This window comes from Psilocybe cubensis, mitochondrion (assembly GCF_017499595.1).
Source record: "Psilocybe cubensis strain MGC-MH-2018 mitochondrion, complete sequence, whole genome shotgun sequence".
NCBI lineage: Eukaryota > Fungi > Basidiomycota > Agaricomycetes > Agaricales > Agrocybaceae > Psilocybe > Psilocybe cubensis.
In genome coordinates, this window is record NW_025952838.1 from 52,538 (window position 1) to 124,626 (window position 72,089).

Genomic DNA, 72,089 nt, shown 5'->3' on the forward strand with positions numbered 1-72,089 from the left:
AAGATTGATAACTAACCATTCCAATTGTTGGTAATACTTCCTTTTTACCTTCGCAACTTTTGCTCGCAGCTTTATGTAATTTTTTTTTAGTTAAAAAAAAATAACTAAAGCTAGAGAAGCAAAGGGTGGATGAAATAACTTTTTTCACCTCTTTGTTACCTTTTATCAGCAAAGGTGTAACATTAGCGAGGGAGGAATGTATTAAACAACTATATAAATTTGTTGAATTGTTTGACTCAACGATATCTTGACCAAAAACTGGAATAGCTGATAGTAAATTAGTAATAACGGTAGCCAAGTTTTAAATATAGGTAATGTAGTTATCATAACTAAGAATAATAATACTTCTTTGTTTTCAATACCTATACCACGTATTTTACTTATAAAATTTATTTTTATTCTCCCATCTTTTCGCCGATAGGCGAAGCCCTAGCCCTTTTTTATCCTACCTTAGCCTCCTTCTATTAATTTTTATTATAATTTATTACGCCAGGGTGCCAGGAGCCCCCTGCTTAGGGCAAAGGATGATTTTTATTTATATTATCACTTTGCCTTAATTTAAAAAAAAAAAGGGGAAAAATAATAGAGCCCGATCTATTATTTTTAAAGTTAAAAAAAATAGAAAAAAGTATCTTTTTTTTTTTTTAAAAATTGCTAATAATAAAGAAAGGCCAAATTAGAGATGTGGGGGTTAGGGTGTAACCTTTATAAACATTTCTGTAAAACCATATGGCATATAATAATATGCTAAAACTCCGACTGTACATTAAGCATTAATAGTACAAACACTATTAATACCCACCGGTGTACCAGTCTGTAGCGACACCTTTGTCTATATTTAATTAAATTAATTTTCCAGTTTTATTCTTATGTACCCTAGAGTTCTTATTTTTTCCTTATACCGCGTTTATTCTTTTTTTTTTATCTCTGCGCTAGCGACTATAATTTTTTTTTTCCGTCTCTTTTGTTTTTAATATTATTACTTATTTTTGTTCCCTTGCTTTCTTATTTTTTTTAAAACTAAAAAAAAATTAGCTGTAATTTTTAAAAAAAAAATAAGAAAAGTAATAAAAAAAATTTAGTTATTTTTTTTTTCTCGCTTTGGATCTTATTTTTTTTTTTATATTCCCTTGCTTTGGCTTAGCAGCCTAAGCTGTAATTTTTTTTTTAAAAAAATAACAAAAGTAAAAAAAAAATAAGAACCGGTAGCCGCGTACGCGATCGCTAGCGAGAAAAAAAAAAGAGAAAAAAATTCAGTCGCTAGCGACCGCGTACGCGACAGAAAAAAATTATTAAAAATAAAAGTACTTTTTTAGGCACTTTTATTTTTTTGTAAAGTTTGTTTGCATTGAAAAGCTATAAAATTAAGAATAAAAAGTCGAGAGTAAAAATCATAATCCTTTTACAAATATTTAAAAATTAAACGCTCTAGAACAAAGATACCGACGGTCTAGATATAAAACAAAATATTTTTGACCTGTTTTCACCAGTATTGCCTATTTAACAAATATTTTTTTAAGTATTATAGGGGAAAGTTGCCCTTTGCTTAATTTTGTTAAATGACTATGTTTATTATTTTTTTAGTTTATATTTCATTGAAGAATGTACGTAATGTTCAACTATTTCACAAAGTAAGGGCATAGATTCTTTCCATATATAAATATGATACTGGGGCATAATTTCACCGGCTCCGGCTGATTGTATGGTAGCCTTTAGATTAAAATTATCATGAAGTACTTTTACTAGTAATAAACAATCAGAATAATTAAAGGAATTGGTAGAAAGTTTCAATCCATTTCCAACTTTAGAACCATCATCCATAATCCAAATAGCTAAAGCTAAAGGATCTAGGAATTCACCAACATTTTTTGGTAGTACTTTAACACCGTGGACATACCATAATTCTTGGATCCAATTAAAACTAGAATAAGTCCATGTATTAAATCTTATAATTTTTCTAACTACACCTTTTTTTCCTAACCGTGTCTCTAGTTTAGGTATTGTTGGGTTACAGTACCCTAACTCAGCTAACTTTTTATGTAAATAAAGTAAATAGGACAAGTGACTCCCTTCTTGGTAAAATCTTATTCTCGTACCATTTCCCTTACTTCTATATTCAGCAAACCCATCTCCTAATAAGCTACCAAAAATTATAGATAGTATAATTTTATTATGTGGTCCTATTCTGGATTCAGCTCTAACTCTTTTTAAGTTATGGCTTCCCATAAAATTATTAGTATTAGCAAACACATTAGATTTTTCTGGGATAAGCAAAACCTTTGAATGGTTTAAAGTGGAGTAGCTTCGCAAATTAATGCTGCCCTTTGCTTGAATCTCACCCCAATTTTTTTTTTGAGTAGGGTAGGTAGACTTAGTAAAGTTTAATTTTCTATCCTTTTTTTTTACAACTCCCAAGGAGATAGTATTAAATCTCTGCGAAGCCCTTTGCTTTTTCTCCTTATTTTTGTTCCCTTGCTTTCGTAATTTTTTTTTCTTTTGTTATTTTTTTAAAAAAAAAATTACAGCTTAGGCTGCTAAGCCAAAGCAAGGGAACTAAAAAAAAAATTACAGCTATCGCGTACGCGGCTGTAATTTTTTTAAAAAAAAATAACAAAAGTAATAAAAAAAATAGGCGTCTAATTTTTTTAACAAAAAAATAAGGGCTTCGCAGAGAGTTAAAAATTTTTTTAAGTATTTTTATTAATAAAAGAATAGCCGCGTACGCGACTAATAAGAAAAAAAAAGCAAAAGGGGCAAAGGATAAATCCAAATATTAGAAAAAGAATAGCCAGTTAATATACTTAATGTCAGACTCGCATATAAATCGTGATAAGTTGAATATAGGCATTCAAAAAAATTAAATTGAAATATATTGTAAAAATAAAAATAAACATTTGGGGCTATTATTAGGCTACCCCATAAAGACATTTGACCATAAGGTAAAACATACAAATATACTTAATATAATTTAAAAGGCAATTAATTTAAGCTAGAATAACTTTGAATTAGTATATTCTATTAGTTAGACTTTCAAAAAAAAAAGATATAACTAAATATTCCGACTGTGCATTAAGCATCATTTCAGACACCCATTAGTGACCCAGTCTGTCGCGATCTTATAAATAACCGACGATCTCTGATTTTTTTTTTTGGCTTTCGTCTATATATATAGACGATATGTAGCTTAGCCTTTAACTAAAATTAAAAAATAAAATCCTTTGATCGTTTTCACTAACATTGCCAACTTAATACATACGCCTATCACCGAAGGTGGCTGATCGAAAGATCAAATGCAGTTATTAAGTCAATATCCCTGTCGGGTTATTCTACTTTACTTTTTATTTTTCTTTATAGATTGCATAAAAAATTTTACTCGTAGGACTATAAATTAAATTAAATTTTATAACAGTTACCTCTTGTTTTTTTACCAATATATCCTACGCCTATCACCGAAGGTGGCTGATCGAAAGATCAAAGGCGACTACCTCCCCCCCCCCCCCCTGGTTTAGCCTTCGGCTTTAGGGCCTGGTTAAGTAGTTAATACCAGGTTTTTATAATAAGAAGTTGAAAAATTTTACAATATCCCCTGCTCGTAGCCTCGCACCCTTGCTTATTTTTGTTCCTCTAATTTTTTAATTTAAAAAAATTAGCCGCGTACGCGATAAAATTTTTTTAATATTATTACTCGCTAGCGCTCGCGTTTATTTTTTTTTTCTCGCTTTGGGTCTAATTTTTTTTTATTCCCTTGCTTTTCTTATTTTTTTTTAACTTCCCTTGCTTTGGCTTAGCAGCCTAAGCTGTAATTTTTTTTTTAAAAAAATAACAAAAGAAAAAAAAATTACTGCCGCGTACGCGATAGCTGTAATTTTTTTAAAAAAAAAATTACAACCGGTAGCCGCTACCGAGAAAAATTTTTTTTTACAGAAAAAAAAAGAGAAAAAAAAAAATTAGTACGCGAGGAACACAAAAATAAGCGATTGCAAAAGCAAGAGCAGAAGGGGCAAGAGTGATGTTATTATTTATATTAGTAACTTTATTGTTGTTATAGTTTAATTTAATTCATTTTGGGCTAATTACATACCCAGGAATGCTATCTAGTTCTAATTTATTAATAAAAAAGTATACCTTTATTAATAACCTTGTACTCTATCTATTTATTAATCCCCAAGTGATTTCCTAACACTCTTTCTAATAAATTTCATTTAGAGCCTTGAGTAGCTATAAATCTTTGTGGTCTGACGTTTATCGCGAATACGATAATCAGCAGAATACCCAAGTAATCGCTTAGAGCATATACTAAGTATACTTAAATTTTATACTTAGTGAAAATTTATAACTAAGAACCTCGACTGAACATTAAGCAGCATTGCAGCCACCCATTAGTGACCCAGTCAGTAGCGATTGTGTTCTCAACCGACGGTCTGAAAATAGGTAGTATTTCTTTAACCGTTTTCACTAATATAGCCAGTTTTGTTTTACTTTTGTTATTTTTTTTTAATTACAGCCGCTAGCGATCGTTATTTTGTTTTCTTTTGTTATTTTTTTAAAAAAAAAATTACAGCTTAGGCTGCTAAGCCAAAGCAAGGGAACTAAAAAAAAATTACGATTGTAATTTTTTTAACTAAAAAAAAAAATAACCAAAGCAAGGGAACAAAAACCAACACCTCTGTCAAGGTGTTTCGACATATCTATACCAAACTAACCAGATACAAGTTTATGTTTTGCCCTAATGTCGAGACTTTGAAAATACCTAATTAAATACCTAATTTATACTTCATTTCTTCTATGAAATAAGGTTCTAGAATTTCACGTAAAATCGGCATAGATTCTTTTCAAATAGAGATTCTCCATTGATTAGTATGACCTGATTTTATAACTGAAGTTTTAAATTTATATTTTTTTATTTAATATACTAGCTAAAAAAAGACACTCATCATAAGTAAAACTATTAGTAGCTATGAAGACACCTTGACCTTTCTGATAAGATCCATCTTGCATGATCCAATTAGCTAAGCCGATAGGTGTTAAATAATCACTAATAAAAACAGGTACTGTTTTTATGGTTTTACCGTGGTTTTACCGTTTACATTTTTATAAAAAGAGTCATATATCCAAGTTAAACTTGAAAATGTAAATAAACTTAATTTATAATTATAACGTTTTTCAATTTCTATCCCGCTTATTTGGACGATTCCTTTTATATTTTGGAGTCTCCTCCGATTAATACCTTTGGTAAAGCAAAGCCATTAGCTTTGATAGGACTTTTACAATTAAAGTAGGTACAGGTCTAGAACAATAGCCTAATTTATAAAAAAGTAAATTTAAATAATGAATATAGGCCTATTACTTATACTTTGCTCTAAATTAAACCTTACACTATGTTAATTTTTTCCCTGTATTTATCTGCCCAGAAATCCCCTAACATACCCGATATAATTATATTTAATATTTATTTATTGTGTTCACCTATTCTATATATTGCTTTAGTTCTAGTTTTATTAAAAGGTAAATACCACTACTGATTCCCCCCCCCCCCCCCCTTTGGCCTGCAGCCCCCCCCCCCCCCCTCGGCATAGGCAGCCATTTTTTAAATTTATAAAAATAATATTATTTTTTTATTCATAATTAGAATTAGAATTAGAATTAGAATTAGAATTAGAATTATAATTAGAAATAGAAATAGAAACATGAGTGTGATTTTGCTGCCACGCGATAGTATAAAAATCAGAATATTTCCAATTTGGCCATAACATAGCCATCATTAAAACTAAGATAATAACTCCAATTGACCATAGTAATACTCTAGGTGATTTATATGAACTATAATATAGTCCTCTTCCAATGTGCATATATACAAATATAAAAAAGAAAGATGCTACATTTGCATGTGTATATCTTATTAACCAACCATTATTTACATCTCTCATTATATGTTCTACACTATTAAAAGCTAAATCTACATTAGGTGTATAATGCATAGCTAAAAAAGCTCCAGTTAATATTTGTATAATTAAACAAGTACCTAATAATGAACCAAAATTCCATAAATAAGTAAGATTAGCTGGTTGAGGAGAATCTACAACATATGAATTTAAAAGTCTTAATAAGACATGTGTTTTTAATATTCTCATTTTTAAGAAATTATTTATACCCAATTAATATTGCTCTTTATCTTTCCCCCCTCTTATCCTTTAATTATAAAATACTTCTACTCTTTTATTTTCTTTTTCCTTACCTTTGTACTTTTTTTAACATATAAAAAAAAATAAGTCGGTAGCGGAAGAAAACACCATACAAAAAAAAACGCGGCTTACTTTTTTTAAATATTTTTTTTTTGTTAAAAAAAATAAAAAAAAAAAAAGCGGCCGCTAGTGATCGCTATAAATAAGGTAGGAGGCGGGTTAACCTTAACTTAAAAATATAGACTATATAGTCTATATGAATATATAGGAATAACTTGCCTCCATTATTAAATACCTAGAATATTTTGCCATTTGATAAACCTTTTTTTAACCGCGATAAAATTATAAGTTATATTTAAATTTAAAAAAAAAAAAGACTTGCATCTCAGCTGTCAACAAACCTAATAATTTAATAAGTTTTATTACTTAATACCTATAATTTCCTTATATAGTAAAGTTAGAACTAGGACTAGTTATTGAATTAAATAATTAGCTAAGGACCTTTCTTCTATTTATGTAGATAGATAAATTAACTAAAATCGGGGGGGGGGGTGGTGGGCTATAAAATATAGATTAAAACTTTATAAGTTTAATTATAAAAGTCAATAAAATATTTAATTATTCTTAATAATTGTTTAACCAAAAGATAAAATAAGAAATATAAAATACAATAATATTAAAAGTTGATATTGTTATTCTATATTCTTATATTAAAAATTTAATTTAATATTAAGGCTTAATCTCCCCTCCTTAGGATTTAACTATACTAGGCTAGGGGGGATATTTACTCTTTACTTAGTACCTAAGTATTTTTTTATCTATTATTTTTTTAATTTAAATTAAAAAAAAATAGCAATTAAAAAAAAAAGATACTTTTTTTTTTACCGCTAATTTTTTTTTTTACAAAAAAAAAATAAGCGATAACTAATTTTTAATTTTTCTCTCTTATTTTTTTTTTTCTTTCTTCCGCTAGCGACCGCTAGCGACCGCTAAATTTTTTTATATACCGCTATTTTTTTTTTTTCTAATTTTTTTTTAATAAAAAAATGCCGGTAGCCGATTTGGACCGCCTACGTAATAATTTTTTTTTATTAATTTTTTTTAATTATAGAGTAAATAAGCCTAATTTTTTTTTTATTAAAAAAAAATTCCGGTAGCCGCTTTGGAGATAAAAAAATAGGAAAAAGAGCTAAAGGGAAAAGTAGAAAGGATGGTGCGCTGATAAGCAGATAAATAAAATTTTAATTATCTTTAATTAAATAAATAGAAATAAACTATATTAAGATCTGTTAAGGGACTTAAAGAATATTATATTAGAGCTCTATTTTACGCTTTAGCGAGGCAACTATCTGTTTTTTTAAAATAACCTTTTCCTATTTTAATTTTTTTATAAAAAGTTAGGAGAAGGAAAACCATAATAATTTGGCTTTATTTTAAAAAGATAAAGACCTAGAAAATATTGAATCTTTATTTTTTAAAGTCTATTATATAGTGCCGCGTTGCTTTTTTAATATTACCAAGTTTTATTTGTTTCCTTTTTGTCAAAGCGGGTTTCTTCCGCGTACGCGATCGTAATTTTTTTAACTAAAAAAAATTACGATCGCTACCGACTATTTCTTTTTTTAATTTTTGTTAAAAAAGATAGGCCGCTTTGGTAATTTTTTCTCGCTAGCGATCGCGTACGCGGCTACCGGTTGTTATTTTTTTTTAATAATTACAGCCGCTAGCGATCGTTATTTTTTTTAACTAAAAAAATTTACGATTGTAATTTTTTTTAGTAAAAAAAAAATTTACGATAGCAAGGGAATAAAACAAAAATTAAGAGGAAAAATGCCGCGTTTATTTTTTTTTTTAATTTTCCTTAATTTTTTTTTTAAATGCCTCTCTAAAGCGGCTACCGGCTGATTTTTTTTTTAAATAATATTCCCTTGCTTTGGCTTAGCAGCCTAAGCTGTAATTTTTTTTTTAAAAAAATAACAAAAGAAAAAAAAATTAGTACTAATACCGGCAATTTTTTTTTAATTCAGCCGCGTACGCGATCGTTATTTTTTTTTTTACTAAAAAAATTACGATCGCTAGCGGGGAAAAGTAAAGAGAAAAAAAAAAAAGAGAAAAAAAGCGCTAATATTTTATTTAAATTTAAATATTAATTAAAATAAATTTAGTAAAAAAAAGTATCTTTTTTTTTAATTGCTATCGATTTTTTCTTTTTAAATCGCCCTCAGCTACCTTCCTAGCTTATTTAATAAAAAATAAGGAACACGCTTTCCACTTTTTTTTTTTCCTCCCCTTCATATCAATTTTCCTGAAACCTTTGATCCTTAAATCCTTTATCCTTTTTATATAATAAGCTTTGCAGGTAAAGGTAGTTACGGAAAGTTTATCTCTCCACGTGGCGGCTTAGACCTGCGCTACTTTCCTCGGCTAGGCATGGCTTAGTTTTCTTACGCTATTATTTCGCTTACTTTGCTAGCGAAAATAGCGAAAATTAAACTTTTTATTTTTTCCTGCGCGTAGCGGTATATACTAATTTTTGTTTTAATATTCCCTTGCTATCGTAATTTTTTTTTTAAACTTCCCTTGCTTTGGCTTAGCAGCCTAAGCTGTAATTTTTTTTTTAAAAAAATAACAAAAGAAAAAAAAATTACGGCCGCTAGCGACTAATTTTTTTAACTAAAAAAATTTACGATCGTAATTTTTGTTTAGTTCCCTTGCTTTGGCTTAGCAGCCTAAGCTGTAATTTTTTTTTTAAAAAAATAACAAAAGAAAAAAAAATAACGATCGCGTACGCGGCTGTAATTATTAAAAAAAAAATAACAACCGGTAGCCGCTAGCGATCGCTAGCGAGAAAAACAAAAATAAGCGAAAGCGCGAAGTAAGAATATAGAAGCGTGAAGGCGAAGGGAGAAAGGCGAAGGAGAAGGATGTAGGGGAAGCGTGTAGGGAGAAGGGAGAAGGGCTATTTTCTGATACTTTTTTTTAATCCTTTGAGGACAGCCTCCTTAAAGGAGGTAAGGGTGATGAGAGGATAAACCTTTTTCTCTAGCTTCTTGCCATTCTAGTTATGGAGGTATGCCAGCTCCTTATTTATTTATTATGACCTATTTATCTTATCCGCTTTCCCTTATCCCACTTACCAAATTAAAAAAGGGGGGGGGGGGGGACTATAAGCAATAAACTTTGTATTTAGGTATAGAGAGTCCCAGCTTTATACCCTATAAATATATTTTTAATTTTATACTAGAGAATTAGGGAAGCTTGCTATACTTTTAGCTAATGCTTCTTATTTTTATATTTATTATAGATAACATAAAGAAGAAGCGCAGGCAAAGCTGATAGTTAGTAGATTTTTTAATTTTTGTTTATATTAAATATAAGCCCTAGAAGAATTGAACTCCTACAGGTTCCTTATCAAGAAACCATTCTAACCATTAAATTAAAGGCTCTTGGTTACAACAATAGCTCTCGCAAACGAATTCTTAAGCAAGGCTGATATATTTAAATATATCAGCTTATCTCTACCTCTCCAATTGGAGGCTTAAAAACGCTAATTTTCGCAACGCGGCTAATTTCTCGCTACCGATCGCTAATTTTTTTTAATATTAAAAAAAAAAAAGTCTATAAATTTTTTTAAAAAAAAATTATAGCGATCGCGTTTTATTTTTTTTTCTTTTCCTTAATTCTTTTTTATTAAAAAAGAATTTAGTACTAATATCGGCTAATTTATTTATTTTTATTAATAAATTTTTCCGCATTATTTTTTTTCTTTTATCGCTACCGGTCGCTAGCCTAATTTTATTTAATACTATTAAATAAAATCAGCCGCGTAGGCGATCGCTTTGGTAATTTTTGTTTTTCTCGCTAGCGATCGCTAGCGGCTACCGGTTGTTATTTTTTTTTTTAATAATTACAGCCGCGTACGCGATCGTTATTTTTTTTTACTTAAAAAAAAATTACGATCGTAATTTTTTTTAGTTAAAAAAATTAGTCGCTAGCGGCCGTAATTTTTTTTTTTTTCTTTTGTTATTTTTTTAAAAAAAAAATTACAGCTTAGGCTGCTAAGCCAAAGCAAGGGAAGTAAAAAAAAAAATTTACGATAGCAAGGGAATAAAAATTTTAAGAGAAAAAAAAAAGAGAGAAAAAAAAGGGAAGAAAAAAACGCGGCTATTTTAATGAAAAAAAAAATTAGCTACTTAATATAAATTTAACCGCTATAAATTAAAATTTTATATATTTAGTTAATGTTAATTTAAATTAATAGCGCTGCTTATTATTTTTAAGCCTCTAGCCTACTTTTCATATCGCTAACGTTCCCACCTTAACTTTTTTAACAAAATTTATATTAAGTAATAAGTGTTAAATTTTTCGCGAAATTTTTAACTTTAAGCATAAAGCAGAAAGCAAGGAAGGAGGCACCATTACAAATTTATTAAAATAAATTTTGTAATAAGTAGTTCTCTTCCGGATTCGAACCAGAATAAACACTTTAGAAGAATGTGATTCTACCATTGAATTAAGAGAACTATATAAAAGGATTAAGAATTAATACGATACTTCTTTTAAAAAAAACCAAGCCCTAATAAAAGTAAATTAGAGCTAAATAAGGGTTTAATTATATTATTTATTAGTCCGCCACTCCTCCTTTATTAGCGGCGTAGCGAGACTACCCCTCCCTAAATAAGCTAGTGCTAAGGTTAGCGAAAAAAATAAAATAAAAAGAATAACCTTTTCCGCCAGTTAATCTTTTTTTTTTTTCCGCTCTCGCGTATTTTTTTTTTCAATATTACCGCTAGCAGTCGCTAGCGGTAAAAAAATTTTTAATCACTAATTTTTTTCGGTAGCTAATTTTATTTTTTCGCGTTGCTAATTTTTTTATTAATAATATTTTTTTTATTAAATTAATAATTAGCCTCTGCTATAGCTTAATTTTTTTTTAATAATAAATTTTATATTAAAAATATATAAAAAAAAAAAGGGGGGGGGGGGGGGGGGAAGGTAGCGAGAAAATAGAAAACAAAACAACAAATTAGCGTGGAAAGGAAGGTTATACGGATGGAGATTTTTATTAATTAAAAAAAAAGGTTAAAACGAAACATTAAGACTAGTACATAAATAAAGTATGTTGAGGTTTTGGAGTAGTATTATATAAATTAATCATATGATATGAATTATTATTGTCAGGATGCAGGGGGGGTTACTTATAAACAATATTTCTTGTTTAAGTAAAGTTATGCTTGCTATATAAATAAATTTATTAAATTGCTGCATAATTTAGCTTAAGCAGTAATGCTAATTAAAGTAGGGCTCCTACCTTGCTTATTAAATTTTCTTCCGCTAGCGATCGCTAGTGATCCCTATTGTTTAAAAAAAAAAAAAGCTACCGACAATTTTTTTAATTTAGCCCTTTTTTTTACCACTAATTTTTTTTTTTTACAAAAAAAAATTTTTTTTACCGCGTACTAATTTTTGTTTTTCTGCGCGTAGCGGTATATACTAATTTTTTTAAATATTAAAAAAAAAATAAGAACCAAAGCGAGAAAAAAAATAACTTAAAATTTTTTATTACTTTTGTTATTTTTTTTTTAAAAAAATAACAAAAGAAAAAAAAAATTAAAGAGAAAAACAAAAATAGGAGCGCTAAGTTTTAGCGGTAGCTAATTTTTTATTATTTTAAAATAATAAAAAATAACTGCTTAAGCAGAGAGCAAAGGAGGATAGTATATCGGATTATTAAGATTTAGATGTACTATTAATGTTAGTTAAAGCTATAGCTCCAGAACCTATTTCTAGTACAAAACCGATTGTTAAAATTATAAAGAATATAATACCAATAGTAAACCCAAAAATAGAAACTTGATATAAAGAAACAGCTAAAGGGAATAATAATAATATTTCTAGATCAAATATTAAAAATAATAAAGCTACTATCATAAAATGGATTTGGAAAGTTGATCTTGTTTGTCCGAAAATCGGTGTGAATCCACATTCATATGCTGATACTTTAGCTTCATCCGGTCTATGAATAGCTAATAAAACATTTAAACCTAGTAATATAAAAGCTAATAAAGGAACAAAAATAAATATAAAAATTAAATTATTCATTAAGTATAAAATATAGATAAAGCTAGTAACTGTGTACTATTTAATATTATTGAGGGTTTTATAAAGAATAATAGGATAAATAAAGTTAAAGTAGAAATAATAAAACTATGGTAATTACTTAATTTAATCTCTGCGAAGCCCTTGCCATCAGAACTGTCCTTGCCCAGGCCATTATCATTGGCCAGGTTGAAGCCTTCACCAATATTCATATTTAATTGGTTACCGCGTACGCGATTGCTACTTTCTAAAAAAGTACTTTTAGTGTTAGTAAATAATAATTTAATAATTTTTAAATAATATGAAGCACTTATAACACTTACTAATATAGCAATTATTGATATAAAATAATAACCATTTTCTAAAGATGAATATAAAACAAATTGTTTACTAAAAAATCCTATTAATGGAGGTATACCAGCCATAGAGAATAGGCTTATTGCTAAGCTTAAACTTAATAATTTATTTTTAAAGAATAAACCTTTAAATTCTAATATATAGTTTAAATCTATTATATCTCTCTCCTTAAGCAGATTAGAGAAATTATTTTTTTCGCGTTGCGCGCGTTGCGGTAAATCATTATTAAAATTTAAATAAGATAAGGCTAATAATATAAGAAAAATATTTAAATTAGTTATAGTATATTGTATAATATAAAATATAAAAGAGTCTATAGATTGTTCACTATTTATAGCTAAAGCTAATAATAAGAATCCTATATGACTTATTGTACTATAAGCTAATAATCTTTTTACTTTTGTTTGAGCTAAACCTAGTATACTTCCTATTATTAAAGATAATAAACTACTTATTAATAATAAATTTTTTATTACGGGTAATGCACTAACCTGCGCTGAAAGGGATAACGTATTAGTTAAATTTATATAACTAAAAATTGAAGAGATATTTAGAGTATTTAGAGTATTTAGATAACCAGCTGGACTGATTATTGTACTTTCTAATAGACTTCCTCCTATTATTCCTATATTATTTTGTATCTCTAATAATAATATTAGTATCGCTATTTTAGGTATTATTGTTAACCAAGTTGTAACTATTGTTGGAGTACCATCATAAACATCTGGAGACCAATTATGTAAGGGAGCTGCAGCTATTTTAAATAAAAAACCTACAAAAATTAAAATGAATCCTAAACTTAAACCTTCTGTTATGTATGATTGATTTATATCAGAAATACTATTTATTATGTATAAAGATTCTAAATTAGTTATACCACTATAGGAATAGATTATACCACAACCTAATAAGATTATACAAGAAGATAAACCACCTAATAAAAAATATTTTAAACCTGCGGCTGTAGAACTTTCAGAATCTCTATATAATGTCGATAATATATATAAACTAAAAGATTGTAATTCTATACTTAAATAAATTGAAATTAAATCATAACTAGTGATTAATAATGAAGATCCTAATAAACAAAATAAGGCGATTAAAGAATAATCTGTCCCATATTCAGGGATGCTGTTTTTTTCACTTATTAAAGGAACATCTCCAGTATCTTTGGAATCTTCTTTTAATGAGGATGTTAGAGGTAAGTGGATTTGTAGTAGAGTATTCCCTGTTAAATATCTAGGGCTTATATCTACTACACCTTTATTTTCTTTTATTTGACTTAAAATTATTGTTTTTCTTGATATCTGAGGCCAAGCTATTAATATTAAACCTCCTATTATAAATATAAAAGATTCTAAAATTTGACTAGTTAAAGTAATATGGAATAAACCACCATATAAACTTAAACCTGAGCCTATGGCTTCTATATTTATACTATTTAAAACTAATATACTACTATAAAAAAATACGATAGAAGTTATTCTTGTAAAATGTACACTTGGAATATTTGAGCTTAAAACAGGTAGCGCCTTAGCAACTATTAATGTTAATATTGAAATTAAAATCATCATCTTATTTGGCTTACTAATTTGTAATTAACCAGTACTATTAGCCTTTACCCTGAATTTATTCAGCCGCTAGCGATCGCTTATTTTTTTTTATATTCCCTTGCTTTGGCTTAGCAGCCTAAGCTGTAATTTTTTTTTTAAAAAAATAACAAAAGAAAAAAAATTAGCGGTCGCCAAATTTTGTTTTGTTCCCTTGCTTTCTTATTTTTTTTTAACTAAAAAAAAATAACAACCGCTAGCCGCTAGCGAGTAAAACAAAAATAGGCGGAAGAAACTAGCTCCTTAATTTTTTTAAAAAAAATGCCTCTCCAAAGCGATCGCGTACGCGGCTGATTTTTATTTAATAATATTCCCTTGCTTTGGCTTAGCAGCCTAAGCTGTAATTTTTTTTTTAAAAAAATAACAAAAGAAAAAAAATTAGTACTAATACCGGCAATTTTTTTTAATAAAAAAAAATTACCAAAGCGGAATTTGTCTCTCTTTTTTTTTCTCTCTCCAGCGGCTAGCGGCTGGAGAGAGAGAAAAGTGGGAGGAGTCTAATTTGTTAGAGCACTTATAGTTAAATTATTTATGTAGTTTGCCTTCTCACCTAATTTTATATAAATAAAATAAGTATGTGACTCTCCTGGCGCTAAAGCTAAAGTATTAGACTCCTAAAGGAGACTAAAGACTTTAGAGTCCTAAAGGAGACTTTAGAGTCCTAAAGGAGACTAAAGACTAAAGACTAAAGACTAAAGAGAACTGGGCTTAGCATTTCCTGCTACCTTATTTTTTGTTCCCTTGCTATCGTTATTTTTTTTAAAAAAATTACAATCGTAAATTTTTTTTAGTTCCCTTGCTTTGGCTTAGCAGCCTAAGCTGTAATTTTTTTTTTAAAAAAATAACAAAAGAAAACAAAATAACGATCGCGTACGCGGCTGTAATTTTTTTTAACTAAAAATAACAACCGCTAGCCGCTAGCGAGTAAAACAAAAATAGCAATCGCGTACTAAATTTTTTTTCTTTTTTTTTTTCTCGCTAGCGGTTGTAATTTTTTTTTACTTTTGCCCGCAGCTTAGGCTGCTAAGCCAAAGCAAGGGAATATAAAAAAAAAAATAAGATCCAAAGCGAGAAAAAAAAAATAAACGCGCCGGTAGCGAGTATATTATTAAAAAAAATTAAGTAAAAAAAATTGGCGATAAATTTCCAGTCTTCCTAGACTTAGTCCCACCTTATAGACTAGGCGGGCCGAGTCCCGACTCTAACCTCCTTTCTATTTTTTTAGCTAAAGCTAAAGGTAAAGCATTATAGAGATTAGCCCTAATCTAAAAGATAATGGGAAGTAGCGTGAGGGGAGTAAGTATTTAATAATAAATAATATTAGAATTATAAAATATTATACCTTGATCCTTATCAGAATTGAACTGATATTTATTCCTTGAAGGGGAATTGTACTAACCTTTATACGAAAAGACCGCTATTTTTTTTTTAATTCTTAGAAAGCGCTTCTACTCCCTTATTTTTTTCCGCTTTAAAAAAAAAAGTATCTTTTTTTCTCGCTAGCGGCTAGCGATCGCGTACTTAATTTTTTTTAATAAAAAATGCCGGTATTAGAACGTAATTTTTTTTTATTACTTTTGTTATTTTTTTTTTAAAAAAATTACAGCCGCGTACGCGATCGTTATTTTTTTTAACTAAAAAAAATTTACGATCGTAAATTTGTTTAGTTCCCTTGCTTAGGCTGCTAAGCCAAAGCAAGGGAAGTAAAAAAAAAAATTACGATAGCAAGGGAACAAAAATTAATAAAAGAAAAAAAATTAGTACTAATAGCGGCTAGCGTAACAAAAAAAAAATAAGGTAAAAATTTAAAATTAAGTGTTATTAGAGGTAGCAGGAAGCACTAAGCAGAAAGCAAGGAGAGAAAGGAGTCCTGCTTAGTGCAGGAGTATAAGATAACTTAAAATAACTTAGCGAAATAAGAACTCGAATCTTAAATGACAGCTCATGAGGCTGTAGTGTTACCAATTACACTATCTCGCTTTTTTTAATTTTTTTTTTAATTTACTTAACTATCTCTGCGAAGCTGCGAAGCTGCGAAGCTGCGAAGCCCTTATTTAGGAAGGACTCCTTTATTTAGGAGGAGGACTCCACTCTATCTCTAATATTAAAATTACAATTTCTCTGCGCGTACGCGGTATATACTCATTTTTTTTTTTAAAAAAAAAATTACCGGTATTAGTACTAAATTTTTTGTCTCTTTTTTTCTCGCGTACTAAAAATTTTTTAATTAAAAAAATTCTGTCGCTAGCGACCGCGTACGCGACAGAAAAAATAGACAAAAGATACTTTTTTTTCATTTGCCCGCAGCTTTCGCGTACGCGAGTGCTAAGCAAAAGCAAGGGAATAATTTTTTTATTAATTTTTGTTTGCTATTTTTTTTTAAAAAAAAATTGAATAATAGCGCCTCTAAAATTTAGATAAAAAAAGATAAAATAAGTTTATTTAATTAGCAGAGTTAAGTAGGAATTGAACCTAAACAATAGACTTTGCAGGTCTACAACAGAACCACCTGTAAACTTAACCCTTTATATACAGTAATCTGCTTGCTTTCCAAAGCGCTAATTGGAGAGATAAAGTTTACCTAGTACTTTATATTTAACAAGAATTAAATTTTTATTTTAACAAGAATGAGGATGACGCAGCTAGAATATTTAGCAGTTAATGATAGAGTAACTATTTCTTATTTAATAAATCTCTTAAAAATAAGAGGCTAAGCTAAGGTTCTTAAATTAGCTAAGTTTGAAAACTTTTCAAGTAATGATTAATAAGGTATTACTTATATTATTTTTATATGAAAAACTAAAGAGTCCTGCTTAATGCAGGAGAGAAATTATATTAATTAGATCTAGATTTAATTTAGAATTTATAGCCCAATTTTTTTTTTTAAATTAGCCGCATTTATTTTTTTTTTTTCTAATTTTTTCTCTCGCTAGCGAGAGAAAGAAAAAAAATTAGAAAAAAAAGAGAAAAACAAAATTAGTCGTCTAATTTTTGTTTTACTCGTTAGCGGCTAGCGTAACAAAAAAAAAAGAATAAGGTAGCAACTACCTAATAAGTTATTAGTTATTACTATAATTTTTTTGCGAAAGCCCACCTCTGCTAGAGGCGAAGCGCGAAGGGTGAAGTCTTTTAGTAGTATATAGCTTGGGTAATTTATTATAATCTGGCATGTATACCTACCCCGTAGATTGGATTTATGGTAGTTATCTTTGGGATAGGGCCCATGCTCTATCTGCGAAGCGCTTCGCCTCTCTCTACCCCTCCTTTATAAAAATTTAAAAAAAAAATTTTTTTTTAATACAGAGAGGAGCCGGTATTAGTACTAATTTTTTTTCTTTTGTTATTTTTTTAAAAAAAAAATTACAGCTTAGGCTGCTAAGCCAAAGCAAGGGAATATTATTAAAAAAAAATAAGAGATTAATTTTTTTTTTTTTTTTTTTTTTTTTTTAGGCGCGCTAACTTTTTTTTTTAAAAAAAAAAGTTATAAAGGCGCAAGGCCTCTAGGGGAGCAAGCTATAATAAGGTCAAGTAAGCTATTTTAGGGGAAGGGGATACTGGTAACCAGGTAACAGAGCCTATGTCTACTATTATTATTTTTATTAAAAAAATAAATTAGCCTCTTTTAAGGAGTGCGCAACCTTAAACAATCATAAGAAATACTAGTATATTGTAAATTTTTTGGAGAAAGATAGATTCGAACTATCATAATTATATTGCAAATATAACCGATTAACCATTATCAGATTTCCCCTTATATTTATATAATTTTATCTATACAGTAACAATCCTAGCTACTGAGTTATATTCGCTTTAATAAAGAAACTCTTCTCTTTATTTATAGTAATTATGTTCCTAATTATTGCTGCTTCTGCCTTCCCTCAAAGCCTAAAAATATATGCAAGGGAGATATAGTAGCTTATTAAGGTGCTAGATACTTGAAATACAATATAATTAAATTTAAGTAGTATTACTTATACAATACCTCTTTTAATTTATTTATCTCTGCTATCGCTAATCTTTTTTTTTCTCTTTTTTTTTTCTCTCCAAAGCGATCGCGTACGCGGTAATTTTGTTTTAATAAAAAAAATTAGTCGCTAGCGGCCGTAATTTTTTTTCTTTTGTTATTTTTTTAAAAAAAAAATTACAGCTTAGGCTGCTAAGCCAAAGCAAGGGAAGTAAAAAAAAAAATTTACGATAGCAAGGGAACAAAAAAATTACGATAAAAGAAAAAAAAAAATAAACGCAGCATTACTATTTTTATAATAAAGCGATATCAAAAAAAAAGAGAAAAAAAAATAGTATTATTTTGAAAAGTATTCCTGCGCACCTATAAGCGCATCCCAGCAAAGCAGCGCAGGAAAGTGCAGTAGAGCTAGGCCTCTAAATATTTGCGGTCTCCTTTAATTTTATATTTATTTATATCGCTTATTTTTTTAATTAATAAAAAAATAAGCTTTGCGTATTACAAAAATTAAAAAAAAAAATAAGCACTTCGCGCTTCGCGCTTTTCGCTTCGCAAGAACCGCTTCGCGTTTTTCGCTTCGCAAGAACCGCTTCGCGCTTCGCGGTTCGCGGTTCGGATAGAGTAGCCACGCCTTAATTTATATTTAATTAAATATTACTCCTATCTAAAGTCTATTATTCTTTAGGAGAGAGGGGAGCTGAAGCTAATATAAAGTATAACACCACGCGACGCCTAATTAAAAAAAAAAATAAGTGATAGAACTTTCCCGCCTTATTTTTAAGACAATATTTAGAGATAGGAGTTTGCCGCCATTCCTATCTCTCGCAACGCGAATCCTGAGGATAAGTTCCTCGCCATTGCCTTAATCACCCCCCCCCCCCCCCACCCCTCTGCAAAGCGCGAAGCCTTTAAGGGTACCCTACCATCAACCTACTTTAGGAAGCGCTTCGCGCTTCGCGCTTCGCGCTTCGCGCTTCGCAGAGGAGGATATTGCCACTCCTCCTTTCTTTCGTTAGCGCTTAGGGGGGGGGGGGGGGGGGCTAATATAAATTAAATATGTTTATTATTTTTAGATAATACAATAGTTGCGAACATAGCTAATAATAATATAATACTTAATATTATTAATAAAATAGCACCATAAGTATATAAATTTTGTCCTAAAACTTCAATTTCTGAGAAAAAGGTTAAATTTAAATCAGAATAATTAAGATTATACTTATTCAAATATTTAAAGGCATTAATAAATTCAAACTCTCCCTCTATTGGATATGAAAACAAGCTACTTGGGCTTGATTGATTAATAGTATTATCCTTTAAATTAATAATATTATTAAAATTTGGAAGAATAGAGACTCCTATCACATTGGCGGGAGAAATAGATTTTAAAGATAAAGGTAATAATGTAAATAAAATAAAAATAAAGAAAATAATAATATTAATTGCTAAAGGTAAATTTTTAGTATAATTATTACCAGTTTCTAAAACATCTGTTAATTTTATATTTATCATCATTATTACAAATAAAAATAATACTGCTATAGCTCCAACGTATATTACGATGTAAGAAATAGCTATAAAATTTATTCCTAATAGTATTAGATATAATGCTACTTGTACAAAAGTACTGATTAAAAATATAACTGAAATAACTGAATTTGTAGCTGTAATTGATAAAACACTAGTTAAAGCAAAACCAACTATAAGTAAATTTAATATTGTAGAGATTGTCATGATAAATTTTCTACTTTTCGCCTATAGCTATCTTCCCTTCTATTATATATTAGTTATTCATAATTATTCTCTCCTGGCTTCGCAGGTACCTTTCTATCTTCCTCCCCACTAAAATAGCGAGACTTTATTTATTTCGCAATAACGAGACTTTATTTATCGCCCCGCGGTTCCTCATCACCCTCTAGGCCTACTGCGAATTGCGAAGCCTACTCTCCTTTAAGGAGTAAGCATTTTCTTATTAAGAAAATTAGCCCTTAAAAAAATAAGGCGAAGCGCGAAGCCTCCTCTCCTTTAAGGAGTAAGCATTTTTCTTATTAAGAAAATTAGCCCGATTTTTTATTGTTACGCAAGCCGCTAGCGAGAAAAAAAAAAATAAGGCGATAGCAGAGCAACGCGGTAATAAAAAAAAAATGCCGCGTTTTATTTTTTAAAAAATAGAGTCGCGTTGCGGAAAAATATTAGCTACCGACAAAATAGCCTCCTTTCTTTAGGTAGCTAGCGTAAGGAGGGAGCAAACTTAAAAAAAAATTTTTTAGCTAGTCCTGCGAAGCGCGAAGCGCGAAGCGCGAAGCGCGAAGCCAGGAGAGGCTTCGCAGGGAATGAGAGAGCTTGGCTGAAGAGGCGCTTGCGATAAGATAAAATATCTTTTACTTAAGCAGCTAACTATCTATCTTATCATATTTTATCCTTACTTTCAATTTAATGAATAGATATGGAGATATGCTAATATAGATAAGGACTAGCATAAGGTGTTTATTTTTTTATATAGTTAGGTAACTAGGTTATTTTAAAGCAAAGAAAAATTATAATACTATTTAATAAAGATAAGGATTGCAAAGCTAATTCATCTAATTATGTTTCTTAACAAAACCTTCTCCCTAATCTACCCCCCCCCCCCCCCTTCTAGCCTGCTAAGCACAAGGGCAAGAAATAGACAGAATCACCTCTCCAAAGAAAGCATGATCTCTCCTCTAATTATTTGCCCTCTTAATACCTTATAGTTAGAGGTTTGATATAGTAGAGGAGAGGTTATACCTTACCTTAAACAGCGCTGCTCTTATTATTTTAATTTCTAATATAAGAATGTATTATAATAGAAATTTGTACAGGTGCGTGCGCACTGTTATGCTAGAACTATGCAGTAGACCTATGTTAAGGTCTACTTTGCTTACCCCCTGCCGCCATAGACAGGCCTTGCAGAGGAATTAAAAACAGAATAGAGGCATTGCTACCTCCGCAAGTAAATAATTAGCATTGACATCAAGTTTGAGGATGAGCCTGATAATACATCTCACCCCTCAAGGGAGGAGCATTCTTATTTTTTTTTAATACCTATAACAAAAAGTTGGGAGAATGTTAGTTACCTTATCTAATAACTTGTATAATTATTTGGGAGAAGGAAAATTAGAATTTGGCTTTTGCCTTGATTTATAACTCTCTATATTTATTCCACTAGCTCCACTCCTAATAGGCTTCGCGCTTCGCCCTTTGCGCTTCGGGTTTATCGCTTCACTGTTAGCGCTTCGCGCTTCGCTTATTTTTTTTAAATATTCCCTTGCTTTGGTTTAGCAGCCTAAGCTGTAATTTTTTTTTTAAAAAAATAACAAAAGAAAAAAAAAAATTAGAGAGGTAGAGTCCTTTACCTATTTTCTAGTTAAAGTGGCAAGAAATCTCCCTTTCGCTCGCAAGAAAAGCAAGAAAAGTAAAGAGGTTAGAGAGCGTGGCGCGCCACGCGGGAGATTAGAGTCCTTACTCTCTCCTGGCTTCGCGCTTCGCGCTTCGCGCTTCGCAGGACTAGCGATTTTTTTAATCAGTGCTAGTAAATTCTACTATCCCCCCCCCCCCTCCCTGCGAAGCCTCTATCTTTAAAAGCGAGATAGTTCTCGTTAGGAGGGGAGTTTTCCGCCATTGCCTCACCACGCTCTCTCTGCGAAGCCTCCCTTATTTCTAAATTTTTGTTACGCTAGCGACTATTTTTCTTTAATTTTTTAAATTTTAGCTACAGATTAAAAAAATAGAATAGAGGAGGCTTCGCATGGAGGGAGATTATATTCTTATAATTATATAAAATTTATTAGCTTATCTTTAATTTTTATTATGCTAATTTCGCTTAGCAAATATCCTGATACATTTAATTAAATTGAAAGATATAAAAAATTAGATATAATTAATCTATAAAAAAAGTATAAAATACAGGCTTATAACAAACACTTAACTTTTTAAAGTAAAGTTTTGTAGTGTTTAACATAGAAATTGTGACCTTATTTAAACCTTTAATTATTATAGTAATTAAAGTTATAAAATACCCCCGATTTTTTGTTTTTACCGTTATTTTTTTTTTATACTAAAAAAAAAATTACGATTGCTATTTTTTTTTACAAAAAAAATTTTTACCGCGTACTAATTTTTTAATAATAATATTCCCTTGCTTTTGCTTAGCTGCCTAAGCTGTAATTTTTTTTTTAAAAAAATAACAAAAGTAAAAACAAAATTACCGCGTACGCGATCGCTACCGAGAAAAACAAAAAAAAAAATAGAAAAAAGATACTTTTTTTTTTTTAATATTTTTTTTAATTAAAAAAATTAGCTACCGACTCCTTTCTAATCTATTTTTTTTTAATAGAAAGGAGGATTGCAGCAATCTAATTATATTATAATTAAGAGAATTATTATTAGAGACCTATAATAATATAAGTAATAATTCGCCCTACCTTCTGCGCTAGCGGCTACTAATTTTTACTTTCCTTCCCCGCATTTAGACGCAGGGCAGGCCTGCCCAATTATTCCATTATATAAAGGAGTACCTTCGCGATAATTTTTTTTTCTAATTTTTTTTTAAAAAAAATAGCCGCTTTGGAGAGTTAAAAAAAAGAGAGACAAAAAAAAATTAATTTAATTTAATAAAAGATTAATCTTTTATTAAATTAAATTAAATTAAGTAAGGTGGCCCTCCTTTTTAATTAGACCTAAATAAATATTTATTAAATTAATATAATTAATATATCCCATATTTAGTATATGACTTGCTCTAGCTTTAACTCCCTCTCTCACTATCTCTGCCTAAGCATTTTCTTATTAAGAAAATTAGCCCTTAAAAAAATAAGGCGAAGCGCGAAGCGCGAAACGCGAAATACCGAACCTCCTAAGGAGCGAACAAGCGAACCACCTTACCCTACTCTCTCCCAACGCTTTTCTTATTACTTATTTTTTTTTTAGCCCGCTAGCGATCGCGTACTAATTTTTTTTTTTATTTAAAAAAAATAGTAGAAAAAAAAAAATAAGCGATCGCCTACGCGGCTATTTTTTTTTTAATTAAAAAAAAAATTAATTAAATAAAAAAAAAATATTAAAAAAAAAAATAAGCAACGCTTGCTACTCGGCACGCGGAGGGGGGGGGGGGGGGTTAAGTCAGAGCGTGGGGTACTTAGGAAGGTAATTATTTAGTTTATATAGATTAAATAAACTAAATAGAAAATATAGCAAAGCTCACCTTTTTATATTTTATAAATTTCCGCTTTAGCTTAACTTATTTGAGGTATTATTGTATTTTGTCTACTGCGTATAAAGTCAGCTGGGGGGGAGTAAAAATTAATTGTCTAGAATAAGAATATTTATGATAGGAAATAGTGGGTGGAATAAGTAGACATTTTAATAAATAATTAACTATAAAAAAAAAAGAAATAGAAAAATATTGAGTTTCGCTAGCCGCCTATCTATTAACTTTAAGTTAAAATAAAATTTTAAAAATATCTAATTAAATTTAATAATATTAAGTTAGACCTATTCTATTTCTCCTTAAGGAGAGCTAAGCTGCTGGAGGGTGTTTAATAACTTGACTAATATAATTGCTTAAGCAATCTAGTATATTTAAGCTATAATTTTTTTTATAATATTAAAAAAAAAAGTTATTAAAAAAAAAAAGATTAAAAAAAAAGTAAACTGTAAACTACTTTTTTTTCTACTTTTTTTTATAGCCAATTTTTTTTGTTCCTCGCTAGCGGCAATTTTTTATAATCATATACCGCGTTTATTTTTTTTTTCTCGCTTTTTCTCGCTTTGGATCTTATTTTTTTTTTATATTTCCTTGCTTTTCTTATTTTTTTTTTAAAAAAATAACTGCCGCTACGCGATAGCTGTAAAAAATTAAAAAAAAAAAGAACCGCTAGCCGCTACCGAGAAAAAAATTACAGAAAACAAAAAAAAGAGAAAAACAAAAATTATCGCGTACGCGGCTAAATTTTTTTTTAATAAAAAAAAAAGATTCAGCCGCTTTGGTAATTTTTTTTTATAAAAAAAAATTAAGACAAAAACAAAAAAAAATTGGCGAGAGATTCTAAATTTATTTAATTAAACTTATACTTATTTTAATATAAATTAAAAAGGCAGGATGATTAACATGCTTTTATTTTAAAAAGGATATGGGAGAGACGGAATTATTATTTGCTTTTATATCAAGCTAAACTATATACTTTTATATTTTTTAAAGCCTTGTGCTGTACAGCATTCCTCCTCTCTCCGAACCGCGAAGCGAGAAACGCGAAAGCGCGAAACGCGAAGCGTGTATTGCTTATTTTTTTTTAATGCCCAATTTTGTTTTTCTATTTTTTTTTACAAAAAAAAAAAAATAAGCGCTATTAGTACTAATTTTTTATTAATAATATTCCCTTGCTTTTGCTTAGCTGCCTAAGCTGTAATTTTTTTTTTAAAAAAATAACAAAAGAAAAAAAAAAATTAAAGAGAAAAACAAAATAGGCGCTAGCCACAACGCGATCCCTAAAATAATAAGGGTAACAAGATTAGTCGCGTTGCGCGCGTTGCGCGCGTTGCGCGCGTTGCGCGCGTTGCGCGCGTTGCGCGCGTTGCGCGCGTTGCGCGCGTTGCGCGCGTTGCGCGCGTTGCGCGCGTTGCGCGCGTTGCGCGCGTTGCGCGCGTTGCGCGCGTTGCGGTAGCGAGGAAAAATAACTGCTTAATCAGGTAGGTAGGAGGCGGGAGTGTTAAATTAATAAAATTTATTAAAATTTAAAAGATAAAATATATTATGTAGGGTGTCCTCCCTCCCGCGTAAGCGTAAGAGGGAGGAGAAATATTTCGCTACTTAATTTATTATAAGGGCTTAAAATTTAAAACAATAGTGTAGTTACACTAGCATGTAAAGAATCTAGTATTATATTAGGGAAAATACCAAAAAGAAGAGTAGGTATTAATAAACTTATTAATAAAAAGTATTCTCTTCTATTAATATCTTTTAAAGGAGGTAAGTATGGTGATAAGTTACCATAAGAGATTCTATTGTATAAAAATATAGAATAGCAAGCAGAAAGAAGAATACTACTTGCACCTAGAATGGCTATAATTGGATTTTGTTGCCATATCCCAATCAAAGATAGTTGTTCTCCTAAAAAATTTATAGTTAAAGGTATACCAGTATTAGCTAAAGTAAAAATAAAGAATAAAATAGTAAATACAGGCATATAAGTAACTAGTCCTCTAATATAATTAATAATTCTAGTACCTGTTCTATCATAAATTATACCTCCTACACAAATAAATAAAGCTGGACTAACAAAACCATGTCCAATAGATAACAATAAAGCACCTTCTATTCCAATTAAACTATTAGAAAATAAACCTAAAACAACAATACTCATATGAGCAACACTACTATAAGCTATTAATCTTTTAGTATCTTGTTGAATAATAGTAGAGAAACTAGCATATATTAAAGAAATAATAGCAATAGTTTGAACTAAAGGACTAAAGAAATTTGTAGCATCTGGTAATATATTTATTAAAACTCTTAAATACCCATATGTAGCCAGTTTTAATATTGTGGCTGCTAGTAAGATTGAACCAGCTAAAGGAGAATCACTATGAGCTTTAGGTAACCAAATTATAAAAGGATATAAAGGTGTTTTTACTGCAAAAGCTATAAAAAAACCTAACCATAATAATTTTTGACTTTCTAGGCTTATGTCAAATAAAGATATAAATTGAAAATCTGTAGAACCAATATAACTATATATATATAATATACTCAATAACATAGGTAAACTACCTGCTAAGGTATATAAAAAAAATAAGAATGCTGATCTAAATCTATCTTTACCATGCCCAAAAACCACGATTACTATAAATAATATAGGTAAAACCATTTTCATCAGCTTTATCATACAAATATTACACTTTTTTTTTCATTTGCCCGCAGCTTTCTGCTTAGCAAAAGCAAGGGAACTAATTTTTTTTTAAAAAAAAAAAAATTCATTCCTTCTTTAATTTTTCGGATTTCATTTAATCCGGATGTAGTTAAATGGGCTTTTTTTTTCATTAATATTGCAATTTTACAAAAGTCTTGAAAATCCAATAATTTTTTTCCTATAATAGGAAATTCTTGAAAAAAAGGTATTATTTTTGTTTCAATGTCTGAAAATTTAGATACTCTGAATTCAAAATAAAATTTATCAAATCTCTTAGCATATTTTTTATGAAGCTTACCACAGTTTAAATAAGGTATAAAACTTAGAAGTAATTCTTCGTCTCTAGCTCCTTGACCTACGCTAAATGTTAAAACTACTTGATATTTCAGAGAGGAGTTTAGTTTTCTAATACTTATTTGAAAACTACCTTCTCCTGAAGAAAATCCAGATAACCAATAAGGATCTAGCTTTTTATTTTGTTTATCAAGTATTGTTGTTTCTTGACTTGTTTCTTGCAATAAAGTACTTCGCTTTAAACACTCTCCTATAGACCTATTTTTATTAGACTCCCTCAATGCCTTAGGAGGGATTTCTAAGGAGAGCTGCTTATTAATTTGAGTAGAGCCAAAAGCATTAACAAGCTCTCTTGAAAGGCCTTTATTCATCAAATCTTTAATTAGAATTAATTTATCTAGCCCCTAAAAAAAAAATAATTATATTTTTTTTTCTTTTGTTATTTTTTTAAAAAAAAAATTACAGCTTAGGCTGCTAAGCCAAAGCAAGGGAACTACTTAAATGTTCTTTATTAGAAATAATTTTAAATGCTTCTTTGAATAAAATATAGTCATTTACTTTTTTAGTTTGCAATGTATACTGATCAAAATGATTAATAATAATTTGCAAACCTTTGATTGACCTAATACCATATTGTTTAGTATTTTCTCCATGATTAAACACACTAAAAAAAAATATAATTATTTTTTTTCTTTTGTTATTTTTTTAAAAAAAAAATTACAGCTTAGGCTGCTAAGCCAAAGCAAGGGAACTACTTTAAAATAGTTTTGAATTTCATCTAAGATAATTTTATCTTTAGAAGCTAAAGTGATTTTAAAATCTAGAAAAACATACCAACCCATTTTAGATTTTGGATTTTTATATATATATAATCCAAAACATCCTTCTCCATCTATAAACCCTGTAACTGTTCAAGGATTTAATTTATTAGTACTATCTAATAAACTTTCTCCGATACTTGACATTTTTCTAATAGATGGTTTATGAAGATAAGTTAAAAATCTTTTTTTAGTTGTAATTAATTGTTTAGAAGGGATACTGATTTGATAACGACTTTCGCCGCCCATTAGAGTACACCTTAATTTAGATCCTAGATTAGAACCTAAATAACTACCGTCTACTCGTTGCTCTTTTACACCTTGTTTATCTGAATAAGATAAACAAGATGATTTAGATCCGCGATAACCCATTTCAGTTTCCTTCATCTTTTGACTTATTACCATACATGAGTGATTAATTCATCCACTTATACCTTTTCGAATATAGTTTGGTATCATAAGCTTTAGGGCGTCCCCGGAGTTTGGCAGTTTGAAGCATAACATAAGTGATATCCCACACCACTTAACACTTTCAAAAAATATATAAAATAATAATAGATCTAAAGAAACAAAAGCACATATCTGTAAAGTTTCTAATACTAAAAAAGATATTAAAAAGAATTTTAAATTTTTTGTTATATTTGTATAGTTAGATAATAAGGCTATAGGTGTAACAAAAGTAGTTAGTAATACAAAATATAAAGATATACCATCTATTCCAAAATGTAAATGACAGAAACTTAAGTTATTGAACTCACTAAGAAATTGAAATTGACTTATACTATTATCAAATTCATACCATATAAATAAAGAGATATAAAAATTAATTAAAGAAGTAGTTATAGCTATTTTCTTCATTTTTTCTTTATTTTCTATAGTATTAGACATAGGTAATATTATTAAAGAACCAATTAAAGGTATTAAAAGTAATAAACTTATCATATTTTAGATTTATTATTTCTATTTTTTCTTGTGCTTATCTAATTTTTTTTTAATTGTTATTTTATACCTCTTATCCCTTATATCATTATAATTCTATATTAAAAAAAATTATTAAAATAAAAAATTATTCCCTTGCTTTTGCTTAGCACTCGCGTACGCGAAAGCTGCGGGCAAAAGTAAAAAAAAAAGTATCTTTTTTTACCGCTAATTTTAATTTTTATCTTAATTTAATTTCTTTATTTAATTGCTTTACTTCGGATATTATAATCAAATAAAGGAGGGTAAGCTGAAAACTTTAATAGACAATTTATTTAAATTAATAATAATGTTAAACAAGTATTAAATATTACTTACTTTAACTGCAACACCTAATCTCCTTTATTTTGCTTAGCGCGTTTATTTCTTTATCTTAAAAATATAGAGTGGCAGGAGGACAAGCTCCTCCTCTTTAGGTGTACCGCGAAGCCTACTCTCCTTTAAGGAGTAAGCATTTTCTTAATAAGAAAATTAGCCCTTAAAAAATAAGGCGAAGCGCGAATCCTCCTATCATCCTCAAAGGAATCTGTCCTCAAAGGCTTAGCGCTTCGCACCTTAGCATCTTCGCAGAGGCTTCGCAGGGAGGGAGAGGAGATTAGCTAATGAATTACTTTATTAAATTAATTTATAAATTTTTAAAATTTACTTATTTTATAGTTGCTTTCTCTCCTGGCTTCGCAGGACTCCCTATTTTTCTTTTGTTATTTTTTTTTTTAAAAAAATAAGAAAGCAAGGGAACTAAAAAAGAATAGCCTCCTTTCTTTAGGTAGCTAGCGTAAGGAGGGAGCAAACTTAAAAAAAATGATTAGCAAGTCCTGCGAAGCGCGAAGCGCGAAGCGCGAAGCGCGAAGCCAGGAGAGGGAAAGATAGAGACTCTCGCATTCTAAAGAGAGTCACTACTAACGCGAACGTTGCTATTCGCAACTAGCAATGGGAGAGAGGTAATATAGATAAACAAAAGTTAAGCAAGGCTTAGTATACAAGGCTGCATTGACAATGCAGTGCATTGAATATAGCTAGACCTATCCTTTCCTAGTAGGCTTGTTTAATTAGAGGTAGTAGCTAGGCAATAAAGTTAAAGTAAATTATTAAATTATGCTGGTTTAACAAAAAAGAAGAAAGAAAAATTTAATTAATATATTAAAAATTAAAAATATTTTTATCCTTTAGGTTTATTTTTTTTTTATAACTAATTTTTTTTTTAAATAATTTTTTTCCTCCCTTTTTCTTTACCAAAAAAAATAAACGCGACTCATTTTTATTTATTAAAAAAAAATATTAAAAAAAAAATTATTTATTTAAAATTAGTCGCCAATTTTTTTTTACCGCTAAATTTTTTTTTTTACAAAAAAAAAATAAGAAAGCAAGGGAACAAAAATAAGTAATAATATTCCCTTGCTTTTGCTTAGCAGCCTAAGCTGTAATTTTTTTTTTAAAAAAATAACAAAAGAAAAAAAATTAAAGAGAAAAACAAAAATAGGCCTCTAATTTTTTTTTCCTCTTCCGCTAGCGATCGCGTACGCGACTGATTTTTTTTTTAATAAATTTAAAAAAATTAGTACTAATAGAGGCTAGCGTAACAAAAAAAAAAATAAGGTAGCGGGAAAAAATTAGAGAAGGTAAATAATAAAGGAGACAGGGTTCAGTTCACCTCATACACATCCTTCGCAAAGTCATTAGCAGATAGTCTAATCTATCCTACTCCCCCCCCCTTAAATGTAACTAGAGTAAGGCTTAATTTCACCTAATTAGGATTACGAAAGGCGGAGGTGAAGTTTAATTTAGCCCACCTTGCTTCCCTTAATATAGAGGGAAAGCAAGGTGGAGATTACTAGGCTACTTATTAAATACTAGAGAGGATTCATTTTTTTATTATATTTATAAGGTTAGGGTCACATAAGAGAATTGAACTCTTTTCTCAGCATCCACAAAGCTATATTCTACCATTTAAACTAATGTGACCTAAATAATATATAATTTAATTATAAATATTGTCTTCTGCTTTACTGGACCGCGACTAATTTTAAATAATTTTAGGAGCGGTGCGTCGCGGCTAAAGCAGAAATAAGGTAATAATAAAGGACAAATAAATATATTTAAAAAAATCGGAATAAAAGCGAGTCGAACGCTTAAGGGTGCTATCCCAGACGATTAGCAATCGTGTTATCTTACCAATGACGATTATTCCTTATTGTTATTAATACTTTCTACTTTTATTTCTGCTTTTAAATTAGCACTTTCACTTTTATGTTTAGATAATTGAGAATTGCCACTCTCTCTAATGCTTTAAAATTTTTCTCGCTAGCGACCGCTCTTTAATTTTTTTTATTAATTTAAAAAAGTTGAATCTCTATTTTTTTTTTTTAATATTATTAAAAAAAATTAGTACGCGGCTAGTGGTAATATTAAAAAAAAAAATAGTCGCCAATTTTGTTTTGTTCCCTTGCTTTCTTATTTTTTTTACTTTTGTTATTTTTTTAAAAAAAAAATTACAGCTTAGGCTGCTAAGCAAAAGCAAGGGAACTAAAAAAAAATAACAACCGGTAGCCGCGTACGCGATCGCTAGCGAGAAAAACAAAAATAGGCCTCTAATTTTCTCGCTAGCGGCTAGCGTAACAAAAAAAAATAAGGTAGCAATTAAAAAAAAAGATACTTTTTTTTACCGCTAATTTTTAAAAATTTAGCTTTAGCATTAATATAAAGAAAGTAATAAGTGCTTACCATATTACTAAGCTCCAACTAAGTTTGCTCTTCTTTCTTTATTTTTTTTAAATTTGTTAAGTTTTGCTTAATTTTATTTGTCTCTGCGAAGCTTCGAAGCCTCTGCCTAACCGCGAAGCGCGAAGCGCGAAACGCGAAGCGCGAAACGCGAAGCGCGAAACGCGAAGCGCTATTGCTATTTTTTTTTTATTTAGCAACGGTAGAAAGCTCCTTATCTAGCGCTATCTATTTTATAAAGGAGGAGCGCTAACTCTTTCCTCCCGCGTGCCGCGTTGGAGCGACAGGCTACCCTCCTATGCGAAGCGCGAAGCCTTTGAGGAGGAGAGGAGGAGGAGTCTCCTTTGAAGGTGTCGCGTGTAATTTTTTTTGTTCCCTTGCTATCGTAATTTTTTTAAAAAAAAAAATAACAAAAGTAAAAAAAAAAATAAGGGAGGAGAACTACTTTTCTCTTTTTATTTAAACAAAAAAAAATTAGCGTTAATATATTGCGAGCAATGGCAGGAATATTTTCTTAAGTTTTTAACTATTTAAAGAATTAAAACAAGGGACTTAGCTAAAGCAAGGAAGGAAAGAAAGGAAATTTCAAAGAGGTGATGATATATTAGATAGGCACACTACTCCTCTACTAAGCCTCTCCCTAAGGGAGAGGCTTCTCCTTCGCCCTTAGCCCTTCGCCCTTCGCGCTTCGCCTTATTTTTTTTAAAGGGCTAATTTTCTTAATAAGAAAATGCTTAGGCAGAGGAGGGAATAAGGAATAGATGCTCTAAATTAACAGGGGGGGTAATTATTATAATAATATATAATTTTATTATTAAACTAAAGTTTAGATAAATTAAATTTTATATGCCGTAACCTTACACTAACCACGTTCTCTACCTTTACTACCGTATTTCTTAGTCCTCCTTTAATTAAAAAAGCGGGAGAGTTTTACCTCTAAATAGCCTAATTTCTCCAGCTAGCGAAGGCTAGCGCTCTATCGATTAGAGCGCTAGCGATAGGAGGGTAAGGGAGCCATTTGCTATCACAATCTAAATTTTAAGTTTAAATTTAAAATTAAATTTAATAAAATTGTCCCGCATGCCTCTATCTTCCTTTCTTTCTTTCGCCAATTTTTGTTTTTCTCTCGCTAGCGATCGCGTACGCGGTAATTTTTTTCTTTTGTTATTTTTTTAAAAAAAAAATTACAGCTTAGGCAGCTAAGCAAAAGCAAGGGAATATTATTAAAAAAACAAATTAGTACGCGCTTATTTTTTTTTTTGTAAAAAAAAAAATAGCAATCGCGTACGCGGTTAAAAAAAAAATTTGGCGCGCTAATTTTTTAAGTTTAAAAAATTAAGGCTGGGCAAAAAAAATTTTTTAAGGGAGAAGATTAATTTCGCAATGGGGAGTCTCCTATCGCAATTTGGCGGAAAATTTGATTCCTCACCCCTAATAAGCAAGATGATAATCTTTTAGGCGCGCGTTTGTGCGCGGGAAAGGAGAAAGATAAAGGTATTCTCCCTCCTCTTTAGCCTAGCGAAAGGCTTCGCCTAAGGCAGGGGAGGGACCAATGGCATAGTAGTAAAGAAGGTAATTTCAATTTAATTACTTAATTTAGTAATATATGATCTAATAACTTGTGTTAATAATAAACCAGGTAAAATATATTTAGAAAAAATATATATTACACTAAATAAAACAACAAAAGAGAATAATATTTGATTAAAAAAGTAAAATGGAATTAATTGTGGCATATTTTATTTTTAATGTAAATCTTTTCTTGAGATTAATACTTAAATATAATATTCCTACCTTAATCAGGCTCTGCGAAGCGCGAAGCGCGAAGCGCGAAGCGCGAAGCGCGAAGCGCGAAGCGCGAAGCGCGAAGCGCGAAGCGCGAAGCGCGAAGCGCGAAGCGCGAAGCGCGAAGCGCGAAGCGCGAAGCGCGAAGCGCGAAGCGCGAAGCGCGAAGCGCGAAGCGCGAAGCCAATTATACTTCTCCCTGCGCAAACAGGCATTCCTCACGTGGCTGGAGATAGATCCCGCTATAGCAGGCCGGCTATATTTAATATAGCACTCGTCTAGGCCGCCACTACACACTTTGCACTAGTTAAGCCTATAAAGAAAAGGAAATTTTCTTGTAAGTGTATACACCAAATCTCCTTCTTTCGCTTAGTGCGCTAAACTTTTTTTAGGTCTTAAAAAAAAGAGTGGCGGGAGTAGAGGCTCTATCTGCTAAGCGCGATCTCTCCTCCCTTAGCTAGAGGAGAGGACAGACTACTCTCTGCGAACCGCTAATTTTTTTTTCGCATTACTAATTTTTACTCGTGTTGATAATTTTTTTTTATTATTAATAAAAAATAAGCGTTTATTTTTTTTTAAAAAAATTAAAAAAAAAGATAGCCTCATCAAAGGAGGTATCCTCCTTTGATGAGGCTCCAGCAAATTTTCATATGTTTTAGCTTTTGCGGAAGAAAGATAGAGATGTATTATTTGCCACGGGCAATTAAAGAGGGCGAAGTTAGGGGGATATAAACTCCCTATTCTTCGCTAGTCAAGGAGCTTTAGTTAATTCGCTATCTTAAATTAGTCGCTAGCGCAGAGAAATTGCGAGACTGCATAAATAAGTCATGAATTTGAAATATAGTTTAATTTTTAATCTATTTAAGAAAAATCTCTGCTTTACCTTCAATACCTAATTATAATTTAAATTTACCTTAAATTAGACTTGGTTTACTGACCTTAATCCGAATCAGGCTCCATATATTATAATTATCCTTTCTCTCATCACCCTATCCCTATCCTCGCTAGGCAAGGAGCTTTATTTATTTCCTCTCCATTTAGGCAAGGACATTTAGCTCTCCCTCCCTCCTCTCCTTAAAGGAGAAGCCTACTCCCTAAGCGGGAGGAGGCTTCGCAGAGGCTTCTCCTTTAAGGAGAGGAGGCTTCGCGCTTCGCGCTTCGCCTTATTTTTTTAAGGGCTAATTTTCTTAATAAGAAAAATGCTTACTCCTTAAAGGAGAGGAGGCTTCGCCTAAGGCAGAGGAAATTAGTAGGAGAGGAGGCTTCGCGCTTCGCGCTTCGCGCTTCGCGCTTCGCGCTTCGCAGAGAGGGAGTCCAAAAGGAGAGATAGGCAAGCTAATTTTGTAATATTAATGAGATTATTTTAGCTAATAAATACTATTCTTTTAAATTTATATAAAAATCTGATATAAAAAAATTACCTCTCTATTAACTTTGACTTATTAGGACTACTTTAAGGGAAAAAAGTAGTAAGGTATTTTAATATAGTTGTACTATTTAATTACTTAATTATTTTATAGCTGCGCTTCTATTTTATTTATTTTAATTTTAATCTTTGCTTTATTATTTATTTATTTGAGATATTCCATCGGCCCGCGGCTATAAAAGGTGCTTCCGCCACGCGAGCCCTAAAAAATAGTCCTCTCCTAAAGACTAAAGACTCCTAAAGGAGACTAAAGTATTAGACTCCTAAAGGAGACTAAAGAAAGGAGGCTAATTCTTTTTTTTTTATGACTAAAAAAAAAAGAATTAACACTCCCTCTCCAATTGGAGGCACGCGAGTGGCGGGAGATAGATAGCAAAGGTGTATATGCATAGAGTGGGGGGGGGTAATTAAATTTTTAAATATTTGCCGGGACTTTTATAAAAAAAATGTTATTATTTTTTATTCTCCCTTTTTTTTTTCTCTTTTTTTTTTCCTCTCTTTTTTTTTTTTCTTTTTTTGTTTGTTTTCTGCGCGTAGCGGTATATACTAATTTTTGTTCTTTTCTTATTTTTTTTTTTTAAAAACTTACAGCTATCGCGAAGCGGCAGTTATTTTTTTTTTTCTTTTGTTATTTTTTTAAAAAAAAAATTACAGCTTAGGCTGCTAAGCCAAAGCAAGGGAACTTTAAAAAAAAAATAAGAAAAGCAAGGGAATATAAAAAAAAAATAAGATCCAAAGCGAGAAAAAGCGAGAAAAAAAAATAAACGCGCCGGTAGCGAGTATATTATTATAAAAAATTCAGCCGCGTACGCGATCGTAATTTTTATAACTAAAAAATTTTACGATCGCTAGCGAGAAAAAAGGTTTAGGGGCAATTATAAAAAATTTTGAGCTGATTTAACTTTAATAGTATAAGCCCCTTTTCTATTTTTTTTAGTAATATAACTTGTATCAATATAATTAACTTTACCTCTAGCACTAGCTCCTTTTTCAAATTTTTTAGTTGAAATTCTAGGAATAATAGGTTCTCTCATTAATCTACCATTAATATAAATATTAAGTCCAGATAAGAAAGTTATAACTTTATTTCTCGCGTAGCGCGCGTCGGAAGATGCAAGGTTAGGATCATTAAGTAGTTTAATATTTTTTTTACGATAGATTTTATTTATAGCTATTCTAGGTTTTTTTCTTTTATTTTTAACAACAAATTGAATTAGATTAGCTAAAATATTACTATCATATTTAAAGTTATGAATTCTAGTAATTTCTAAAACTACAGGTTTTTTAAATAAAGTACTTAAAATTTTAGTTAATAATAAAAATTTATTATGGAAAACTTTAACAATATTAAATTCTCTTAAATTGATATAAAGATCTCTAATTATTGGAGATTTACTTTTTAATCTAGAGATAACTTTTTTTACTTTATATTTCATAAAAGGCAATCTTATTTTTTTAATATTATAATTATTTCGCTTGTTATAAAAAATATAATTCGCTGATGATTTATCGAGTGATAAGGACTTATTTTCAGTGCTAATAGGTCTTAATGCTGAGTTATTAGAATCCGCAGTACTGATTCCATTCGGTAATTCGAGTCCTCTCTCTCCGGAACTTAAGCCTTTTCTTAGTTCTAGTAAAGGAGTACCTAAAGATAGCCCTTCTTTTTTATCTAAAGGAGGTAAAGAAGTTAGTAAAGGAGGTAAAGCTCCACCTTTACTTGGAGAGGCCTGCGCTACCCTAGAGTAACTAGGGCTGGTTACGCTAGCATCTTTTATCATGGATTTACCCGGATTTAGCAGGGGACTTAATAAACTTAAACTCGAATTCCAATTTTTTTTTAAATTATCGTTCGTCTCTCTCTCCGAAGCCTTTAAGGACACACTCCCATAGGATTCTGAAAGATACTTCGAACCCGTACCTTTCTTAAGTCTGGTGTCGGGAGATAGTAAGGCTTTCTGCTTTATTTTTCTAATTATATTATAATTAAGTTTCTTTTGCATCCATTCCTCTCTTTTTTCTTTAAAATTATAAATAGTAAATAATTTTAATACTTTTTTTTTAGGTATAACTAAATAATAAAATAATCTAATAGTTATTTTATCTGGTGAAAAAAGAATAGTTGGTTTACTAATAATACAATAAATACTTTTAAAGAAATAGTATAATAATTTATAAATATCTTCCAATGAAATATATTCTGATATAGCTCTCCCCTCAAAGGGAGCCTGTCGCCACTCCTTTCTATAGAGTGGGGAAGTAGAAGGAGAAAGCTTATCTTGGTTTAGGTTAAGGTTTACTTTAGAGTCCTTGCTTAAGCAATAAATTTTATTTAAAAAAGTATAACCTAAACTTCTATTATAATTAAATAAGATACCAAATTTTTTAGATAAATTAGGATTAATATTAATATGACTATTTGATTTAGTTATATTACTTAAATATTTATGGATAATAGTTTTCTTTAGTTTTTCTGCGCTAGCCTCTAATTTTTTTTTCTTATTTTTTTTCTCTTCCGCTTTGGGAATAGAAAAAAAATTAGGTAAAAAAAATAAGCGATAGTAGGGCAACGCCGAACCTAGTTTAGCACCTATACCAAATCCCAAGCTATTGTTTATCACCTTACCATTTATGGAGGCAGAGCCGGTAGAGACCTGATTTATATTACTAGATCTAGACAAGTCCTTGTTATCTGAGATATAATCATAAACTTTTTGTGTTATAGTACTACTACTTTTGATTTTATTTAATGAAGCGGGATCTACTTTAGCCACGCGCGCCAAGCTCTCTCCTTTATTTTCTTTAGTTGCGGGACTATGTTGATTTAGCAAGGTAAGATCTAAGTTACCTTTCGACTTAACTAAGGGAACCTTTTTATTTATTTTTAATATGGTATCCTTAGTTTTATTATCAGCTGCGCACGCGACATCTATTACTTGTGTCCCATCTACGCTACCTTCCATTTCCATTTTTATAGCGGCTCTAGCTGCTTGGGCTTTTGCCATAGTAATAGCTACAGATTTACCTTCTGGTCTAGATAAGTAAGAAGAAATGAAGTCAAAAATATTTAAATTATTTCCACTTTGTCCTTTTAAGACACTTTTACCTTTAATTTGGTTTTCCTTTTCAGTTGCTAAGTCCCTGCTTTCGCTGGGTACCGCGCCTGCTGTTTTATTTTCAATTGAAATATCTAGTCCTCTCTCCTTAAGGAACTTTAGTTGGGGGAAAGGAGATCTCGACACTTCCCCATTACTTAGGCTAGATTTATTAGATAAATTAATTTGGTTGCTAGTATAGCCTTGATTTAAGTTAGAAATACTTTTATTAGGTTTTATTATTTCAGATATCGTACCTATTCCTTTACTTAAATAAGTCATTAGGGATAAGCTGGTATCTTTTAAAGAAATAATGCTTTGCTGCGCTGGTGCAGGTGCGCACGTAGGTGCAGAGTTTTTATTATTTTTAATTTTTTCGTGTTTCTTTAAAAATTTACTATTCTCTATAATTAATTTATTGCTATCATAGTGTACAGAGTCCATCTTAGCATTAAAGCTATTATCTGATAGTAAGATATTGTTGATTTTATTTATTTTTATTAAGTTAGCTCTATGTAAAGCACCAGGTTCTCGCGTAGTGAGAGAATTTGCTTTAAGGCTTTCTACGTTTAAGGGTTTATTAAGGGCTAAGCCTTGGTCCTTAAGCAGCTGAGAACTAAGCCCCCTGCTTAAGCACCAGGCACTACTACTATTAAAGGTAGAGTTTTTAGTTTTATTTACTTTTTTCATATTTTGTAATTTGACCTTTAATATTTTATGAGTGCTAAGTTTAAACGCGAGTCCAATTACCTATTTTTTTTTAAATTAGTATAGTTTACCACCCCCCCCCCCCCCCCCTATCCCTACCTCTCTAATTTTTTTTCTTTTGTTATTTTTTTAAAAAAAAAATTACAGCTTAGGCTGCTAAACCAAAGCAAGGGAATATTAAAAAAAAATTAGCGAAAGCGCGAAGTAAGAAGAGAGAAGCGTAAAGGCGAAGGGAGAAGGGTGTAGGGAGAAGAGAGAAGCGAGTAGCGTGTAGGGAGAAGGGAGAAGGGCTATTTTTTGGGGTCTCTAATTTTTATTTTCCGCGTTTATTTTTTTTCTTTATGCGATAGGAGAGCTAGCGATCGCTTATTTTTTTAAATATTAAAAAAAAAATAAGGGGAAGAAAAAAAAAGAATAAGGGGGAAAAAAAAGTAACCCATAGCAGAAAAAAGTTAGTGGCGTAAAAGTCTCTAACTTAACTTGCTATAACTTAAACTAAACTACCCGGTACTGCTAACACCTTTCGGCTAGTGGTGCACGTGACTAGTATCACGCAAAGTAAGGTATAGGTAAATAGGGAGATAGAACTTAGCACTTAAATAGTTATTTAAAGGAAAATTTTTAATAAGGTTACTTTAATTTATTTTTTTAATTATATGTAAAGGCTGCGCTACTCACACCACACTATCTCAAAAACATATCTCCCCCCCCCCCCCCCCTATAGTCTAAGGCGTAGTGCTTTCTCCAAAGCGGCTTTACTTTTTTTATAGCGCTAGCTTTCTATTTTTTTTATTCTGTACTATTTTTTTTTAACAAAAAAAAAAAATTGGCCGCTTTGGAGAGACTAATTTTTTTTTATTAAGCGCTACGAAAAATTAGGAGAATACCCGCTTTGGTAATTTTTTTTCTCGCTAGCGATCGCGTACGCGGTTGTAATTTTTTTTTTAGTTCCCTTGCTTTGGCTTAGCAGCCTAAGCTGTAATTTTTTTTTTAAAAAAATAACAAAAGAAAAAAAAATAAGAAAGCAAGGGAATAAAAAAATTTAAGTCGGTAGCGATCGTAATTTTTTTTAGTTCCCTTGCTTTGGCTTAGCAGCCTAAGCTGTAATTTTTTTTTTAAAAAAATAACAAAAGAAAACAAAATAACGATCGCGTACGCGGTTAAAAAAAAAAAGAAAATCGCGGCTATCTTCCGCTAGCGACTAATCTTTTTTTTATAAAGCTACCTTCTTTATGGTTAAGGCTTAGCCTTAGGCTAAGGGAGCTTTGGAAGAGAGGGAGAAATTGTGGATTGCTTTATATAATCTTTATAATAAATTAATTTTATTAAAAATAATTAAATAAATATATTTTTTATCCCGCAACGCGCGCAACGCGACTAATCTTTTTTTTAAATAAAAAATAAACAAGTAGGCCTAATTTTTTTTTTCTTTTGTTATTTTTTTAAAAAAAAAATTACAGCTTAGGCAGCTAAGCAAAAGCAAGGGAATATTATTAAAAAAAATTTAGTACTAATAGCGGCAATTTTTGTTTTCTTTTGTTATTTTTTTAAAAAAAAAATTACAGCTTAGGCAGCTAAGCAAAAGCAAGGGAATAATATTAAAAACAAAAATTAGTACGCGGTAATTTTTTTCGCTAGCGTAACAAAAAAAAAATAAGGTAGCTACAGTCTACAGTCTACAGGCTACAGGCTACAGTATATAGGGAGCTAGCGATCGGTAGCGGCTATATTTTTATATTAATAAAAATAGGTATAACGCTACCGAAAAAAAAAATAGCTACCGCGCTAATGCTTTCGGCAATATAATATATTTAATATTTGATTTAAAATTTAAATATTTAAGAAATATCTAAAAAAACTATTATTTAATAGGAATACCCTAGACTCCGCTAATATAATAAAAAAAATTAAGACTCTTAAAAAATTTTATTAATAAAAAAATTAGCGACCCTAGCATTAATTAATTTTTTTTTAATAGCTACCGCTACGCGATAAAAATTTTTATAATATAAGCGCTACCGATCTTATTTTTTTAATTTAAAAACAAAAATAGTATATACCGCTACGCGCAGGAATAAATTAGATAAAAATAGTATTAATAAAAAAATTAGTATCTACAGCCGCTAGCCGCTATTAGGCCTATTTTGTTTAAAATATACCGCTACCGATAAAATAAAAATTAGCGCTCGTAATTTTTTTAGTTCCCTTGCTTTGGCTTAGCAGCCTAAGCTGTAATTTTTTTTTTAAAAAAATAACAAAAGAAAAAAAAATAACGGTAGAAGGGAGGCTCTGCTAAGGGCGAAGGTCGAATCCCTTCCCTCGCTCTCTCTACTTCGACCTTCGCTAATTTATAGAGTAAAGCAGCGCAATAAATAAAGCCTTGCGATGCTCTGTTATAAAGCTAGGGGGGGGGGGGAATAAGATATACTTTGTTTATCTTGTTTATTAGATTAGACAAAATTTTTTTAAATATTTAATTTTAGTATAGCTAAATAATGAAAAATTCATATCCTGCTTATGCTAGTGCAGTCCTGCTAAACTAGCCTTGCTCTCTTTAGTTTTTAAGGTATAGTCCTCCTTTCTCCCTCTATCCTTAGTAAAGCAACTCGCACCACGCGAGGTCTATTTTATTTTTAAAGACAGATAAATAATCCTCTCCTAAAGAAAGGAGGCTTAATTTTGCTTACAAAAAAAATAAAATAAGCGCTTCGCGCTTAGCCTTAGGCAGAGGAGGAGGACTATTTCTTAAAATAAAGCGCTTTCCTCTCCTCCTTTCCTTCCTTATTAATTTTGTTTGTCTATTTTTATTTTTTGTTCTAAACAAAATAGGCCTTAATTTTGTTTTCTTTTGTTATTTTTTTAAAAAAAAAATTACAGCTTAGGCAGCTAAGCAAAAGCAAGGGAATAATATTAAAAACAAATTAGTACTAATAGCGGTATATTATTAAAAAAATTTATTGAGAGACTAATTTTTTTTTCTCGCTAGCGGTTCTTTTTTTTTTTTAATAAAAAAATGCCCGCTAGCGATAGCTATTTTTTTAAGGGTAAAAAAAAAAATAGACCGAAACTAAATTAAATTAGGGAGCTAGCGCTTAAGGGGGGGGGGGGACTTAGCATAGATGAGGTGATGGAGCATTATGGGGAGGTATAGGCTCTTTAGCTTTCTATTAAATTGCGGGAGGCTTCGCGGTTCGCATATAGGAACGACCGATAATTATAAATTTTATTATAAATAAAAGAGCTAGCGATATAAAGAAACAGCAAAGCACCTTTTAAATTTTTAAATAAATGAAGCGTCTTTGCTTAAGCAATAAAATAGAAAATAGAGTGAGGATAGAGTTAAAGTGAATAGCTACTACCTTTTATTTATATCTTAAAACTAGCGCTAGCACTCCTTTCTCTCTGTAGCTTTAGGAGCTACCGCTTTGCGTAGCTTGTCCTCAAAGGCTTCGCACTATACCCTTCCCCCCCCCCCCCCACCCCTATTTATCTCTAATTTTCCTTTATGTATCTACAGCCGCTAGCCGCTATTAGTACTAATTTGTTTTTAATAATATTCCCTTGCTTTTGCTTAGCTGCCTAAGCTGTAATTTTTTTTTTAAAAAAATAACAAAAGAAAACAAAATTAAGGCCTAACTAGTCCTAAATATCCCTAACCAAAACTCAATTAGAGGTTTAGAATTAGCTACGCTTATTTTTTTTTTATATTCCCTTGCTTTTCTGATTTTTTTTTTAAACTAAAAAAAAATTACAACCGCTAGCGGCTAGCGAGAAAAAAAAAATTTAGCGACCCAAAAATTAACTTAATTAGAGAGTGCTATTATTTAATTAATAAATAAAATAAGCACTGCGCACTCCTTTAAGGAGTGCGAACCTGTGTTCAGTGCTGTCGCTAGCCTTGATTAAAATAATTCACCTATTCTACTTAATTTATACTTATTAAAAGTAGCCTATTATAAAAATATATATTATTATTATCAAGGCTACCGACTAATTTTTTTGTCTCTGCGAAGCGCGAAGCGCCATTGCTAATTCTTTTTCAATTTTTTTTTTAAATAAATAGCAAAAATCAAAAATTACCCGCTTTGGATCGCTAGAGAGAAAAAATAAATGCGGAATTTTTTTTATTAAAAAAAATTTTAGCATTTATTTTTTCTTTTTTTTGTTTTCTGTAAAAATTTTTTGTTTTTCTCGCTAGCGGCTAGCGGTTGTAATTTTTTTAAGTTAAAAAAAATTAAGCGAAAGCAAGGGAATATAAAAAAAATAAGATCCAAAAGCGAGAAAAAGCGAGAAATAAACGCGCCGGTAGCGAGTATATTATTAAAAAAAAAAATTCAAAAAAAAATTGCCGTTATTAGTACTAATTTTTTTTAAATAATATTAAAAACAAAAATTAAGGCCTATATTTTTAACAAAAAAAAAAAATTGGGCAGACAAAAATTATCGGTAGCTAAAAAAAAAATAAGCGCTTACTTAAAAAATAAGCGCTTCGCGAAAAATTAGCGGTATTAAGTTATGCCTTTGCTGCTTAGCAGCAAATATCAAAATAAATATTGCAAAGGATATTAAAAGTTAAATTATAAAAAAGCGAGTATAGTTAAATGGTATAACCTCTACCTTCCAAGTAGATATTATCAGTTCGATCCTGATTACTCGTAATTAACCTAAGTGAAAAAGACTTTAGCATAATGGTTAATGCAGTTCGCTCATAATGGATATTATAAGGGTTCAACTCCCTTAGGTCTTAGATTGCTAGGGAATGGTGCGTTGTTAAGCATAACATTACTTAATAAGTCCATATTTAATAAGACTGCTAATCACTAGACACTTGTGCGCAGCCTTCCTAAAATATTAAAAAAAAAATAAAGAGCTTATTTTTTAATTAATTTAAAAAATAACTAAAAAATTTTTTTTTAAATCTAATCTTTGTCTTCGCAAGCATAGACAAGGATCTTCTGCTCCCTTCCTTATTTAGCTTAACTATAGCTAGGGAGCTACGCTACTTCTTTATTTTAAGCTTTGCTTAATATCTATAAATAATAGCATCTTAGCTACCCTGCCAGTAATCTGCGGAAGCAAGGCTCTATATCTTTACTCTTTGCCATTTCTTGCGACGTTAGTGACCCCCTCTAACTTGGGCTAGCGCTTTATCGCTAATTTTTTTTTTTAAAAATTAAAAAAATTAGCCGCGTACGCGAGAGGTTAATAAACACCACGCTCTCTCCTTTAATATTCTCCTTTACTTTATCTTTCTTCTTTTTAGATTTAGGCGCAAGAAAACCTAAAGAGGGTAAGGAGCTAAAGGTAAATATATATTGTCTTTATTTACCTTCTGCGCTAGCGACTAATTTTTTTTTTTACTTTTGTTATTTTTTTTTTTAGTTCCCTTGCTTTGGCTTAGCAGCCTAAGCTGTAATTTTTTTTTTAAAAAAATAACAAAAGTAAAAAAAAATAAGAAAGCAAGGGAATATTAAAAAAAAAATAAGCGAAGCGCGAAGCGCGAAGCGCGAAGCGCGAAACGCGAAGCGCGAAACGCGAAGCCTCTCCTTAACTTCTCTTAGTAAAAGTAAAAAAAGGTGGGGGGGGGGGGGGGGGGTAGTCTTATTAATAAATTAAGGTTTGCTTAATAAAAGTTTTTAAACAAGCCTAATTTAAAAATAAGTCTTTAAAAATCAATGATAAATGGATAGATCTACTTTCATTTACGGTTATAAACTCTGATTTATAAGGATAAGGAAAATCTGTCTATTAATCAAAATTAAAAAAGGGTATCCTTATAAGTGCTTTAGTTTTCAACAAATACCTTTTAAACCAAGTGAATAAAAAAATAAATGTTGAATTAAAGCCTGAATAGTTTAATAGGTAAAACGGCTTACTTGTAATAAGTAAATAGCGGTTCAATTCCGTTTTTAGGCAAATAACTTATAAAGATCTCCTCTCGCGTTCTAATACCGGCAATTTTTACTTTTGTTATTTTTTTTTTTAGTTCCCTTGCTTTGGCTTAGCAGCCTAAGCTGTAATTTTTTTTTTAAAAAAATAACAAAAGAAAAAAAAAAATAAGAAAGCAAGGGAATATTAAAAAAAAAATTAGTTATTTTTTAATTAATTAAAAAATAAGCGACGGGCGTAACGCGGTAGCGTGATAGTCCTTGCTTTGCTAGGATATTCTCTAAAGGATAGCTAGTCCTGCGAAGCGCGAAGCCAGGATAGATGATTATTATAAGGCAAATAAAAGGTACTAGCCTTGCTAGGTAAGGAGAATAAAAATAGAAAGAGGGGTAGAGATAAGTCAAGGGAAAGGAGATAAATAATAGGCTCCTTATTATATTATTAAGTTTTTGCTTAATATCTATCAATAATAGCACTAAGCAAAGGCGCTCCTCATTTATTTAGCATTAAATTAATAATTAAATAATTTATAAAATTTAATTAAAATTAAATATGAAGCGCCTTAGTTAGTAGCTCTAGCAACGCTAGGAACTCGAGTAGCTAGCAAAGGTTAAAGGAGAGGAGCAAAGGGTGCAGTGCCTTGTAACCAGCAAAAGGGCAGAAAGGTCTAAGTCTAGGTGGGGGGGGGGGGGGGGGGAAAGAGTATAGGTAAATGAGTTGTAGTTTAATTAGGAAAAACACCATTTTTTGGAAGTGGGTTATATCAGTTCGATTCTGGTCAACTCAGTAATTAATTAATAATTTGTATTCACTACCTCCTTTACTGCTCTCCTTTAAGGAGAACCCTATTTTATTTTTTCTAAAAAATGCTAAAGCGCTAAAGCAGTGTAGTACTTTCTTAAAAATAAATAAAGCAAGCGTTAGCGATAAAGTAAGGTGGCAAAGTAAGTAGATTAAGTTTATCTTCTAAGGCTCTTTATTTCCAGCCTATATTAACTCTAGTAAAGTAGAGAAGGAAGGGTCACTTTAAATATTAAAGGTTAATCAAGGTTGTTTTCTCGCAAGGCGGCTATCGCCTTGCTTAATCTTTTTGAGCTACCTAATATGCGCTGGTAAGCTGCACTGCTTCTTTTTAATTTTTATTAGAAAGAAGAGAGGCATATAATAAGTTATCAAGTAGAAGCTTTATCTTAGTAGAGGGATTAGGAATAGATATAGTCTTCCCTTTTTTTTTTCTGCGCGTACGCGGTATATACTACTTATTTTTTTTTTCTTTTGTTATTTTTTTAAAAAAAAAATTACAGCTTAGGCTGCTAAGCCAAAGCAAGGGAATATTATTAAAAAAAATAAGCCGCAAGCGATAAAAGGAAAAAAAAAAATAAACGCGACTAATTTTTTTTTAATCGCTATTTTTTTTTATTTCTTTTGCCCGCAGCTTTCGCGTACGCGAGTGCTAAGCAAAAGCAAGGGAAATAAAAAATAGACTAATTTTATATGTTAAAATTTTAGCGGCATTCTTTTTAAAAATAAAAAAGGGACAAAAAAAAAATAACTTAAAATTTTTAATAGAATTTGCTTAATTAGTATCATCTATGACTATAGCTAGCCTTGTCTACCTAGTATAAGCTTGTCTACCCTTTTAAGTCTTGTATAAACACAAGTTTAACAAATTATTTTAAACAACTATTAATAGAAACAAAAATGAAAAAAAGAAATAATGAACATAGCCATACTATTATTCTTAGTAGGGATATTAGGTTTTATATTAAACAGAAAAAATATAATATTAATGATAATAGCGATAGAAATAATGTTATTATCAGTAACTTTATTAGTTTTAATAATGTCTTATAATTTTGATGATAATATAGGTCAAGTATTTAGTATTTATATAATATCTATAGCTGGAGCTGAATCTGTAATAGGATTAAGTATTTTAGTAGCATATTATAGATTTAACACTTCTAATCTCATACTGTATTAATAATGAAAAACCTTTATAAAAATATCTGCTTTGCTTTAGCGCAAGCAGTGTAATCATAATTCTTATTCTCAAATACCTAGAAAATTTTCTACTACCTCTAAAAAAATAGCTCCTTATTTTATAACTGGCCTGTACGACGCTCCTTTGCTTTTGACTATTGTCCCCTTATTTTTAAAAAAAATAAGGAGTCCTTAAATTTTTTTACCTAGTACAAAAAAAGGGCTGCAAACAAAGGCAAAGGAGGGTTCCTTTGAAAAGACAACTTTAAAGACCCCAAAATAAAAAAAGGATGAAGAATACAGGCTAGAATTCAAATAAAAATGCATGAAAGAGATAGTAAAAAAAAAAATCTATATATTTTTTTTTTTAATTTATTAATTCAATACAAGAATTTTTCGGTGGTATAGGTTATGTATCTAAGCCTAATGCTACTTCAATCGTCGAATTTAGAGTTAGCACTATAAAAGAAATAGTTCAAATTATAATTCCTCATTTTTATAACTATCCTTTAATAAGCCAAAAGTATTCAGACTATATATTGTTTACTTTTGCCCGCAGTAATTTTTTTTTCTTTTGCCCGTAGCTTAAGTACTAAGCAAAAGCAAGGGTAGTAAAAAAAAATAAGTAATTTTTTTTAGTTAAAAAAATAACCAAAGCAAGGGAACAAATTGTTTTAAAAATTAAACATAAAGAACATAATACTTATGAAGGTTTACAAGAAATTGTAAATATTAGAGCATCTCTTAATTCAGGTTTATCCAAGGAATTAAAATTAGCTTTCCCAAATACTGTCCCTGTAATAAGACCTTTCTTTATTTAAAGGTATAGCTGAGCCTTCATGGCTAGCAGGGTTTGCTACCGCATACGCGGGAGTAAAAAAAAAAGTACTTTTTTTTCTCTCTCTAAAGCGGTAATTTTTTTTAACTAAAAAAAATAACGATCGCGTACGCGGGATTTTTTTTTAATAATATTAAAAAAATTAGTACTAATAGCGCTTATTTTTTTTTTTTTTCTTTTGCCCGCAGCTTATGCTAAACAAAAGCAAGGGAATAGAAAAAAATTTAGTACTAATAATTTTTATATTGCAGTTCAAAAATCTAAAACTAAGAGTGGATTAACTATCTCCCTACGGTTTTCAATAAGTCAACATTCAAGAGATCTCTTACTATTGGAGAGTCTTATCAATTTTTTTTAATTGCGGTTATGTTAATAAATATGAAAAACGTTCAGCAGCCTTTCGGCAGTTGAATTTACTGTAACAAAATTAGGGGATATAATTGAACATATAATTCCTTTTTTAGAAAAACATCCTGTTGTATGATCAAAACATTTGGACTACTTAATTTTTAAAAATGCAGCTTATATTCTTAAAAATAAAGAACATTTAAATACAAATAGTCCTAACCGAGAATTAGAAAAACTATTAGAATTAAAGAGAGCTATTAGTAAACACAGTAATGAGACAGGCGAGAAGTAGAATAGATCGCAAAAGGACGGAGTGAACCTCCTCCTAGTTTTATATTAATTATATTTATTAAGATAATTCACCTACCCATTTGGAAAGTATATTATCGTCTAGGTGGATTATTAAACTACTAGGTTTACTTCTTTTTAGAGCTACTAAATATTTTTATATAAGGCAAAACCTTCAAATTGCGGGAAGTTCTTAAAGACAAATCTACCAAATTAATACAGTAATGTAATTAATGGAACAGGTAATGACTCGTTGTATGGTAAAAACGATTTGTATGAAGAAATGAAATAGATAATCCGCAGCCAAGCACCTTACCGCCTAGCCGTTAGGCTAGGCGATAAGGTGTGCTGTTCATCGACTAAATGTGGGTTGGTAAAATAATAAGCTTTTTCTTAAAAAACTAACCTTAAATATTTTTTTTTTTCCTTTTAGCTTTAAATAAAATCTTTTTTTTATTAAATCGCCCCGTCTCCCGCCTTACGGCGATTCGATGAGACGACCCTAAGGAGACAGAAGTTTTAAGTCACATAAGTTTATTATTCTTGCTTAAGATATAGTCAGGCATAGCCGAGAGGTTATGGGTATACCCAGCCTTCCTAAGGTTAAATTTTTAACTATGGAAAAGGGGAAACACGAAGAGGAACAATATCTTTACAAAATTAATGTATTTATCAATTATTATTATACCTTTATTAGGTTCTATAGTAAGTGGTCTATTAGGAAGAAAAGTAGGTGTAACAGGTTCTCAATTTATAACTTGTACATCTTTAATAGTTTCCTCAATTTTAATCACAATTGCTTTTTATGAAGTAGGTATTAGTGGATCTCCTGTAAGTATAAATATTTTAAGTTGGTTAGATATCGAGTTATTAAATATATCTTGGTACTTATATTTTGATCAATTGACCGTTAGTTTAGGGTTAGCTGTTTTATACTGTTCAACTTTAATTCATATCTATAGTGTAGATTATTTATCTACAGATCCTGCTTAGCATACTAGGAACATGCTATATAGGGGGGATCTAAACTGCCAAATTCCGGGTACGCCCTAAAGCTTATGATACCAAACTATAGTCGAAAGGTTATAAGTGGCCAGAATAATTACCTGGGTATGGTAACAAGTCATAAGATGAGTGAAAACGAAATGGGCAATCGCGGATCTAAGTCATCTTGCTTTCCCTATTTTTTTTTTTCTCGCTAGCGGCTAGCGGTTGTTATTTTTTTTTTTAGTTCCCTTGCTTTTGCTTAGCAGCCTAAGCTGTAATTTTTTTTTTAAAAAAATAACAAAAGTAAAAAAAATAAGAAAGCAAGGGAACAAAACAAAAAAAAAAAATAGGCCCAATTTTTGTTTTTCTCGCTAGCGATCGCTAGCGGTAATTTTTTATAAAAAAAATAGAAAAACAAAAATAGGCGCGAATAGGGTGAAAAAAGGTGTAAAAGAGCAACGAGTAGACGGTAGTTGCTTTGGTCTAATACCAAAGTTAAGGTGTACTCTAATGGGCGGCGAAAGTCGTTATCAAATCAAAATCCTTTCTAACCGATTTAAAATTAAAAATTTTTCTAGCCTTAGTTCAACCGCTCCTTATAATCCTTGGTTTTGGACTGGTTTAATAGATGCCCCTTTGCTTTTTACTTTCGTCCCCTTATTTTTAAAAAAAATAAGGAGTCCTTAAAATTTTTTACCTAGTACAAAAAAAGGGCTAAAGCAAAGGCAAAAGGAAGGTTCTTTTTCAATCATTGTAGATAAAAATAAAACCCGTAAATTGGTTTAAAAAAAATAAAAAATTTTTTTTAGGCGTGTACAATCTAAATTTCAAATAGGTCTACACTTACGTGATCATTATTTATTAATTTTGCTGCAAACTTATTTAAATGGAATAGGTACTATTCATATAAATTCTAAAAGGAATACTGTAAATTTATCCATTGATTCAGTTAGAGATTTAGGAGTCTTAATCGATCATTTAACTAAGTACCCCCTTTACTTTCCCAGAAGAGGGCAGATTTATTTTGTTTAAGGAAGTTGTAAAACTTATACTTAAAAAAGAGCATCTGACTATGGAAGGTTTACATCAAATAATTAATATTAAAGCATCAATGAATTTAGGTTTATCTCACAAGTTAAAGGAAGAATTTTTAAACTATATTCCAGTATCTAGACCTGTCATAAATACTAATTTTATCCCAGAAGCCAATTGAATCTCAGGTTTGTCAGTGGTGAAGGGTGCTTTGATGCACTAATAACTAAATCACCCAATATAACGGAATTTCGTGTACAATTAAGATTTAGAATTGTTCAACATGTTAGAGATATTAAATTAATGGAAAGTATTATCACATTTTTAGGTGCTGGTAAAATATACAAGTACCCTAAAACTCCGGCCGTAAGTTTCAGTATTGTAAATTTTACAGACCTTAGCAATAATATTATTCCATTATTTAATAAAAATCCTATATTTGGTCACAAACTAATGGATTACCAAGATTGGTGTAAAATTCATAAGTTAATTAATGAAGGGTCTCATCTGACACTTGATGGAATGAAACTAATTAGAGAAATAAAAACAGGTATTGCTAAAGCTACACAGGAAGAAATATCTAATATTTAAAATCGCAAGATAAATTTGATTGCCATGCATATTCAAAGATTTTTCTCATATCTTTCAGCTTTTACTGCGGGAATGTTAGTTTTAATCTGTGGTGGTAACTTTTTTGTTATGTTTGTAGGTTGGGAAGCTATAGGAGTAGTATCTTACTTATTAATTAACTTTTATTTTACAAGAATACAATCAAATAAAGCAGCTATGCTAGCCTTTACAATGAATAGAGGAGGAGATATGTTAATGAGTATAGGTTTTTTTGCTTTATTTGCCACATTTGGAACCTTAAATTATTCAGAAGTGTTTTCATTAGTACCTTATATAAATGAAAATATTATAACTATTATAGCTTTAGCTTTATTAGGTGGTGCATTAGCTAAAAGTGCTAATATTCCATTGCATTCTTGGCTACCTGGAAGTATGGAGGCTTAAGTCAATAAAGGTGTAAAACAATTTTATTATTACATTATTACTCTATATTTTTTTTATTAAAAAAAAATTAGTTATTTTTTGTTTTTCTGTCGCGTACGCGGTCGCTAGCGACTCATTTTTTTTTATTACTTTTCTTATTTTTTTTTAGTTCCCTTGCTTTGGCTTAGCAGCCTAAGCTGTAATTTTTTTTTTAAAAAAATAACAAAAGAAAAAAAAAAGTAGTCGCTACCGGCCGTTATTTTTTTTTTTTAAGTAAAAAAAAAAAATACGATAGCAAGGGAACAAAAGAAAAATTAGTACTAATAGCGGCTAGCGGTAATTTTTTTTAATATTATTATTAAAAAATTAGTACGCGGTAAAAAAATTTTTTTTTTAAAAAAAAAATTAGAAGAAAAAAAAAAAGAAAAAAAAGTACTTTTTATTAACGGTAATTTATCCTTATTTATTTATAATTATTTTTATTATGGTTTTCCCTGGGCTGATTTAGTAGCTATTAATCACTCTATAGCTATTCTTAATACTATACCTAAATCTTCTTTACAAGCTATAACTGGAAACATGTTAGTAGATGGTTCAATAAGCTTATCCAAATATGATAGAGGTCAAGGAATATATTCTATGACTATGGATACTTATTCTTTAAATTACTTGCATCATTTAAATAATTCTATTTATAGTCAATTTACATTAACTAAATTTTATCCTTATCCTAACGTCTTACTTCCTCATCATAAAGATAAAAAAGTATCTCACTATCATTTTAAAACTAGAACTCATCCTATATATACTGCTTTACATAGTTTATGATATAAAAAAGATGAAGAGGAAAATAAATTTATTAAGATTGTTCCTGAAAACATTAAAGATTTATTTTCAGAAATATCTCTAGCTTATTGAATAATGGATGATGGATTTTTTGAATCATATGGAAGAGCTCAAACATTGGTTCTTGTACGGAATCCTTTAAAGAAGAAGAATGTATCCTTTTACAATCCTTACTTGAAAGTCTAGATATAAAATCAACCTTTGCTTCGCTAGTGATAAATAAAATTAAGAATAGATATAGAATAAGAATTTCTAAAACAAGTATGGATAGAGTTAAATCATTAGTATTACATAATATGCATGAAGATTTTTTATATAAATTAGGATTGAATTCTAATAACGCTTCTCCTTTAAGGAGAGTTGTAGTTGATATTTTGATCTATACAATCCCCTAAGGTGAGTATACGCGAGAAAATGAAAATAAGAATTATTGTTAATTAAAGAAAATAATAAAAAAAATTGTTTTTATTGGGGCCTCCTTAAATTTCACTATATGCTGGAACACCCTAAAGCTTTAAGTACTTTCGCCTCGCCTAGCCTATCGTCACATCGAAGATGAGAAGACGGGAGAGCTAGGCGATAGGCAGGAGTGAAAATCTTAAAGATTGGGCAATCAGCAGGAAACCAAATTAGGCTATTTTATTTAATAAAACCCTAAGAGTAGGATCCTCAGAGACTACACGTGAAACTTCTTACTTTTCCTTTGCTATATTATTTTGCTATTTTTTTTCTCTTTATTTTTTTGTTTTCTGTCGCGTACGCGGTCGCTAGCGATAATTTTTTTTTCTCGGTAGCGATCGCTAGCGGCTACCGGTTCTTATTTTTTTTTTAAAATTACAGCTATCGCGAAGCGGCAGTAATTTTTTTTCTTTTGTTATTTTTTTAAAAAAAAAATTACAGCTTAGGCTGCTAAGCCAAAGCAAGGGAAGTAAAAAAAAAAAAGAATAAGAAAGCAAGGGAATATAAAAAAAAATAAGATCCAAAGCGAGAAAAAAAAATAAACGCGGTATTAATAAAAAAAAAACAAAAGATTAAATAGTAGATCTTGGAAAAAGGGAGAAGATGATATAGTCCGATCAGTAAAGAAACTTACTGTTAACATAATTGCCAACACCAGTAAGTGCTTTATTACATGCTGCTACTCTAGTTACAGCTGGAATTTATTTATTAATTAGAGTAAGTCCAATCTTAGAGTACAGTAGTACAGCTTTATTAATAATAACAATTATTGGTGCTTCTACGGCCTTTTTTGCTGCAACATGTGGTTTAGTACAAAATGATTTAAAAAGAATAATAGCTTTTAGTACTATTTCACAATTAGGATATATGATGTTAGCTATAGGTATTAGTCAATACAATGTTGCATTAATGCATACTGTTAACCATGCTTTCTTTAAAGCTTTATTATTTTTAGGTGCTGGAGCTGTAATACACTCTTTTGGAGATCAACAGGATGTAAGAAAAATGGGTGGATTAATAAAATTTTTACCTTTTACTTATAGTGTAATGCTAGTAGGTACATTAAGTTTATTAGCTACACCATTTTTATCTGGATTCTATAGTAAAGATTTAATTTTAGAATTAGCTTTTGGTAAATATAGTTTTAGTGGTTTATATGCTTATATTTTAGGTTCTATAACTGCAGGTTTAACAGCTTTTTATAGTTTTAGATTGATTAGTTTAGTTTTTTTTTCTAATCCTAATGGACCTAAGGTAAGTTATTTAAATGCACATGAATCTAATTTAGCAGTTATAATCCCTTTATTAATTTTAGCTTTATTTAGTATATTCTTTGGTTATATTTTTGCTGATTTATTTGTTGGTATAGGATCAGATTTCTTTGGTAATTCTATCTTTATACATCCTAATAATATTGCGTTAGTAGAAGCTGAATTCTCATTAAATCCTATAATTAAATTATTGCCTGCTATATTAAGTTTATTAGGTTCACTTATCGCTATATATTTATATAATTTTAATCCTATAATTTTCTCTACTTTATTTAAAAATATCTATCTTATTAAATTATATTCTTTCTTAAATGGAAAATATTACTTTGATGTAATTTATAATCAATTTATTGTAAATAATGGGCTTAAATTAGGTTATACTATATCTAAAGAAATAGATAGAGGAGTTATTGAATTCTTAGGACCTTTTGGTTTTTCTAATTATTTATTTAATACAGCTAAAAATTTAGGTAAATTAGATACTGGTATTATAACAAGTTATGCTCTATATATTACTTTAAGTTTATTTACATTATTATTATTGATTTTTAGTCCTTTAATTGTTTATTCAGCTTTATCCTTAGGGAGCGCAGAATCTTTAAATCAAGAAGTATTAGGACTAGCTCAATTTAATTTTGTTCTTGATTTAGAACAAATGAGAATATTTATTATTTATTTAGCTACAGCCTTATTTATTTTAACTAAGTAAATATAGGGTAGCCAATTTATGCGAATTAGATAATGCGAAGCGCTAATTTTATTTTCTCTGCTAGTGCTATGGGAGACCGTGCCTATCTCTCTCTCTAATGCTTTAGCTTTAGATTAGATTAGATATTTTTTTTCAGACAAAACTATTTTTTTTTAAGATAAAATAATTAGCGCGTTTAAGGTAACGCGAAAAAAAGTTAAATTTAAAAAATTTAAGAAAAAAGGTAGGAGGCGGGAGTCGCGTGCCCCCCCCCCCAATAAGGAGAGGGAAGTATAATTTAGTTAAAAAAAAAATAAAACTTATAAATAAAAGTAGTATAATATATAAATTATATTGTATTAAAATAAACAATTGCAAAAAGCATATACAAAACAAACAAACACAAATTAGCGTTTGGCTACTCCTCCCCTCTGCCTAAGGCCTATTTTTTTGTTTTGTTTTACTCGCTAGCGGCTAGCGGTTCTTATTTTTTTTAAGTTAAAAAAATAAGAAAGCAAGGGAACAAAACAAAAATTGGCGCTTATTTTTTTTTCTTTTTTTTTCTCTTAAAAAAATTAATAGAAAAAGCCCCAAACTAAATAGCCTCCTTTCTTTAAGTTTCTTTCAGAGAGGACTAATCTGCTTTAGCGCTTTAGCGGTTTAGCATTAAAAAAAAAAAGTGGCGGGAGCGATCTAAGAAAGGAGGAGGTGATGAGCCTGTCGAACCTAGTTATTTTATGTCTTTAAAATAACTGCTTAAGCAGTTAGGTAGGAGGCGGGTGGCTAGTCTAGTTAATTGTTTAGTTTTAAATTTCAGATGAATTTAATTTTGGTTCTGATTGAACGTTATTCAGTAGTTTTAAGACATGCAAATCGTTATTCTAACTTAATTAAGTTTAAATTAAATTAAACTTAATAAAAAGTATAAGAATAAGGTGTAAAGGTGAGTAATGGTAAATAAGGTACCTTATAGACCTCAGAAATAGAGGATATAAAAATAATTGTTTAATTAAACAATTATTTTTAATAATTAGCTTAATTATTAAAAAAGGAAATTTTCTACTATAAGCACCGATTTATTTTGTTTAATGGTAGTTGGTGGGGTAAAAGCCTACCAAGCCTACGATCAATAGCCAAGTTTGAAAGAACAAATGGCCACATTGGGAATGAAAAGCCCCAAATTGCATAAGCAATCTGCAGTCAAGAATATTAGTCAATGCTCGCAAGAGTGAACTAGCTAACTGAAATCACAAAATAACTTAATTGGGCTTATTGTGATAACGTAAGGGAAAAAAATGATATTACCTTACTATAAGTGTTGTCTAAATTACTGGTGCCAGAAGACTCGGTAACACCAGAAACGCGAACGTTAGTCGTCTTAAACAGGCGTAAAGGGTTAGTAGGCAGTTTTAAAATTTTTAATTTAAGGTAAGCCTTATAAATTAATTAATTATTTAAAAAAAAATAAAAAAGTCGTTTCTTCATATCTCTCTAAATACTCCTTTAGATTAAAAAAAATCTAAAGGAAAAGAGAGCCTAAGGAGAGACAAATTTAACATTTAATTTATAACATATTTAAATTAAGAAAAATAAAAACTAGAATCTTATGGAGGATAATCAATATAATATTTAGAGTAGGGATAAAATCCTCAGATACTAAGTAGAGTACTAATGGTGAAAACTATTATCTAATGAAGATTGACGCTGAGGAACGAAAGTGAGAAGAGGGAATAGGATATTAAAATGCGACCTGAAAAGCTTATTTAAAGTATTACTTATTTAATAAGTATAATAATCTGTCTTATTATAGTTCACCTTAATAGACTAGCTTAGGTAACGAACTAGTTTAAAGCTTAAGGTATAATTATCGCTTTAAGTACTTTTTTTAGCGAGAAATTAAATTTGAACTGTCTTCTATGATTAGAGAAATCGAATCTATATAATTAAAGGTTCTCAGAACTAGGGTAATCACGTGTCCTTGGTGGTTATCAGACGGACAAACAGTTCTAGAATCAAAGTAGGAATCTAAGGAAGACTATTACGTACTTAAATAAGAACAGGGGAACTCCTATAATCTGCTTTAATTTTATTTTAAATTAAAGCAAGGAAAATAGCAATATTTTCTCATAGATTAGAGGAAACAAGACACGTACAAAGCGAAGGCTATTATGTAATGTAGTAGATAGGCTCCCAAAACAAAATGTTTAGGAAATAGCTAATCTGAAAGGATGCTGACTTACGTTAGGGTGATTTAAAAGTAAAAAAAAGAAAAGTAATTGTCTTATTATGGACATGGAAAATAAAACAATAAATAAAAATTGAATCGAATGGTTTGTAGGATTTTGCGATGCAGATGCTAATTTTCAAATATTCCCTAAAAAAAGATCTTATTTAAAAAAAGATGGTACTTTAACTTTTGCCTTTGCTGACGTAAAGCCAAAAGCAAAGGGTGAATATATTAACGTTGGATATGGTTTTCACATAAGTTTAAGTATTAGAGATTTAGAGTTAATTAATAACTTTCAAACTAAGTTTAATAACATAGGACATATTTATACATATCCTGAAAAAGAGGAATGTAGATGGGCAGTAACTAAAAAATCGGAGTTAATCCAATTAATAGAAACTGCTTTTTCTTTTGAAGATGTGATCTTAATCACTAAACATCAGAGAGAAAGACTAGCGAGACTAAAATATGTCATATTAAATGATATTAAGAGATTTGAAACATTAGAAGAATTTAATAAATTTCTAGATACTAGCTTTGTGTTAAATGAATACAATGAATATTTTTTCAGTAAAGTTTATTTAAACCAAGGTACTGCTTTTCAAAATTGGATTATAGGTTTTATCAATGGTGAAGGAAGTTTCTATATCAACCCTAGAGGATACTTAATCTTTAGTATAGAACATACTGATAGAAAAGCTCTTGAACTCTTTAAAGAATATCTAGACTTAGGTCCAAATATTGTAGACAGAGGAAATAGGGAAAATACTAGACAAACAACTTATTCATTAACAATACAATCAAAGAAAGATATATTAATTATTAAAAATTTATGTGAAAATCCACTATTAAATAAGTTAGAGGGTTATAAATTAGAACAATTTAATAATTGGTTGCTTTCTAGTTCTATTTAGTTAATATTAAGTATAGTTATCGTCAAGCGAGAAATTACTAAACCTTATAAAATAAACCGATTTTTTTTTAGTGGCGGGAATAATATCTCTGTTTATCATATAATTGATCTCGGGTATTAAACTTTTTTTGAACTTACTTTAGAATGGCTTGAGCCGTATGCGATGAAAGTCGCACGTACGGTTCTTTGTGGAAGAACAGCTGTAAAGCTCTGATTCCACGGTTAGATACCCAGTTACCTCTCACCGTCAACGATGAATGGTGGTTATTATTTTTTATACTTTTTATTTTTTTATAAAAATTTTAAATTAATAGCGATGTTAACGCGATTACCATTCCGCCTTGAGAGTACGGTTGCAAAACTGAAACCAAAAAAATTAGTCGGTCTCGGAGCAAACGGAGTGAAGCATGTTATTTAATACGAAAGTACGCGTAAAACCTTACCAGTTCTTGCATAGCCATTCTCTCTATATATTATAGATATTATTAAGTCCTTATTATTTTTTTTAAAATATTAGTGCTTAAACAGTATCTAAAAATTTAGACTAGAATGTGTAATTTCTTAAATCAGGTCTCTATATTATCTAATTATAATTAAAGACTTAAAAATTAAGAAATTCGATTACAGGTGTTGCATGGCTGTCGTCAGTCCGTATTGTGAAAAGTGAGGTTAACTCCACTAACGGACGAAATCCCTGTAGTTAATTTATACTTAACTATTTATGAATTTTAAATATTTTCATTTGGGGCTAAGACAAGTCGTTATGGCCCTTATGAACTGGGCTATCGACGTGCCACAATAGCTTTTACAAAATGACGCAAAACTTCTACTTTAAAATGGTAAACTTAATTTTTGTTTTTTTTTTTAACTTAACAAAAATTAAGTAAACTATTTAGTATTAAGGTTTAGCTAATCAATAAAAAAAGTTTATTTATTTTGAACGAATTATTGCCTGAAACTCGGCAATATGAAGAAGGAATTTCGAGTAATCGTTGTTTAGTACGCAACGGTGAAGCATGAATCCGTGATGAACTAACTGTCTGTCGCTGGGGGGGAGTTCAGATTGGGGGAAATCGAAATAATAAATCTAGATTAACTTAATAAACACTCTTTTTAATATCATATCATCTATAAACCTAATAGGCTGGATGATTGGCTCTACCTCTAGTATGCCTCCTTTATATAATTATTAATAATAATTATATAAAGGAGGCAAAAGAAGGAAAGAAATATTAATTTGTTAACTTTACCTTTATTTTTAATAACTAGCCCTAACTCACTCTCTCTCCCGCGTAAGCGTAAGGAGGGAACGGGGAGTTTAAAAGTGGGAGGATAATTTAGTTATTTAAGTGTAGTTATTCTTTAACATTAAAAGTTTAACTGTTTTGTTCAGGAATTAGTACTTTCGATTAACCCATTTGAATAACATCTCAAAAGTCATAGCAAGGTAGCCGTACTGGAAAGTGCTGCTGGATAATAAATATTAAAAAATACCCCCCTCTCTCTGCGATAGCGCGATAGCGCGATAGCGCGATAGCGCGATAGCGCGATAGCGCGATAGCGCGATAGCGCGATAGCGCGAAGCGCGATAGCGCGAAGCGCGATAGCAGAGCAACGCGACTAATTTTTTTTTATTTATGTCCAAAGCGGGTATCACTAATTTTTTTTTAATATTACTTAATTTTTTTTAATAAATAAAAATGAGTCGCGTTTTATTTTTTTTTATTTCCTTATTTTTTTTTATATTACCGCTAGCGAATAAAAGTTTAAATTTATTGCCCGATTTTTTTTTCTTTTGTTATTTTTTTAAAAAAAAAATTACAGCTTAGGCTGCTAAGCAAAAGCAAGGGAATATAAAAAAAAATTAGCGGTCGCTAGCGGTAGAAAGAAAAAAAAAATAACCCATAGGAGAGACACACAAAATAGCGCTTTCGGTTCTCTAACGCGGTTCTCGCTATTATAGAGGGTTCGCGGTTAGGAGAGGCTTCTCCTTTAAGGAGAGGAGAGAAAAATTAAAAAAAAAAGCTATATATTATTATATTTATAGCCTCGGTTGCTTAGTGGTCAAAGCGCTATTCTGAAGATATAGATATGGGAGTTCAATTCTCTCCCGGGGCAAAGTTAAATTTATATGTATTAACTATCTCCTGTTCTTTATAATAAGGTCCTTCCTTATGATATACTACCAAGTCCTCTTAGTTAAAGGAACATTCCTCCTTATATCTACTCAGGATCACCTCAGGCTATACTAAGGAAGATAAGCAGCTTCCTTTTATAGCTTAATAAAGCTAGTGTCATTCCTTAGCTAAAGCTACTTTAACTTTAACTTTTCCTTTATCTTTGTGCAAGCAAAAAAAAGACGAGTATGCTGAAATTTGGTAGCCAGGTGAGTTTTAGGAACTCATGACTTTCAAATCGTAAGAGTTCGAGTCTCTTTACTCGTATAAATAATTATACTTTATTAATCTCCGTCCAATGATAAGTCTTATCTCCTTTGGATAGGTTGAAAAGATCAGAGTCTTATGTTAGGAGAGCTAGTTTATAATCGAGAGGTATAAATTCCAATCTCCCTTTACTTACTTTAGCTAACCTTACTTATCCCTAGTTTAAAAATAAACTCGAGGTTACCTTGACCTAAGTATTAGGGTGAGTACTCTATGTATCTCTCCTCCTCTGCTGCTGCTTTAGCAGCAGGGCTTATTTCTTTTTTTTAAAGAAAATAATGGAATGAGGGAATGGGTTATTCCTAGCCTTTAATTTACTATTTGCCAGCTGCGCTATAGCTGCGATGCCAATCTTTTAATTAATGGAAAAATTTGCTGCGCTTGCAGCTTTAGCAGCTGAAAAAAAAAAAGAATAAGGAGAGGCAGCAGCACTAGCTCTCCTCCCGCTCCTCCTCCCGCTAAATTATAAAAATTAATTAGCACTCTTTAAAAAAAATTAACGCAAGTCCTCCTTCCTATAGGAGGGGAGCAAGTGACACAAATTTAGGTAGTCAGAGCGAAAGGAGGTACTTTAGATAAAGTAGTAACTTGCCTTTATTATTTAATATTTATTTTATTTAGAGTAAATGTAAATATATTTTATTTACTTATTTATAAATAACGTTTGCTTAATATTTTTAATTAAAATAGCTCTCTTAATAAAAAGAATATTAAGAGAACGAGTCCTTTATTATTAACCTTTGCTTTGTACTTTGTCACGCTAGGGACTGCTTAAGGAGGAGACCATGGTTTCTTCTCCCGCAATTTACCTAAGTTATCTCATCTCCCCCCCCCATCTGACTATAGCTGCGTCTAAAACTAATATAAAGGTTAATATACTTCCCTAGCGACGGATAAAGAGCGGGTAATATTGAGGGAGGGTTAGGAAAGAGCGTGGTGCGGTAGCCACGGCGCTAGTAAAGGAGCTTAAGTAATTGGAGGCTTAATTAATTTAGTCTTACATTTTAATTTTTTATAAAAAATTAGGGAGGTTAGCTGAGAGGTATAGCAGTAATTTTACACGTTACAGACAGAGTTTCAAATACTCTACCTCCTATTTTATTTTATTATTAAATGTCTTTATTTCTCCCCCCCCCTAAGCGAAAGTAGGGTGTCGCCACTACTACCCTAAAAAGAGAGGTAGGAGTCGCGCACCACGCTCTTCCCTCTTAGTAGGTAGCGCTAGTGGAAGATTGCGGGTGGTTAAGGGGGGGGGGGCTCTAATGCAGGAAAATAGATTGGATTTTTTAAATAAAGCAAGGGAGGAAGCAGAACTCGTATGGTAGAGTGTCCCCCTTTTAAGGGGAAAGTTTTGGTTCAATTCCAAGTGCTTCTAATAACTTAGAATAAAATATTATAATAAAAAGAGTAGAAAAAAAAGTAGTTTACTTTTTTTTCAAATCTTTTTCTAAACTAAAGCAAGATAGAGTTGAAAAAAAAATACTTTTTTTTTTTCTACTCTAATTTTTTTAATTAAAAAAAAAGTAATTAATACTCTATTCTCGCACCTTTATTCCTTAAAGGTTAAGTACGTAAAGCCTGCTCTGAATCTTCTTTGAGGACCTTTGCTTTAATATTGCTTTCTTTATTTTATTATAGCCACGCGATAATAATAAAATTATCTCTCCCTTATTTTTAATGTCTCCCGCTAATTTTTTTCTCTTTAAAAAAAAAAAAAAGATACTTTTTTTTAGGTATATTAAAAAAAAAGATACTTTTTTTAGGTATATTAAAAAAAAAATTAGTCGCTAGCGGCCGTAATTTTTTTTTTTAATTCACAACGCTAATTTTTTAAGTTTAAAAGCAAAATAACATAAAATTATATTTAAATAAAATAAATAAGGGAGAGATAATTTACGAGCCTGTCCTTCTCTGCGAAGCGCGAAGCGCGAAGCGCGAAGCGCGAAGTGCGAAGCGTTAAGACTTAGGGTTAGGGGGGGGGGGTGAGATTACGCGTTTCTCTTTTCTCGGTTCTAGATAGGGAAACTCTTTAAGGAGGGTCCGTCATTGTCATATGAACCTCCCTTAGGTAGCGCTTTGGAAATGAGGGCTACCGGCAAATTTAGGTGCTAGTAAAGGTCCTTGGTAGCAAGGATATTAAAGTAACAGACGCCTATCTCAAGTAAAAATCTTCTATAAAGGCTAGATAAAGCAAAAATAAGTTCTTAGTAGAGGTTTAACTAAAATTTTGATTCTGATATCTATGGAAAATATATTTATATTATCACCACTAAGTCAATTCGAAGTTGTAAACTTACTAGGGTTTAGTGCTCCTATATTAGGCTATTTACATATTAATTTAACAAATTTAGCTTTATATACTTTATTCATATTACTAGTAATCTTAGGATTACACCTAAACGGTAATAATGATTCTAAAATAATACCTAATAACTGGTCAATCTCTTTAGAATCTTCTTATGCTAGTTTAAGTAATATGGTAAGAGAACAAATTGGAAGTAATAGTGAAAAATATATTCCTTTTATATATTCATTATTTTTTTTTATATTAATAGGTAATTTAATATCTAATGTACCTTATTCATTTGCCGTTACAGCTAGTGGTGTTGTAGCATTAGGTTTAAGTGTGACAATCTTTATTGGTGTGACTATATTAGCTATAAGTTTACATGGTATTAAATTTTTTTCTTTCTTTATACCTTCAGGTACTCCTATTTTTTTAGTACCTTTATTAGTTTTAATTGAATTAATATCTTATTTAGCTAGAGCTGTTTCTTTAGGAGTTAGACTATTTGCTAATATTACGGCCGGACACACTCTATTAAAAATCTTATCTACTTATTTATTTAAATTATTTACAGCTAATATAGTAATTGGAGTTCTAACTTTAATACCTTTTGCTATATTTTTAGCTTTAGTTGGGTTAGAATTAGCAGTTTCTTTAATTCAAGCTTTTGTATTTACATTATTAACATGTTCATACTTAAGAGATGCTATAGAATTACATTAATATACCATTTATAAATATTAGCACCTATCAAATTCGTAATCCCTTATTAAATAATTATTAGAAACTCTACTCTTAACATACCACAGGGCGGCTATAGCCTATGACCATACTATTTCCCCGCCTAGGCAGGCGATAGAAAAAAAAAAAATAAAAAATAAAATAGTAGGGCCCTATTAAAATCAAAGTTTCCTAAAGATATTTCTCCTTGGTTTTTTAGGCACTTACAGATGCCCCTTTGCTTTTGACTATGTCCCCTTATTTTTTTTAAAAAAATAAGGAGTCCTTAAAATTTTTTACCTAGTACAAAAAAAGGGCTAAAGCAAAGGAAGGTTCTTTTGATATTTTTTTTTTTTCGCGTACGCGGTCGCTAGCGTAACAAAATTGGGCATTCGCCAAACAGGAATAAAATATAGATTTAGAATAAGTGCTAATTAAAAAGATATTGTATTACTTTGTGCAGTTATAAATTATTTTGGTGCTGGCTCCGTATCTTTAATTCGTAAAAATAGAGATGTAGTAAGCATTGAAAATCTTCAATCGATACCATAAAAATACCATCATACCTTTTTTTTGACTTAATTTTTTTTTAATTCCCTTGCTTTCTTATTTTTTTTCTTTTGTTATTTTTTTAAAAAAAAAATTACAGCTTAGGCTGCTAAGCCAAAGCAAGGGAACTAAAAAAAAAATTAGAGCCGCTTCGCGATAGCTGTAATTTTTTAAAAAAAAAAATAAGAAAAGTAAAAAAAAAATCTAAATACTATGAAATTTTAAAATGGAAAACTAGCTTTTTTGATTTCTTCTTTTGCCTTTGCTCTTTCAAAGACAAAAGCAAAGGAGATAATAAAGATGATTTAGATTCGAAATTAAATTTATTAAGTATAATTCAAGAAGTTAAAACCATTAATCAATAAGTAGTAGGGCCATCGCTAGCGCATAATAAAATCCCAGTAGATCACTTAAAAGATATTAATCCTAACTATATCAGTGGGTTAGTAACTGGAGACGGTACTTTTTCTTTAGTTACTGGGCCATAGTCTTTTAATAAAGGATTTGGTAGATCCGTATTTGCAGTATCACAACATTCCAATAATAAAATAAAGTATTAATAGAGGCTATAGCTAAAAATTTTAAATCTAAGGTGGCTCTAGTATCAAGTACCAACAGAGGAAGATATGATATGATCAGTCTAACCATAAGTAATAAACATGATTTAGTTAATTAAGCTTATCGCTTATTTTTTTTTTTCTCGCTAGCGTTCGCGTACTAATTTTTTTTTTTCTTTTGTTATTTTTTTAAAAAAAAAATTACAGCTTAGGCAGCTAAGCAAAAGCAAGGGAATATTATTAAAAAAAAAATTAAGAAAATAAAAATTAGCAACGCGGTCGTTAATTTTTTTTAAAAAAAAAAGAATTAGCGAGCAAAAAAAAAAGTTAGCCTCCTTTCTTTAGGTAGCAAACGTAAGGAGGGGAGCAAACTTAAAAAAATAGCGAGCGAAGAAAGGAGGGATAGACAAAGTAACTTATTAATTATAGTTAAACCATTAATTTAAAATCTCCACTTATCTTAGAAGATTTAATTAAGAAAATAATAAATTTTATTAATAAAAGTGTAATAAGTAATTTTACTAATTAGCTATAGATATAAATTTCCTATAGTTCTCCCTCGCTAGCGCGCGTGGCGGATGTTTATTTTACTCTAAAAGATCGTACTTCCTCGCTTCTCTTTTTTTGTTTTGTTCCCTTGCTTTCTAATTTTTTTTTCTTTTGTTATTTTTTTAAAAAAAAAATTACAGCTTAGGCTGCTAAGCCAAAGCAAGGGAACTAAAAAAAAAATTAGAGCTAAAGCTGCGGGCAAAAGTTAAACAAAAACAAAAAAAGAGAAGCGGTAGAGCACTACCTAGCAAAAGGCTTAGGACTACGCGCTTCGGATTTAGCGTTTCTCGGTTCGCGGTTCTCTAATTTTTTTTTTAAAAAATATTAAAAAAAAAAATTAGAGGGAGGGAGAGCAAATAGGATTTAATAATTAGTATTTTAAATTATTATGATAGACGCTAACTTTTAACTAATAAATATATGTTAGCTGCTGCAAAATATATAGGTGCTGGTATTGCTTGCTCTGGATTAATCGGAGCTGGAGCCGGTATCGGTACAGTATTTGGTTCATTAATCATAGGTACTGCTAGAAACCCTCAATTAAGATCACAATTATTCACTTATGCTATCTTAGGATTCGCTTTAGCTGAAGCTACAGGATTATTCGCTTTAATGATGGCTTTCTTATTATTATATTCATAATTAAATAGAATATAATTTAATATATTAATAATTGATTTTCTCTGCTGCTGCTAAAGCAGCAGCGCTTATTTTTTTTTTCTTAAAAAATAAGGGCTTCTGCTAAAGCAGACCTAGAAAATAAGATGTCTGTGCTTTGCTTCGCTGCTTTAGCAGCGAAGCAGCAGGGGTATCAAAGGTTTATATTTTTAAAAATTTAAAATAAGATAGAATGATAATGAGGATGATAGGATAGAAGCTAATTTTTTATTATTTTAAAATAATAAAAATAACTGCTAAAGCAGCTCTGCTTTATTTTATATTTTTTAATATATTTACCCCCCCCCCCAACTCTATATGTGAACCAACGAAAACTACTCTCGCTCGCTACTGCTCCGCCTTACTTTACCCCGTTAGACAAACGCGGTCAAAGAAAAGAAAAAATAAATTTTATTTCTTTCTTCCCTTTTTTTTTTCTCTTTTTTTCTTTTTATTTTTTTCTGTCGCGTACGCGGTCGCTAGCGATAATTTTTTTTTTCTCGGTAGCGATCGCTAGCGGCTACCGGTTCTTATTTTTTTTTTTAAATTAGAGCTATCGCGAAGCGGCTCTAATTTTTTTTCTTTTGTTATTTTTTTAAAAAAAAAATTACAGCTTAGGCTGCTAAGCCAAAGCAAGGGAAGTTAAAAAAAAATTAGAAAGCAAGGGAATATAAAAAAAAAATAAGATCCAAAGCGAGAAAAAAAAAAATAAACGCGCCGGTAGCGAGTATATTATTTAAAAAAAAAATATTATTTTTTTTAAATTAAAAAAAGTAAAAAATAATATGCGAGAGCACTAGGTAATTTAATACGGAGGGTAATTCGATAGAAGGAGGTAAATCAGTATATTCTATCATTGTCTAAGTATTTATAAATATATAGATTAAACTTTTTTTAAAAATAGTAGGTAATAGCAGGAAAATTTAAAGGGTAGGCTTAGATTATTTAATAAAAGAAGATAAAAATAAAGATAATTTAATTTATTTCCTTTATCTAATGTCTATTAAAATACGGTGACTCCAGCCACGCGACCGCTATATTTAGTAATTTTTTTTATTATAAACAAATTCAGCCGCTTTGTAGCGAGAAAAAAGTAAAAAAAAAAATTTTTTAAATTAGGCCTCAATTAGGCCTCTTATAGCGAGTGTAATTTTTTATTTTAATTTTTCTTTTATTTATTTTTGTTTTTCTCTTTTTTTTTTTCTCTGTAATTTTTTTTTCTCGGTAGCGATCGCTAGCGACTAGCGGTTGTTATTTTTTTTTTTAAAAAATTACAGCTATCGCGAAGCGGCTCTAATTTTTTTTTTTCTTTTGTTATTTTTTTAAAAAAAAAATTACAGCTTAGGCTGCTAAGCCAAAGCAAGGGAAGTAAAAAAAAATAAGAAAGCAAGGGAATATAAAAAAAAAATAAGATCCAAAGCGGTAAATTTGTTTTAATATTATTAAAACAAAAGAGAGAGAAAAAAGTTAAGGGGGGTACTAATTAATGTAGTATAAACGAACATGTTGAAATTGGTAAACAGTCTTCTCTTAAGAAGAAGTGGGCTTTAGCCCTTAAGAGTTCAAGTCTCTTTGTTCGTATACGTTACAAAGTTAGTGTTACCCATTAACTTTATATGAAACCGCGAAAAACTTATAACATAACTATAAGCCTCTACACTTAATCATTAAAATATAAAATAAAGGAAGATTAAAATTAAATAGAATAATAACCATCCTCTGCGAAGCTGCGAAGGTGCGAAGCTGCGAAGATGCGTACTCTTTGAAGACACCATCAGAATAACCTCCTGCTATGTACCCATGCCGCTTTGCTAATTTTTGAATTTTAAAGCAAAGCAAAGGGCTACTGTTCAGTGCACTTCTTCTTTTTAATTAAATGCAGCGCTCTAGCATAGCAGCGCATCTATTCTGCATAATCCTTAATAGTGTAGTTAAGCAGTTATTAAATTTTGTCTCTGCGAAGCGCGAAGCAATTTTTATCTCTGCGAAGCCCTTATTTTTTTTGTTAAAAAAATTATACGCCTATTTTTTTAACAAAAAAAAAAAATTGGTGACCGCTAGCGACCTATTTGTTTTTCAATTTTTTTTTTTGTAAAAAAAAAATAGCAAAAACAAAAACAAAAATTGGGCCTTTTTTTAACAAAAAATTAGCGCTCGGATTGTGGCTTAAAAAAAAAAGGTTAGCGCAGGTTATTAGATCAAAATTGGCTAGCCTCCCGCAAACGTGCATAAGCGCGGTAGCAAAAGGCTACCTCGCTAGATCCCGCTACCTCCCGCTACCTCTAGCTCCCTATTTTTTTTTTCGCTAGCGGTATATTTTAAAATTTTTCCGCTACGCGTAGCGCGGTTATATAAAAAATTAGTGAGAGACAAACAGCGAGCGAAGGAATGGGGGGGGGGGGGGGTTTGGTGCTATACTTTTTAAGTATAAAATTTATTGTATAGAGCGTAGCCGCAAAAATCAAAACTAATTCTGCAATCTCTCTATAAGAGTAGTAGAAAAGACTAATAACATACAAATTGTCCATTTATAAATTAGGCTGAAATAGTTTAATAGGTTAAAACTTACCATTCATGACGGTAAAATGTAGGTTCAATTCCTTCTCTCAGTAATTTTTTAAAAAAAAAAAGTAATTAGTCTTTATCTTGCCATTGCTCTACCCTTACCCAAACATCTCCTCTCTTTAGGAATTTGCTATCTGCTAAGCGCTTATTTTTCTTTTTTTTTTTAAACCGCAAAACGACGCTTTGCTAATTTTTCTCTAATTTTGTTTTAATTATATTCCCTTGCTTTTGCTTAGCTGCCTAAGCTGTAATTTTTTTTTTAAAAAAATAACAAAAGAAAAAAAAATTCCCGCTATTAGTACTAATTTTTTTTTATTAAAACAAATTTCCCGCGTACGCGATCGCTTTGGAGAGAGTTTAAAAAAAAAGAAAAATAAGCGAAATTTTTATAATTAGCAACGCGTAAAAAAAAAATAAGCCTTTGCTAGGGGGGGGGGGGGGAGGGTTATGATGGTTATAATATCGCAAATAGCCTAGGGCTATAAGGTCTACTATAGTTTAAAATTTAAATTTTATCTTAAGTTATTTAATTAAATTATGGTTAGAACTTTTAGATAAAATTTAATAAGTATGGCCTGGCTCTCTTCTACTAATGCTAAAGAGATAGGTACTTTATATCTTATTTTTTCAGTATTTGCTGGTATGATAGGTACCGCTTTTTCTGTTTTAATAAGACTAGAACTATCTAATCCTGGGGTACAGTTTTTACAAGGAGATCATCAGCTATTTAACGTGATAATTTCAGCACATGCCTTTATCATGATTTTTTTTATGGTAATGCCTGGTTTAGTAGGTGGATTTGGTAAATATAAATATTCTTTTTATTTTAATTATAACCGATTATATTACCGATTATTCTATATCTCTCAATTTATTAAATTTGCCTTATTTTTTTTTTATCGGCCTTATTTTTTTTTTCTTTTGTTATTTTTTTTTTTAGTTCCCTTGCTTTGGCTTAGCAGCCTAAGCTGTAATTTTTTTTTTAAAAAAATAACAAAAGAAAAAAAAATTACCAAAGCAAGGGGGCCAAAAAAAAAATTACACGCGATTGAGAGAAAATTCAAGTCTTGCTGCTCTTAACATAAACGCAGTAGTACCTGATAATAATATTTCTAATTTAAGATCACAAATAGGAGCTTATTTATCAGGTTTAATAGAAGGTGATGGGACAATAGCTGTTCACGATATTAATAGTAATATTGATAGATATAATCCAAAAATTATTTTAGTTTTCAAAAAAGCTGATCTACCTTTAGCAAATTATTTACAAAATTTAACTAAATGTGGAAGAGTTTTAATTAAAGTAGATAGAGGTTATGTATTATGGCAAATACAAGATATTGTTAGTATTTTTACTATAGTATCTATAGTAAATGGTTATATGAGAACACCTAAAATAGAAGCATTAAATAGAGCGATACTATGATTAAATAATTATAAAATTAATGCTAAAAAAACTTTAAAATTACTTCCCGCGTCTCGCAATGGCGAGACTACTAAATTAATTTTAAATAAGATTAATTCTTTACCTAATCTAGAAATAAAACCTATAGATGAATCACCTATCGAAAGTAATGCGTGATTATCTGGTTTTACAGATGCTGATGGTAATTTTTCTATTAATATTCACAAAAGAACAAATAAAAATTCAACAAGGGTTCAATTGTATTATAGGTTAGAAGTTAATCAAAATTATCATAAATTAGTTTATCCCCTGCTCGAAGCCTCGCACCCTTGCTTCTGCGATTGCAAAAGCAAGAGCAGAAGGGGGCTAGAGGTAAATAAAGAAAGTTTTTTCCCAATTATATCTAAAATTGGTTTATTTTTAGGTGTAACAGTTTATAGTAGATCTAGAATTATTAAAGATAAAATTTATTATAGTTTTACTGTTATGACAAATAATAAATCAAGTAATTCTTTAATCTCTCATTATTTTTATAGATACCCACTTCTTTCTTCTAAATACTTAGATTTTAAAGATTGGGCTTATATATTAAATTTACAAAATACAAATAAATTAACTAATTCTTATTTGGATATTGCTATTAAAATAAGAAAAGATTTTAATAAAACTAGAACAACTTTTGTATGGGATCATTTACAGATTAAATAACCTCTGCTATATCGCTACCTCCTTTCTTCTTTTATCCTCTTAAATTAGAAAGGAGGCACTACGTCGCTACGCCGCTACGCCGCTAGCCGCTACGACGCAACGCAGACTAGTTATAATTAAATTAAAAAAAGTAGTTGCCGTGTTTGATTGTAAAATCATTCTTATTACGTTACTATATGCGGGAAGTTCCTAAAGTAATCTTATAAAAAAACTGAAAACTAAAAATAATTAGCGTACAGTTTTCTTAAGTTTTAAGATTAATATTGTTAAATTTAATTAACATAAATGGATAATCCGCAGGAAACCAAAAATTTATAGTCTTAGCTTAAATTGAATGCTAGTATAAAACCTATAAATTTGTAGGATCCTCAGAGACTACACGTAACGCCCCAATCTCTCCTTTAGCCACTCATCCTATGCTACTCTCTTTATTTTTTTTTTCTTCCCTTTTTTCTCTTTTTTCTCTCCAAAGCAGCTACCGGAAAAAATTTTTTAAAAAAAAAAAATAGCCCAAATTAAAAAAAAAAAATACGAAAGCAAGGGAACAAAATTACTTATTTTTTTTTTTATTACTTTTCTTATTTTTTTTTAAAAAATTACAGCCGCGTACGCGGCCGTTATTTTTTTTTTTTCTTTTGTTATTTTTTTAAAAAAAAAATTACAGCTTAGGCTGCTAAGCCAAAGCAAGGGAAGTAAAAAAAAAAAATTACGATAGCAAGGGAACAAAAATTTACGATAAAAGAAAAAAAAATAAACGCGACTAATTTTTTTTTTTATTAATACCGCTAGCCGCGTACGCGAGAAAAAAAAAAATTACACGCGATAACTTTAAATTTTAAGGAGAAAATATAATGAAATTTATTTTTATAAATAAATTTATATTAAAAAAAAATAAGGTGGGTAGTTAGGGGAAATACTAGACACCTTTATTAAAGGTAGTATAGATTGGGTGAAGATATAGTCCAATCATATTTGAAAGAATATGTTAATAAAATGAATTATTTTTTACCTATACACTGTGGTAGCCCAGATATGGCTTTTCCTAGATTAAATAATATCTCTTTCTGGTTATTACCTCCCGCTTTAATATTATTATTAATGAGCTCTTTAGTAGAAAATGGTGCAGGGACAGGTTGGACAGTTAAAACGGTAAGCTGTCGCCGATCCGTTAAGGATCGGGCAATAAAACATCACTCGATGCGGGAAACTCCTCAACTCGGAAAGAACTACTCATCGATGACTGGCATCCGTAAAAACGGAGGGCTTAGTAAACAATCGGCAGTAAAAATGTTCTTGACACGGGGACAATCCGCCTGGGACAAGTCGAATTATTCAACTTTTTCCCATCAGAGACTTAACGTGATGCAACCTAACCCCCGCCCCCGGCTAAAGCAAGGTAGCGAAGGGGAGGAATTTTTCTTACAATGGCTTGTCGGTGTGACAGATGGAGATGGTTCTTTTTCTATCTTACGTCAAGGAGACAAGTGGAATTTAACATTCAAAATTTCTCAAAATACTTATAACTTACGAATTTTACATTATATTAAAAAACAACTTGGAGTAGGTTCAATTAGCGTAGAATCTAAAACCTCTATGGCTAGCTTTAGGATTAGAGAACGAAAATTTATAGGGAGTGTACTCCTTCCGATTTTTGATCAGTATCCTCTATTGACAACTAAATACTTCAATTATGCTAAATTTAAAGAAGCATATTCTATTCTTGAAAATCCAGATTTAACAAAACCGGAAAGAAATAGATTACTTGAGGATCTAAAGTCAACTAAACCAGCTGAATCTTATATCTCACCCGCCTGGAATGAAATAACTTTACCTATTGCTGAAGCTAATGAAGCTCATAAAGTTATGAGTAAACCATGGTTAATTGGATTTGTGGAAGCTGAAGGTAGTTTCTATTTGGTATCTAAAGAAGCCAATAGAATTGTACATGGATTTGGTCTAACTCAAAAATTAGATAGAGTAGTATTAGAGGCCATTAGACATATTCTTCATATTTCCACAAAAGTTGTGCATAAAAATAAATATAATCATTATATGTTAGACACAACGAACTCTAGAGCAATTTCAAATGTATCAAATTATTTTTTAAATACCATGAAAGGTATGAAAAGTGTCGAATACAGAATTTGAGCTAGGTCATTCAAGAATCAAAAAGGCGATTTTGAAAAACTCCAAAAAGTTCAAGATTTAATACGGAAGTTAAGAAGTAAAAGGCCCGATAATTTATTATGGGCCGCCTTACGCGATAAGGTTTAGGTTGAAGGTATAGTCCGATCAACGGCGAAAGCCGTTGTGCATAACGATAGTATTCTTATTTTCTACTCACCCCCTTATTAAAAAATAAAGCGGGGAGCGGTTTACAGTGTTTTACAACGTATTACAGCGTTAGCCTATTTTTATTTTTACCTTTCCTGCCTCTTGGCCATAGGCTTAGAGGATTAACTTATTATTATTATTTTTATCTTTTTGCCTTTGCAATGCTTAGCCAAAAGTAAAGGTCCTACTATAAAAATAATAATAATAGGGGGGGGGGGGGGGGGGGATGCCCCTTCGGGAGAAATAATAAGTTAAGGCCTGCCGCCTCCCCTTGCTTAAGCAAGGGGAAGGAAGCGATAGAAAAAGGGAATATGAGGTTATCAACATTAATGTTATCCTCCTTTAGCGGGGATACAATCACATTCTGGTGGTTCAGTTGATTTAGCTATATTTAGTCTACATTTAGCTGGGGTATCTTCACTTTTAGGAGCAATAAACTTCATAAGTACAACTTTAAATATGAGAACTAATGGAATGTCTTTACATAAATTACCTTTATTTGTATGGGCTATATTTATTACAGCTATTTTATTATTATTATCTTTACCTGTATTAGCCGGTATGCTTTATATTGTGCCGGCTCTAAATCT

The 72,089-nt window shown here is 30.3% G+C and overlaps 7 non-coding genes across 7 annotated transcripts; 6 read left to right on the forward strand and 1 right to left on the reverse strand.

Moving 5' to 3' along the window:
• Positions 1–16,156: 16,156 nt before the first annotated feature.
• JR316_0013464 lies at positions 16,157–16,228 on the reverse strand. The gene has a single exon. It is a non-coding gene; the product is annotated as a tRNA-Met (tRNA).
• Positions 16,229–42,549: 26,321 nt separating this feature from the next.
• On the forward strand, positions 42,550–42,620 carry JR316_0013465. Its single transcript has one exon. It is a non-coding gene; the product is annotated as a tRNA-Gly (tRNA).
• A 16-nt stretch (positions 42,621–42,636) lies between these two features.
• Positions 42,637–42,709, forward strand: JR316_0013466. The gene has a single exon. It is a non-coding gene; the product is annotated as a tRNA-Met (tRNA).
• Positions 42,710–43,806: 1,097 nt separating this feature from the next.
• Positions 43,807–43,878, forward strand: JR316_0013467. Its single transcript has one exon. It is a non-coding gene; the product is annotated as a tRNA-Thr (tRNA).
• A 14,892-nt stretch (positions 43,879–58,770) lies between these two features.
• JR316_0013468 lies at positions 58,771–58,842 on the forward strand. The gene has a single exon. It is a non-coding gene; the product is annotated as a tRNA-Phe (tRNA).
• Positions 58,843–60,471: 1,629 nt separating this feature from the next.
• JR316_0013469 lies at positions 60,472–60,543 on the forward strand. The gene has a single exon. It is a non-coding gene; the product is annotated as a tRNA-Lys (tRNA).
• A 6,483-nt stretch (positions 60,544–67,026) lies between these two features.
• Positions 67,027–67,099, forward strand: JR316_0013470. Its single transcript has one exon. It is a non-coding gene; the product is annotated as a tRNA-Met (tRNA).
• The last annotated feature ends 4,990 nt before the right edge of the window (positions 67,100–72,089 follow it).